At 39.4% G+C, this 60,948-nt stretch overlaps 4 protein-coding genes across 4 annotated transcripts; 2 read left to right on the top strand and 2 right to left on the bottom strand.

Annotated features, from left to right (window-relative positions):
* The first annotated feature begins 217 nt into the window (after positions 1 to 217).
* Positions 218 to 2,231, top strand: LOC119658182. Its single transcript, XM_038065449.1, has 4 exons — positions 218 to 883; positions 1,053 to 1,515; positions 1,654 to 1,732; positions 1,808 to 2,231. Exons 1-4 carry the CDS (start codon positions 218 to 220, stop codon positions 2,229 to 2,231), a joined length of 1,632 nt encoding a protein of 543 aa, XP_037921377.1.
* A 3,623-nt stretch (positions 2,232 to 5,854) lies between these two features.
* On the bottom strand, positions 5,855 to 6,223 carry LOC119658181 (short-chain collagen C4-like). The gene has a single exon (XM_038065448.1). It carries the CDS (start codon positions 6,221 to 6,223, stop codon positions 5,855 to 5,857), a length of 369 nt encoding a protein of 122 aa, XP_037921376.1.
* A 12,986-nt stretch (positions 6,224 to 19,209) lies between these two features.
* LOC119658180 lies at positions 19,210 to 20,409 on the top strand. Its single transcript, XM_038065446.1, has one exon. It carries the CDS (start codon positions 19,210 to 19,212, stop codon positions 20,407 to 20,409), a length of 1,200 nt encoding a protein of 399 aa, XP_037921374.1.
* A 13,474-nt stretch (positions 20,410 to 33,883) lies between these two features.
* On the bottom strand, positions 33,884 to 45,642 carry LOC119657224. Its single transcript, XM_038064035.1, has 5 exons — positions 45,489 to 45,642; positions 35,215 to 35,586; positions 34,924 to 35,092; positions 34,537 to 34,854; positions 33,884 to 34,397 (listed from the first exon to the last, which is right to left on the bottom strand). Exons 2-5 carry the CDS (start codon positions 35,565 to 35,567, stop codon positions 33,984 to 33,986), a joined length of 1,254 nt encoding a protein of 417 aa, XP_037919963.1. The 5' UTR covers positions 35,568 to 35,586; positions 45,489 to 45,642; the 3' UTR covers positions 33,884 to 33,983.
* Between the last annotated feature and the right edge of the window lie 15,306 nt (positions 45,643 to 60,948).

Here is a 60,948-nt window from a genome sequence, read left to right as displayed (position 1 = left end):
GTTATACAACTTTTTTTTCGTAAAATTTATTAACTATTAACTAAATCTATTAACTATGTATTGTGAATTTTGTAAAATTGAGGTAGGGAGTTCGTCGTGGCAGTTTCATCTGCGAACAAATTCGCACAAGCGAAACGCGACCGAGGCAATTGATGCCAACTTGAAAAGAGTGAAAGGTTGTTTTGGTAACCGGATCGAAACCCTGGTATACGAAAACATGGACGAGGCTCTTTTGAATGCCACAGAGTTTTTAAAGAGGATGGAGGCTCCTTTGATGGAATACCTTCGTAATACGTTAGAGCAGCGCATGGCATTCAAATTTAATATTGATCTTTTCAAGGAGTTTATAAAAATAATAGATGAGGACAATGAAAGTGTTGTGAGCATCAAGTCTTTCAATACCAAGATGCATGCAATATTGAGTGCTAATGAGATAGAGCCCGCGTTTAATAATATGACGGCTCAAATAGTGGAAAAAATGGAAGGATTTCAGGAGAAGGACAGTGGATGGGCTTTATTGAGGTTAACGCATTGCGAATTAAACCTAAATGAGTTCAAACCACTGCGGGGAACGAATTTTATTCCATCCCCAAAGTATATAGCCCAAAAACGTGCATGTGTCAATGTAAGAAATAAAGATATTTATTGCTTCAAGTGGAGCATCATTTCTGCCCTATACCCCGTGAACACTCACTTGGAAAAAACATCATCATATGAAATCGATGATATCACAGATAGTGTAATAGTGCTAAAAAATGGACGAATTATAAACTTTTGGGGGCTTGATTTCCCCCTTAAAGTGAAAGACATTAGTGTGTTCGAGGAGCTGAATCCATCAATCAGCATCAATTTATTTGGGTATGATTCAGAAATTAAAAAGATTGTGGGTCCCTACCACCTGTCGAAGGAGGAAAAGGTGCACCACATCAACTTGCTGCTGCTGCAATTTGGAGAAAAAAACCACTACATTTGGATTAAAGATATATCAAGGTAAGAGAATATAATAGATTAGTCTTTCTTTCAGAGCCTTTCATATATATTTTATTTTCTAGAGATTAGTACGAGAGCAACAAACATCACACTGCTCAAAAATATTTATATGCAACAAATGTCTTCAGCATTTCTATTCAACTGAAAAGCTGAAGAGTCATGAAAACGATTGCAGCAAAATTGTAGCGAAAATGGTGTCCCCGGAGAAATCAACGTTGGAGTATAGACATTTCGAGAGACAAACAGATGTGCCTTTTGTAGTCTATGCAGATTTCGAATGTCTACTTCAAGATATTCAAAGTTGTCAGCCAGATCCAGCATCAGCGTCAACAACAACTCTTCAAGAGCATATACCGTGTGCTTTTGCTTACTATATTAAGTGTTGTTACGATTCTAATTTAATTAATTCGTTAGTATCTGATTTAAAATGGTTCTATATAAATCATATTCAGAAACCCAAATCGTCAAATACTTTGACTTTAGATGAGGAAAAAACGCAAAGAGAAGCAACTCTATGTTGCATTTGTAAGAAAGTGCTGGATAGTGATAGAGTTCGCGAACATTGTCACTTTACCGGAAAGTATAGAGGTCCGGCTCATAGCTCATGCAATCTTTTGTTTCAGATTCCTAAATTCTTCCCAATTCTATTTCATAACTTTTCAGGGTATGATTGTTATTTGTTTGTCAAGGAGCTGGCAAGCATTGATGGAGATATTTCAATAATACCCATTAATAAGGAACTGTACGTGTCGCTTTCCAAAAAAATACCCCTTAATGATTCTGAAACCATTGAATTAAGATTTTTGGATTCGTTCAGATTCATGCATAGCAGTCTTGATGCACTCGTAAACAATCTGGCTCATAAAGATTTGAAAACTGTTTCAGGGGTATATGGAGATAGCGAAAAACTCAGTCTTCTTACGCGAAAGGGTGTGTTTCCTTATGAATATATAAACTCTTGGGATCGACTTAATGAAACTTCTCTACCATCTCGAGAGAAATTTTTCAATAAGATGTCAAACACTGAGTGCAAAGAAGCAGATTATCAACATGCGCTCAATGTTTGGAAGCAATTCAATTGTGGTGTTATGTGGGACTATTTGGAGTTGTATCTGAAAACAGATGTTTTGCTTCTAACAGATGTTTTTGAAAATTTTCGAAATGTTTGTAAAAATATATATGGACTTGATCCTTGTCAATATTATACGACTCCTGGCTTATCATGGGATGCCATGCTTTAAATTACATCCATAAAACTGGAGCTTCTCACAGATATCGAAATGCATCACTTTGTGAAAAGAAGAATTAGGGGGGGTATTACGCAATGTTCGCATCGCCATTCAACTCCAAATAATAAATATATGAAAAACTATAAAGAAGAGGATCCTTCCAAATATTTAATGTATGTAGATGCTAATAATCTATACGGATGGGCAATGCCACAGCCGCTTCCCTATGCTGAATTCAAGTGGGTTGAAAATATAGTTGATTTTGATGTTTTGAATATTGCAGCCGATTCGGATATTGGATACATATTGGAAGTTGATTTGGAGTATCCAATATCAAAACATGATGAGCACAATGATTTGCCATTATGTCCAGAAAATAAAACCCCGCATAATTCGAAAACTAACAAACTGATTGTGGATTTAACAGACAAGCAAAAATATGTTATCCACTATCGGAATCTGCAGCAATGCATTCAAAATGGTTTGAAACTGACTCGCATCTACAGGATTTTACAGTTTAAACAATCCAGTTGGTTGAAGGAATATATCGATTTAAATACCCATTACAGGAAAATGAGTAAAAATCCTTTCGAGAAAAATTTTTTCAAACTTTTGAATAATGCAGTTTATGGCAAAACCATGGAAAACGTTGACAAAAGAAAGGGCGTAAAAATTGTTACCGATTGGGAGAGTCGAGACAGACATTCAGGCGCTCGAGTGCTTATTTCAAAACCCAATTTTCACAGCGCAGCTGTATTTACACCAAACATGGCAGCTATCGAAATGGATAGAGTATTTACTTGCTACGACAAACCAATTTACTTGGGATTTACTGTGCTTGATCTATCCAAACTGAAAATGTATGATTTTCACTATCATTATATGAAACCTAAGTATAATGATAAGCTCATTCTAAATTACATGGATACGGACAGTTTCATTTACACTATCGAAACGGAAGATGTCTACAAAGATATTTTGTCTGATATTGATACACAATTTGATACATCAGAATATGCTATCGATAATATATATAATATTCCTCAGAAAAATGCTAAAGTCTTGGGTTAGATGAAAGATGAAAATAATGGTAAGATAATGACAGAATTTATAGGATTAAGATCTAAAATGTATTCATTTAGCGTGGAAAATGACGGTTTTGTTAAAAAAGCCAAAGGAGTTAAGAAAATAATAATGGATGGTTTAAGTTTAGATGATTATCGTGATTGTCTATTTAGAAAAAAAATATTTAGAGGTAACATGTTTATATTTAGGTCTAAGATGCATAATTTGTATACAGAATGTATTAATAAAATTGCGTTAAACTACTTAGATGATAAGCGATTCATAAGAGAGGACGGGGTTAGAACATATGCTTGGGGACATTTTAATATAAGAATGGATGTAAACTAGAATAAAATGATTCATATGATAATAATAAATGGATGTAGACTAGAAAAAAAAAGTTTTCTTTCTCTCTCTCTTTTTTATGGAATAGGAGCAGCCGAAAGGGTTGGTAATTTCAATCGTTCAGAGCAGTATAAATAGATCTCATGATGGTAAATATACAATTAGTTGGTTTTCGCAAATCGATTGGAATAGAATGGAGTTTTTAAATATACTTCTAGTGTTAGGTTTTGGTGTGCCTTTTCTTTTAGGTAGCCCATTGCCAGTGGTGAATCTTAATACCAACGAAAGTACAAACAATTTAGCGTTTAATCTCGTGCTACCTGATAACAATACAGCGCAAGTGACATTATCTTTTCGACTTATGACTGTTAGTACAGTTTCAGCAGAAATGAACAGATCGTTTCAAAATGATGCCGATGTTCCTATTTCATCATCATCATGGCTGACGTCGACGTCAACAACAACAAGAGAACCGTCTAGAAGATATGTTACAGTCGATGAAGCAATAGAAGGATTTCGGCAAGCTTTGATTAAGAAGGAAATGGAAATAGCTGGAATTATCGAGAGCGAAAATATTTTTTACAGGCACTTTAAATTAGAGTTCGATGATGATAAAATTTTAACAGTTCGATGTACATATGATAGCAACTATTCCATGCGCTCACTGAAAATCGCATGTTACGAATACCATGAGTTCGAAACCGAAAGAATACTCAGTAATGGCGAGGTTGAGTATATAAAACAGGCAGATCCAGACTATAGGAGCAATATAGAATTTCTGGACTTGAAGAAAATGAATCAAACCTATTCTATGAGTATTGCTTGAACCGCGAACCTGTGCACAACGAATTAAAAAAATGACGACGACGACGAATAAAAACAACAACGATGTGGACGACGACCTTCAAAGTTCTATTGAGGAGTTGAAACAATTTTTTTGTATCAACAGATTGCTAATTCTTACGGAGCACTTTAACCAATTTATAAGCAGCTATACGTTTTTGAAACCATACGCTGAAATGTCGCAGAAAGTCAGCCAATTTGGAAAACATTACGTGAGCTGCCCGTGGGCATATGACGATGCAAAATGCGGACCAGACACTTGTGAATGTTATAGTGTTCGTAGGAGAATAAATGAAATGAAAAACCTTGTTCAGTTTTACAAAAGATTAACAAATAAATAAATTTTATTCTTCAATCAAAATTACAGTGTTTCATTGTGAATCTTAATATATCATATCCTTGGTATTTATCCAGGAATTGTGTTTCGTTGAGAACCCTAGCCACTTCACAAACGCTTGGTTACCATTCCTTTTCAATATTTTTTCCACAAGATAAATTGACGGATGCTCAGCTTTCAATAGTTCAGGCTCATAAAAACCACCTTCAATTTTATTTCCTTCGTAATCTTCTAATAGATATGTAACGGGATTGGTAATACAAATTTCGCGAATCTTGAAAATTTCCGTGGTCCAATTGGGTGTGTAGCCCTTTTCAAATGCATGCTTGTATTTACTGATTCGAACATGATCACCCACATTATATTTAAATGGACCCATCACCTTAATGTTGTTGTATACGGTAGACAGGAGTAATTTTTCATTGGAACTATTCACAGCAGACGGAGCCATTTTAATTGTTCGGTGTTTTTTATTATTGTAGGCGTCAACTATATCATCGACTTGATTGATCCACTTGTAGTTTCCATTCATACTAAACTCTTTCCACATCATATTCTTTAGGGTACGATTGAATCGTTCAACAATTGATGCCTTAAGTGGACTATACGTGGAATAATGGTTTATTTGATATTTTACCATAACATTTTTAAAATGTTTATTGTAGAATTCTTTTCCGTCGTCTGTTTGTAGGTTTTTAGGAATGCGTCCTCGTTGGAGAATCTGTTCAATTGCTATAGCAACTTCTTTGCCCGTTTTTGTTTTGATGGAAGCCGTCCACGCAAACTTGGAAAACGTGTCGATGATCGTAAGAAGCAAACGGAACCCCGTATTGTCGCTAACATATGCTCCCATTTCAACTAAATCGGCCTGCCACAAGTCATCCAAACCTTTAATTATGACTCGTCGTCGGTTAAAATTTTTTCGAGCTGACCTATGTAATTCGTTTACTACTTGCCGTTTGCTCATTTTAGAATGAACTGAATTTCGTAATATGATTGATAATTGTATTTGTTGTTTTTAAGGTATGACTTTGATCTGTCATCATCATAGTTTTGTAAGTTCGTCGATTTCAAGTTGAATTTGTCTGTCTATATATTCTTTGAGTTTCTCAATGTTAATATCAACGTAGTTCTTTGTAGAAGCATCAGCATCCTCAACGGGTTCTCCAAGATTCTTGAGTTGTTTGAATTTGATGTTGTAATCACCGCTTTCCGTTTTATTAAATCCCGCACCATGCAAACCTTGTAGACCATCCTTACTAGGTTTTCCTTCCGGACCTCGGGGACCCGAGGGCCCCTGCTGACCTATAGGACCTTGGAGACCTTGAGGACCCGGGGGTCCTTGAAGTCCTTGCAAACCACGCTTTCCTCCTCCAGTATCGTTTGAAAATCGACCAAATTTATCAACACCCATTTAATAAATGATGTGAGCTGCGTACTTATTCTATTATTTGTGATTCTTTCAATTCTTCAATGATTGATATAATTTCATTGTTATGATTATTGTGACCGGCTTGACGCAATGAGTAACCGCAATCGACTTACTAGTTCATTGGGATCATCCCAATATATATAGTCAATTTGTTTGTTAGACGTTTCCATTAAATTAGGGTTTTTGCATTTAATATTAGGGGTTCGTGTTAACCCTTTTCCTTCTTTTCTATTTAACAATTTAGAAATTATTCTTGTATATTTAAAGCTTCGATTTCCATTGATTTGACTGCTACTGTTATAAGAACGCCTGTGGGCATTATAGTGTAGAAGAATACTTTTATAATTCTCTAAATCATCGTCGGAATATATTGTTTCATCTGGATACTTCATAAAAAGCAGTTCATATAAACCCCGACTTCCAATGTAAGATTTTTCATCTACAATTATATGATTATCATCGATTGCGAAATCTGAATTTCCTATTTTCCACTGATTTCCATTATTGTCATCCCTATATACCCCATAAATACTGTCAATTACAGATGGTTGATTTACATAGATATCTAGATATTGCCTAGCAATATCTAAAAAATGATTTTGCTTCAGGTATTCTCCCAGATATTCTTGCCCTTCCGGAGTGGCAACATATTGGCGAACAGCTTTTGTAAAAGACTTAGGAGTTTCAAAAATGTGTTCATTTTCTTCATAGACACGATCTCTCTTTAATTCCTCATCTTTACATTTAATACGAGCTGATGAAGACTCTTCTTTAATCTCTTTTTTTCTAATGTCTTGTTCCTGCAATACTTTAGCTTTTTTAACAAATCCTTTGAGGGGTTCCGTGATGGGCTTAAATGTTTCTTCCAACTGAATCTCTGTTCCGGCTTTGTTAGCTTCCAGCTGTTGATATTTTTTCCTTATTGAATCGGTTGTCTTTACAATATCACTGAGCAACTGTTTGTCAAGCTTTGTTCTTTTCATTGTTTAGGGAAACAGCAACGGATGCAATTGGTCAAATTTCAAAATATATGTTATGTTTTGAAATATTCTTTCAATAGGTTCTAGTTTGATTTTGAACTGATTTTTGCAGCACCTAAATCGATTTGTTCCTTTTTAAGGTTTTGTGTGAAACAAAACCTTATTAGAATCGAGACGGTGTCTGTCTGTCCGTCTGTCCGTCTGTCTGTCTGTCTGTCTGTCTGTCTGTCTGTCTGTCATTCTGTCACAGCCGATTTATTCGGAAACGGCTAGACCGATTGTCACGAAAATTGGTGAGAGTATGTAATCTGGTGTTCCCTTTACATGCAGTAAGTGGCGCCATCTTGTGTTAAGTTTAAGGGGGGGCTCCCCATACATGTGAATGGAGGGTGCGAATTTTTTTTTCACAGAATGTAGCCATGTAGGGTATCAAATGTCTGTCTGTCTGTCTGTCTGTCTGTCTGTCTGCCATTCTGTCACAGCCGATTTATTCGGAAACGGCTAGACCGATTGTCACGAAAATTGGTGAGAGTATGTAATCTGGTGTTCCCTTTACATGCAGTAAGTGGCGCCATCTTGTGTTAAGTTTAAGGGGGGGCTCCCCATACATGTGAATGGAGGGTGCGAATTTTTTTTTCACAGAATGTAGCCATGTAGGGTATCAAATGAAAGGTCTCAATTAGTACTTTTCGAATCTGGTTCAATATTTGATATTAGATGAAACATAGGGGAGTGAGGGTTCAAAATATGACCCACAAAAAGTGTAACAGGTCTCGTTCTCAGAACCTATCCAACCGAAAAATCTGAAAAAAATCACATTGGTGCATCTCTACGAAATCTAGGCCTCAAAATATATCCGGTTCCGATATCTGCAGAAATAAAGTTAATAATAGTATATTTCCACATTTTAGAAATTTACCCGGCACCCCCCTTATGTTCATCCCAGAAGTACAAAATTTGGCATGCGTGTAATGAAGTACATAATGCACAGTTTGGTCAAGTTTGAAGAAAATCCAACTATTATTAACAAAGTTATAGGGGGTGAAACTTTACAATTTTTTGTGAATTTCGTGCATTCTACAACCTGCATGACGGCATCATCACATATCAATTCGACAATACCACAACGAAATGAGTTCTTATGAATTGGGTCCCAGAGAATTATTTTGTTTTAGTTTTATAGTTTTTTGTCAGCCAGACATGTGTGTATGTAGGTATATAATATATGCGTGCTAATGAACTTTGCGGGTAGTGCCTAATTCAAATAGATATAAGAAGTAAATCGGAAATATGGGTACGATCAATTTATAAGTTAATAAAAATATCGGGTTTAATTAAAAAAGAAAACAATTTATTGCTTCATGCCTGTTTGGCATTCTAATTACAACTAACTACAATTTTTGAAATATAAAAGAAATATGATTTTGCCTAATGTGCAATCATGCGATTTCATTGATTGCACCGATGACCCCAATAGTTGCAGACGTCGCTTTTGGATGTGGTGCTGACACAGGTGTGTTTGCGCGTGCAGCATTTCCGTTCGGGTTAACTCGCCCGGCTTTAAATGCGATAGTCCCCAATCGCTAAAAGAATCGTATGTCGTTGAACCTGACCTTGGTAGTTGCTGATCGTGGATCTGATGTTGGAATTGATGTTGGCGGTTCTGGATCGGATTTCGAAGACGACGATGATGTCGGAACCGGTGATGGTAGTTCCGTCGATTGCTTAACCTTTATTTCTGAAACGATATTCTTAGTTTTGAATTTTAAGCATAACTGGAAGGAAATGATGAAAGCGATAAAAACGCCAATTATGGTAAGTGTTGAGTATGTTGTTATTCGATGGATGCTAGTTTCGGTACGCATAAGTTGAATCTCGCTGGTGTTGTTTATGTGGAGATTCTTCATCATTTGTAGTGAGAGTACTTCCTGGTAAGTGTTAACTTCTGGAGATGGTTGTAATATGGCAGGTAGCACATTCATCGTTGTTATATCGCGATTGACAAAGGTCCTTCCATTTACCATTAAGCTCGTGTTATGGATTTTGACTAAATAGGTACCGTTTAGTTTATGGGCTATCTGCTCAGCTTCGATTGTACCAGTAAATTGGTTCAGCAAAATGGTACCGGATGCAATCTCTTCAATGGTTGGTATGTGCGCATTGCTGGTTGTCTTGCATGTGGCTGTAAGGCTTTTCATCAGGTTTGGTATGCAAGAGGTGTTTGAGATATCCAAAATTTCATCCGATTTACAAATGGTTAGGGAATTTACATTTTTACAGTTTTCAATTACGCCAAATACTTGTTCATCATTTTTCAAAATTTTACTAAATTCGATGAAATTGATAATATGTTTTTTCTTTACAGCTTTAATTAATAATGTTTCATAGATAGGCTTAGTCGTCAGAGGAATATTTATAATGTACAGTAAACATGACAAATTTGTTATTATTTTTACTTCCGCGAAATCTAAAGCTTCTTCTATTGTGGAGTACGGTACAAATTCTTTATCTAAAATGTCAGTAGCTAATTTCATTTCTATTTTTGATAAAATAATTGAGTTAACGACGCCTAATTTTGCCCAATGAATTGCTAGGTTTATATTTTTCAATTCTTCTTTAATTATTGACAATCTGAATTTAACATCTAATATCATATCATAATTTGTTTTGTTGCTTTCCTTAAATAATTTCTGAATTTCGTTTGCAATTTGTGTAATATTATTGATTCTTTCAGTGTACATTTGATTGATTAGAACCTGTCTATTATTATTTTCTAACATATTGTTAATTTTTGCTTTTATAGTGACAAAGTCCTCGTGATCTGGATTACCTGCAATCCATTTCCAAGTACTGCCGATAAAATCAAGTGACCTTTTAATTTTTCGTGGTTTTAAATTTCGAATAAATTCCTGAATTTGCTTGAGCTCGTAAGATAAATGAGATGAGAAAGAATAGTGCCTGACTTCTGGGAGATTAAGAACAGGTTCAATATCTGTTACGAAGCGCTCGTATTGATCGATGTTGATAGTGTGGATCAATTTAAAATTTCCGTCTTGTATTTTTGCTCTTCCTGTGTGAAACAAGACGATTTGGGAGTTCGAGAAGTCCAAAATCTCAATTTTGGCGTTTACCAAGTAGGGTAAGATCCTGAAAAGGGAAGACTAGTTACGTATGTGGCTTTTATGTATGATTTTTCCAGATTCAGTTAAAACGGTTGTATTATTGTTTTCTTTAACAATTTCTTGTTTGTATCGTGCTGTCAATTTTGATCCTTTTCTTTTGTTTTGTTTTACGTAGATAGTTTCTCCAGTTTCGTATTGCTTAGTGGGCTGTCTCGTCTTATTGTGGTTTTTTATGTCCGTCTGTTGTTTCTGTCTTAATTTCTCAATATTTGATAGCCGAATTCGTTCTAATTCGTCTGGGTCTATTCTTGGAGTTCGGCCGAAATGTAGCTCAACTGGTTTTTTTCCCGTAGTGGAGTGAATAGTAAGGTTGTATTCGTAAACAGCACGCTGCAAGAGATTTTCGAAGGATCTAGGTGGTCCTTCTTCCTTTAGGCATCGCATAATCTCAGTAAGCGTACTGTGCCAGCGTTCAACTTGGCCATTTATTTCACTTTTATAAGGGGGAGTCTTATAGATTCGGATTTTAAGGTCATCTTCTAATAAGGAGGTTATGGAGGCGGACCTAAGCGCTCCTTCATTGTCGATGACAACGATTTCTGGCACACAGTAAAAGAAAAGTAAGTCTGTAAGGGGTTGTTTAATATCCTCGATGGATTTTGAAGCAATTATTTTAGCCTGGGCAAATTTAGAAAATTTATCGACGGCAGTTAGAACTCTATGTCCCTCAGTGCTAAAGAGATCGATATGAATTGTATGACCTGCGTATGCGGGGATAGGAGTAGCGTTTAGTAAGGGTTTATTAGGGTGTCGGTCGTATTTATTTACTTTACAAGTACAACATCGTTTTACTATGCTTTTTATTTTTGCCGACATTCTCGGAAAATAGAAATGCTCTAATAGCTGTAACCGATTTTCCTCGGCATTGCGGTGCGCTCGTTTATGTACCTGTAGTATTCTCTCTTCTTGCTCGGCCTCGTTAGAGACGTCCTCGACAAATTTCTGCATATAGCGTATTCGGTAGCTACTGAAATGTTCAGGGTAAATTTCTTGGATGCGGCCCATATTCTCTTCGGTAGTTAGAAGACCATTTATGGTGTTAGGATTGAGGTAACGCTTGAAGATACTTATTAATTCATTATTTGAATATTGCGCCTTGATAAATATGTGTCTTGAATAATTTGGAAAAGGGTTTTGTAGCTGGTAGCTGTCTTCATTGCCGAATTTTAAAATAATTTGATTCCTGAATGCATTAATGGGTGACTCGACAGTAGGGATGAGGTTGTGTGACGAGCTCTCATCACTATGTTCTGTAGGGGTAAGGGAATTGATTAGGGTTGATTTAGGAGGCCGCGAAAGCGAGTCTGCGACAACGTTAGCTCTACCCGGCTTGTACTCTAGCTCGTAGTTGTATTCCTCTAGGATGGCTTTCCATCTTTTCATCTTACTGTTAGTGTTCTTATTGCTAAGAGCATAGGTAAGTGGTTGATGGTCAGTGTATATTTTAATCTTTCGAGAACCATAAAGGTAGCTTCGCAATGAGGTCAGTGCCCATATAATGGCAAGCATCTCTTTCTCATTGGTAGCATAGTTTTCTTCGGTGTTTGTTAATGTTCTGGAAAGGAAGACGATGGGTTTTTTATCCTGAGAGAGTACTGCACCAATGGCGTAGTCAGAAGCGTCTGTTGTTAAATGAAATTCCTTTTCAAAATTCGGATGAGTCAGTACTACTTCTTTAGACACAAGACAATTTTTTAGATTATTAAAAGCATTTAAGGCTTTCGAGTCGAGGTGAACGATTTTGTTTTTGGATTGATTTTTGGACACTCGTCCGTCTACCCCTCTTAAAAGAGACGTTAGGGGTTTTGCAATTTTTGCATAATCCTGAATAAAACGTCGATAATATCCTGACATTCCTAAAAATGATCGAAGATCTTTCAATGTTTTAGGTACTGCCATATTCGCAATTGCCTGGACCTTTTGAGGGTTAGTTTTGATACCATCCTTACTTACTACGAATCCTAAGAATTCTATGTCCGTTTTCATAAATTCGCATTTATCCAACTGGATTTTCATGTTGGAGGCTTCTAAGGTTTTCAACACTTTTTCAAGATTACTAAAGTGTTCTTCCTCGTTTCTTCCAAAGATGATAATATCATCAATGTAAACGTAACAGCACACCCCTATGTGCTCTCGGAGAATATCATCGAGGGTTCTCTGAAAAATGGACGGAGCATTCTTCAACCCAAACGGAAAACGGGTAAACTCGAATTTACCGTTGTTAATGGAAAAAGCCGTTTTTGGTATGTCGCGCTCCTTGAGTGGGATTTGGTGGAATCCACTCTTCAGGTCGATTATAGAGAAAAATTGGTTTTTGCCCAAATTCGCTAAAATTTCACTTATTTCGGGAATGGGGTATCTCTCTGGGATAGTAACCGTGTTGAGCTTGCGATAATCTATTACCATTCGATACTTTTTCTCACCGGATGCGTCTTGCTTTTTAGGAACGATCCAAACTGGTGAATTATAAGCGGATTTGGAGGGTCTTATTATTCCATCTTTGAGAAGCTTGTTTACTTCTTTCTCAACTTCTCCTTTCAAGGCCATTGGGTAGGGATATGACCTGGAGTATACAGGGTCGTCGGTCTTCGTACGTATCTCTCCCTTTACTGTGCTAGTATACGTTAACTTTTCGTCGGGTTCTGTGAGTAGTTTCGAGCAATTCTTAAGGATTAACTTTAACCTACTCGATTGCTCCTGGCTTAGATGTGTTGTTCTGATGTTAATGCTGTTAACAGTCTCTGAGATATGCTGTTTCAAAGGAATGTGTAAGTTAGGGTGAAGTGTCATATAGTTTTCGTCTGTGTGAATGATAGCTTTCATTTGTTTAAGGGTGTCGTTACCAATTATACCATCGAATGAAATCAAACTTGGAAGGATAAAAAATTGAATTTTCGTTGCATCAGGGCCAAATAAGTTTACAAATGCATGATGCGTAATTTCGATGCTACCTCCTACGGAGTTAGCGTAGAAAGCTCTGTTGTTTGGTATATGGTTTCGGATGTGTCTAGGCTGTATATAATTTTTGTTAGACCCTGTGTCCACAAGAAATCTGAGACGCTCTCCACTTCGTAGTACATGCTCGAAATATGGGAGTGAAGAGCGTGTTAATCTAAAAAATAGATATCGTCCAGCTGTTCGGATTGGTCGATACTTGGTTCGTCACTAGTGTCCACATAGTCAGTTAGGGTCTGGTCATAATTAAGGTCCTCTTGGTTCATGTCTTGTTCGTATTGTTCCTCTGTAACATCATTGGTTTCATCAGGTTCTGTGTAGTACACTCTTTGTATCTTAGGTGGAGGGTGATGCCTCTGGGAGGCTTGTTGGGGACGTTTTGGTAGCCAACATTGGTTTTGGGGTTTATTGGCATAATTTATGGCGTGAGACCTGATGGATTGGTCAACATCCATAGGTACTGGTCCTCGTGGTGGTCGAGGAGGAGGTAACTTATTTTGGGGAGCCTCATGTTGAGGTTGTTGGTAACCTTGTGAGTAGAATCGTGGTCTCTGTGACACTTGAGGATTATGGACCAATTGTGGATGAAAATCGCGCCTAGGGGCTGGTATTGGTGCCTGTCTAGAAGGAATAGACATCATTCTACGTGGTGGAACAAGAGGTGGAGTATTATGGAGAACCTTCCGTGGATTGGTGCTGGAATTATTCGCGTATTGGGCACGATAATCCATGTTTTGAAGTTTGAAACACAAATGTAAGGCCTGCGGTAGGTCTGCCGGTTCGCGAATGCTAAGCAACCGTGGCAAATCACCTTTTAGTCCTCTGATAAACGTATCAAGTGCTTTTCCGCGGTACGATTGAGTCATGATATTCATCGCGTCCTGACTCATTTCAATCGACCCTAATTTGTTAAGTATAAGAGATAGGTGATTATACACTTCTTGATAGAATTGGGAAACGGTATTCGCACCTTGGACTAAGGTTGTCATCTGGTATTCTAAGGTACCAAGATCTCTTTTATCCGCGTAATGCAGATTTAAACATTTGGAGATTTTAGTCCAATTCAGAGGGGTATTGTACGATTCTAATGCTATATCTGCGTTACCTACAATTTTGTTTCTTATAACCGATAGTATACCGTAATATTTCGGCGTGCCTCTTAGATGGTCATAAATATGAAGGATTCTATCAACGCTCTTTCGCCATGAGCTGAATTCACCTGGTTCCCCAGAAAATGTCCTCAAGCTCTTAACGACGTCAGGGATTCTATCCATTTCGGACAGATTCTCATTATTACTGATATTAACTGGTACGTCTACTTCATCTCCAATGTCAGATGCGGGATTCAATAATGCACTAAACATTTGTCTCCCTTGAGTACGGAGAGTTTCCTCAACTACTCGGGAAATAGTTTGGAGCAGTTCGTAGTTCGGAGCATTATTAGACTCATTATGATTGCCATTAACCGGTGGTTCTAAAGTGGGCAAAGCATCAGCAAGGCCATCGAGATTTAATCGCGGTGGTTGAATCAAATTATGAGGATTCGACATTTTTGAATAACTAAAAGATCACCTTTCCCGATAAATTCAAAAAGATTGCAGATATTCACTATTCACTTCCTGAATTCAATCACTTTTAATTATTTCACTTTTGATTATGTCAATTCAAACGATTCGCTTTTCGAGTATTTTTCTTTTGAATTAAAATGAATTAAATATTTTTGTATATAAAAGACAATTTAGTGACAATAATGCAATAGCTTTAATAAATGAATATAAGGTAAAACAAAACATACAATTCTTAATTGAACCTTTAAAACTTTGAATTTATTCTAATTGAATCTGGTTAGCTTTTTTAGAGAAATCAATTTGGCGTAATTTTACAATAATAATTTGTAATTACTTACATTAAGAACGCTCTTGCTTTCATATCGGATGAAATTTTGTTTTGTTCGAATTTTATGGTGAACTGCTTCGGATCCTTAATCAGCGATTGTCCTTTTTGCCTCCTTTGGTTATTCAAAGGCTACTTGGGGCTAAATCAGGAAAAACACGCGTGCTTCGAAATTTTGGTTAATTCCGGTTTTATCTTTTCCACTCCGAAAACTTTTCATTCGCGTTTACACGAAAACGATTACTTGGTTATCGCGTATCGTTTTAAAATTCGCGGAAACTTTGCGATAATGTAACGAAGTTACTAGAGATTCTAAGGATAAGACTTATCAAAAAATCACACGTGCGAAGCGGTCCCTGCTCGGGCGCCAGTTAATAAAAATATCGGGTTTAATTAAAAAAGAAAACAATTTATTGCTTCATGCCTGTTTGGCATTCTAATTACAACTAACTACAATTTTTGAAATATAAAAGAAATATGATTTTGCCTAATGTGCAATCATGCGATTTCATTGATTGCACCGATGACCCCAATAGTTGCAGACGTCGCTTTTGGATGTGGTGCTGACACAGGTGTGTTTGCGCGTGCAGCATTTCCGTTCGGGTTAACTTATATACGTGCATATATATGTGCACGGTAATAAGCAGTTTGTTTGTTTAGGGTGAGCGTGATATCTATGGCTGTAATATGTACGTATGTCTCGTAGTTTGGAAAAATATGAAGGATTATGTTGGCCTTGTAGCTATATACGGACAGAAAAATGTGCGTTGAAGTTTCTCACATAAGATGAACACAAAACCTTTATACCCGAAGCGCGAGCTTCCGGTATTCCGACTTGTTTGAATTGTTTGGAACTGTCCTCACTGTTGCTGCACTCAAACCGTATTGAATTGTTATCGAACTGTATTGAACAGCTATTGAGCTCATCAAACTGATCCTTTGAACTGAACTGCTTTGAACTGTTCCTGAACTGATTTTAACTGCTTTGAACTGCTCCTGGACTGCTTTGAACTGCTTCTGAACTGCTTCTGAACTGTTTTGAACTGCTTCTGAACTGCTTTGAACTGCTCCTGAACTGCTAAGTTGGTAATGATGCTTTTAATAGATGTGGGGTTCTTTCCATACTGTGGATTTGCTTTTATAGTATTATGAATATATCGAATCCCTTTCGATATCGACCCTTCTCTAAAGAACACAGAATCCATATTTATCATTCCAACATTCAGCACAAATGGTTCTAAACTGTTCGAAAGTCATGTCGGTGTTTACGTGATCATTGTAAATGTGTCTTAAATTCATATCATCCTGTTTGAATATAATCAAAAAATTTGCGTTATCTCGAATAAGGTCTTTCGGTATTCTTGTATATGTTTGACACAGATAAAAGCTATCAATATTATGATGTCGTCCCATACAGAAATATGATCGAATATTCTCTTGTTTCTCGCTGGCAATATCATCGAAAATGAAGACAGAGTCAGATTTGGCTTCTTCAGGCGAAATCACTTCACTATTATTTGAGAATGTATAGAAGCCCAATCCGGAAATAGCTTTAACAGCCTGCTTCAAATGTTCCTATTTGGGTTGATGTAATGATTTCGAGTAGATGTAAATATTTTCAAATTTTATACCATTTGGGTGCTTCAATAGAGAAGGCATAACGTTAGTTTTGCCGCAGTTAGAAGGACCCGTAATAATACCCCGAATATTATTAGGCAATAAATTGCTGTGTTTAGCTATACAGCTTTCATTTGTAATGTCAGTGTGTATAAACCGCATTATCAGTGCAACTAAACAACCAGACTGAAAGTAATTACGTTGTTGCAAAAAGTGTTATAGTCTGCGAGAGTTGTTGAACCGAGCAGGATTATACGCATACATAGACGCAAAGGGAACGGTCACTATAAAATGACTGATCATAAAAATAAATATACTAGTACAACACGAAAAGCGGTGAGAGGAAGAGGTGTGATTAATATCCTAATCAATAAACTTCCAATTGAACTGCATCTACCTGGTTATCAATACTGTGGTCCTGGTACAAAACTAAGCGAGCGGCTTGCTAGAGGTGATCCAGGAATAAACTTATTGGATCAAGCCTGTAAAGAGCATGATATTGGATATTCAAAATTTAAAGAAACGGCTGATCGTCATATATTAGATAAAGTATTAGCTGGAAAGGCATGGCAACGAGTCAGATCAGCAGACGCAGGATTGTCAGAACGAGCTAACGCACTACTTGTAACCAACATGATGAAAGCTAAAGTAAAATTAGGAATGGGAATGAAGAATAAACCGAAATTTGGAACAATTGTTTCCAAAGTCCGAAGGATTGTCAAAAGAAAGAAACCCGACACAATGAAAGCGAGTATTAATGTAGCCTTAGCTGCTGCAAAGAATATAACAAAGGGACGGAAGAAGACTCTCAAGACTCCAAGGATAATACCCATTCCTAAAGTTGGTGGAGTTCTACCTTTTCTAGTTCCTCTTTTCGCAGGATTATCTGCTATTGGTGCTTTATCAGGTGGAGCTGCGGGAATAGCGAAAGCTGTTAATGATGCTACCAATGCCAAAAAGACCTTAGAAGAAAAAAAGCGTCATAACCAGAAAATGGAGGAGATAACATTAGGCCGAGGATTGCATTTAAAACCGTACAGAAAAGGATTAGGGTTGTTTTTAAATCCTGGTTCAAAAAACTTTTAAAAACACTACCCTAGAGAGCATTAAATGAGAATGATTTAAAGAGATTCGCCAGATTCTTGTCAAACTTCAGAGGAGTTTTCATGCGAAATAATTTACCGAGGGGAGCTGCAAAGCAAAACGAATGTGGTATTGTAAATCTGGATAATATGCGGGGTTCTGGTACTCATTGGGTAGCATACAAAAAACAGAATCGATATGTGGAATACTTTGATAGTTTTGGAAATTTACCTCCACCGAAAGAGCTAATAGATTATCTAGGTTCTAATATAAAATACAACTACAATGCATATCAAAGCTACGACTCATATAACTGTGGACATTTATGTTTGAAATTTTTGTACAATCTTTTGTAAATTTTCAATGCATCTATATGAATATATATATATAAATATTTTTAAAACTGAAAATCAATCATTGTTTATATACTGCCATGGCACTTACATTAACTCTAAGTGAAAATTCATCCATTCTTACAACTGAATATTTTCCACCAATCGATTTACAAGGTGGTTACGTATGCGGACTTGTTGATTTTCAAACATATAATTCTATACCTAACGTGGATGAAAAAAATAATTTATTTCACATTGGGAAGCACATTATAGAAATACCCATTGGATCGTACGAAATTGATGATATTGCCAACTATCTGTATAAAGAATTAGCGAAGATCAATGACAAAATAATTCTTTTAATACAGGCTAATAATAATACACTCAAAAGTGAAATAAAGTCAAATGCTCCAATTTACTTCAATGAAGAAAGATCCATTGGTCAATTGTTGGGATTCGCTAAACGAGAATTGAAAATCAATGAAAAACATACTTCTGATCTACCTGTGAGTATAAGTAAAGTGAACGTAATACGGATTGAGTGTAACATAGTTGGAAATTCTTACATCAATAATATTCCCTCACACACAATCCATGAATTCTCACCTGAAGTAGGACCAGGTTATAAAATAGTGGAGGTTCCTAGTAACGTCATTTATTTACCGGTAAGCCTTAAACGAATAAGCACGCTAACTCTTAAGCTGATTGATCAAAACAGAGATATAATAAACTTCAAAGGGGAAACAATAACGATTAGACTTCATTTGAAGCCTCAGGATGCTGCTATATAACGATGATAAATACCTGCCCGATAATGTAGATAGAACCAGTTCAATCAGAAAAATCGAACGAGCTAGACCGCGATTAACATTGCAAAATAAACAGTATCTAAAATTATTGGGATTCAAATTGAAACAAAAATAATGAGCGATATCCTGAACGTTACACGTAAAATCAGTTTTGATAATAGTATATCAAAAATTGAATACCATAGCTACTCTCCATTCTTATCATCATACAACTCCAGTGATGAAATCCGAATACCCATACAACAACAGGATTTGTGTATTTTGCCGAGTCAGAGTTTCATTTACATTGAAGGCGCCTTAACTAAAACAGATGGAACAATATCAGCACTCGCTAAATTGACGAATAATAGCATAGCTTTCCTATTTGATGAGATAAGATATGAACTGAATGGAGTAGAAATCGATCGAAACAAAAATGTGGGAATAACATCGATGTTAAAAAATTATGTATCACTTAATGAAAACGAAAGTAAAATGCTTTATAATGCCGCTTGGTCACCGAACGAATCTATCACACCGTCAAGTGGTTACTTCAACTTTTCTATTCCGCTAAGAAAACTTTTGGGATTTGCCGAGGACTACAAGAAAATTATTGTAAACGCTAAACACGAGCTAATTTTGGTTCGCACTAGAAGCGATGAAAATGCATTTATTTCATCCACTGATAATGTACACATCAAAATTTTTAAACTACAGTGGAAGGTGCCCCATGTTAGTCCCGATGGCGCTGAAAAATTGTCAATGTTGAAATATATTGAATCGGGACATCCGATTCAAATAAGCTTTCGAAATTGGGAACTGTACGAATATCCGGTTCTGCCCACAACAACAGATCATGTGTGGAATGTGAAAACCACAGGTCAACTCGAAAAACCTCGATATGTTATTTTAGCTTTACAGGCAAATCGGAACAATCTCAAAGACAAAGATGTCAGCAAATTTGATCACTGTGATTTAACAAATATCAAAATACATTTAAACTCCGAATCGTATCCTTATGACGATATGAATATTAAATTTTCCCGTGATCGATTCGCTCTTCTTTATGATATGTACTGCAATTTTCAACAATCTTATTACGGTGTACAACCTCAGCCACTACTTTCACGAAGCGAATATAAGGAATCTGCACCAATTATAGTAATTGATTGTTCACGTCAAAATGAATCCATGAAATCTGGCTCAGTGGACATAAGGTTAGACATGAAAACATCTGCAGATGTGCCTGCCTTAACAACGGCTTACTGCTTGCTCCTTCATGATCGTGTGATAGAGTACAACCCACTTACTTCTTCAGTTCAAAAACTTGTATAAAAACTATGGAAACCATAAATGTTAATCCAGTATCTCGTTTACATTCTGCGCGCAAGCAAATTACACCATTTCATCACCATGACGACGATTTTCGTTATCGATATGCAAGGATTTAGAGGATGCAACAATACTTTCATCATCAAAGAGTTAGCTGTCGTAAATGTAAATGAAAATTTTCATCGACACTTCATACTGAAACCTCCCTTCAGTTTTTCAACACTATCAAGAGAGCTGCAATGCCAGGCACACTGGGTATACGAAAATCATCATGGATTGAAATGGGAAGGTGGGCTAACAACATTTTGGGAAGTGAAAGAATATTTACTTCTAAACATGAAAAATTCAACCATCTACGTCAAAGGAACAGAGAAGAAAAAATGGCTGGATGATTTGCTGGGAAATATTGCACTAGTATTCAATGTGGAAGATCACAGCTCTCCGAATCTAAAATCACTGAAACAAAATTATCCCGACATGTTACGCTGTAATGCCCACAGCGGATGTTGCGCGCTACAAAACGCATTCCTTCTGAAAAAATGTATAACTCAAAATAATAATAATCAAATGTAATAAAAAGAAGTTTTCATTGTAAATATTAAATTTTGTTTTTTTTTTTCTTTATTGTAAGTAATTTTTCTGTGAATAATAATAATAAATTTTCACATCTAAATCTACATTTTCATGGTTTATTATATATGAAGATTGAATTCCAAGTTTTTGGAATTGGCCGCACCGCTGCAACTTAAGGACAACTTCCCTGTATTGAAGTCGTCCAACACCTTATCGCTACATTTACTATAGCGCGATGGTAAAAATAGCCGCATAGTACCCTCCAAATCCACGACGATAGTCTGTCCATATCTATAGAAAAAGCAATGAAAAAAAGAACTTGTTAGCAGAAGAAAAGTTTAATTTTAAATTCTAACTTACCGTGTTTCCATTCTTTCGCCTCCAGTGATGTGGTACCGCTTTCCCACTTCCAACTCTGACGTTTTAATATAAATGAGCGGTTTGCAGCCCAATAATTCGTTAATCGAATCCATCCTCTACGGCAACTTTTCACTTATAACAAAATCTTTTCACAAAATCCACTATTTATATTAATTTGTCATCCAAACAATTAGCACATGGCACTCAAACGATCGCCTCTTATCAGGAACCTCAACAACAACAACAAAATCAGCCAAGTACATTTAAAATCTAGAAAAAAACCATCATTTTCAAACTTACTACATATTTACCCGCGGTCTAATATACACACGCTCCCAAATATGTCAACCTGATAAGCAATTCCCCATCACCCAAGCAATACGCACATGACATCCAACAACAACAACAAACACGCACGCCGCCCCGCCCCGCCCCGGACCGAGTCTCAAAGAACCGGCGCGGACGACCCCCAACGAACTACGCATCCCTAAAAGTCGCCCCCGGCACGCGCCAAACCGGCCGCCCCAAACCACAACATTTTCATATGGAACTGGATTCGAACATACATGCCGTCTCAAAACCGCAAGATTTTTATATGAAAGTGGATTAGAACATACATATTTATACTACTGATGTTGTTGGTCGGTGCTGACGTTGCCACCATATATTTTGTCTTCCCATCATTGATATGCAGCTCAAGATCTCTCACCGCCTGCTCGATCTGGATGAAGGCAGTTTGCACTTCTCGGGTAGTTCGTCCCATGATGTCGATATCGTCAGCATAGGCCAGTAGTTGGGTGGACTAAAAGAGTATCGTACCTGTTGCATTTACCTCAGCATTACGGATCGCTTTCTCGAGGGCCAGGTTAAAGAGGACGCATGATAGGGCATCACCTTGTCGTAGACCGTTGTTGGTGTTCAATGGTCTTGAGAGTGATCCTGCTGCTTTTATCTGACCTCGTACATTGGTCAGGGTCAGCCTAACCAGTTTTACTAATTTCGTAGGGATACCGAATTCCCTCATGGCCGTGTACAGTTTTACCCTGGCTATGCTATCATAGGCGGCTTTAAAGTCGATGAATAGATTGTGCAATGTTGTCCATATTCCAACAGTTTTTCCATCGCTTGCCGTAGAGAAAAAATCTGATCTGTTGCTGATTTGCGTGGAGTGAAGCCTCTTTGGTATGGGCCAATGATGTCCTGGGCATATGGGGCTATCCGGCCTAGCAAGATAGCGGAGAATATCTTATAGATGGTACTCAGCAACGTGATGCCTCTATAAGTACCGCACTGTGTGATATCTCCCTTTTTATGTATGAGACAGATAATGTCTCTGTACTAGTCGTCAGGCATTCATTCGCTGTCCCACACCTTGAGCACAAGTTGATGAACCACTTGGTGTAAGTAGTCGCCTTCATATTTAACCAATTCGGCTGTAATTCTATCGGTTCCTGGCGACTTATGATTTGTAAGCCGATGAATTGCACGGACTGTTTCTCCTAAACTTGGTGGTGGCAGTATTTCTCCGTCGTCTTCAGTTGGTCCCCCAACTGGCCTGTGTTCTGGTTGTTCAGTAGCTCATCAAAGTACTCAACCCATCGCTCCAATATGCCCATTCTGTCGGAAATCAGATTTCCCACTTTGTCTCGGCGGGATGAGCATCGAGGTGTATAAAGCTTCATCCGATTGACTTGTTGGTAAAACTTCCGCGCCTGGTGCGGTTGCTCCCTGTACTTTTCGAGTTCACAGACTTGTTGGTTCTCCCAGGCTTCCTTTTTCCGTCTGTGAAGTCTCTTCTCCGCTCGACGGAGTTCGTGATAAGTCTCTGCGCGTGCCCGCGTTCTTTGAGAATGCAACATTACTCGGTATGCGGCATTCTTCCGTTCCGTTGCTAGCTTACATTCATCGTCAAACCAGTCGTTCCGACTCCTTTTGCGGCTGGGGCCAAGTATGTTTGTGGCTGTATCCATGATAACGTTCTTCAGGTGGTTGTGAAGATCATTTGTAGATGCTTCATCTCCAGGTGCTCTGTTGACTGCAGTTATTGCGGCATCCATTTCCCTCTTATAGGTATCGCGGGGGGCTGTGTTGTGGATGCTTTCAGTGTTAACTCTCACCTGATTGTCAGAGGTGATTCTGGGTGGTGTTGCTATTCGAGCTCGGAGCACCATTTCGTGTGACCCTGCTAATTGAATAATCCGCAGTCCGTTATCATTTGTATTTTCGTGTAAGCTATGGGAGCCAACGTATCGCCTGAATGCGGGCTCCTTCCCTACTTGGCTGTAAAAATCCCGAAATATGATTTTATATCATATCTGGGACAAGCTTCGAGGGTTAGTTCTACTACCTCGTAGAAGGTATGCTTTTTCGACTCTGCAGTCTCTTCTGTAGAGGCGTGAACGTTAATTAGGCTTATATTTCTAAACTTGCCTTGCAAGCGCAGAGTGCATAGCCGTTCGATTATGTTTTCAAATATGCACCCATTATGTCGGTGGATGTTGAACAATCTTTCAGTCGATATATATTTTATATATATACTGAGGTCAGATTCACGTAGTTTTTTAGTTGAAACATGTGGCTTCAAACATTCAATTGGAAAAAGATTTACTACGATTTACGTTGCAATGTTTGTTAAAATAACATTGTTTATTGTCAATCTTATGTAAATGATGTGTTTTGTTTTTAAATATTTTCGTTAATAATAGTGAAAATATATTATATATCTATGATTTTTTAACGAAGTATTCATGAACATACTTTCATTTTTATTTTACATAATCCGTTCCCTTGAGAAAAGGGAGCTGTCGCTTGTAGAGAGCCCGTGCTCTCTGCGCGTCGCAGCAATCTTTGGAAAGAGATTCGAGGGGTAGATGGACTGTACATCTTATAAAAGACGTATAGTCGTGGTTCAATCGAAAGCACAATGAAGTTGACTATTACCTAACCTGTTTGGTCTGCGAACATGGGTATTTTCAATCTTACTTACTCACAATCGGGAAATCACGGTCCCCCAACTGACTTTATTGGAAGGATGTGAAGGACGTTGCCTGGCATGCCTTTTCCTTCTGCAGAAGGTGTAAGCGTCATCGCCATCATCTTTCGATAGAAAGGTGTCTTGCATCCCCGGACACCATGGTTGAAGTAGTCTGTCTGAGACAGATATTTTTGAAGAAAGTGAACTTTCGTCCACAACAGCGTAATTTTTCGATTAAAGTTTTTGTTAGATCATGTAGGATAAATAGGTACATTAAGTGAAGAGCCCAATTAGCATTATGATGGGCCATTTTCATCCTATAATTTCCTAATACCGCAACTGCTATGGGAAGAAGAAGGGAAGCTAAATCTAGTAGGTTCAGATCAAAGCCAGGTCCGGGTATTTACTAATGACGCAGTTCCCCAACATACAACAGAAATCTCGCGATTCTCGATATGAATTGTAGTCTATGCGGAATCTAGTGGCGTGGTCCTCTATAGGCCAGTTTTCCCGTTTGCGAGCTTTGGGCAATGACACACATATTTCACCCGTCACAGTTGCCTGCTGGACAAAGGCTGGGATTATCAACTGTGAGCCCGGCCCCGCCCAGCCGAATATGTCAACCTACCTTTTCGCCAATATATTCCTATCGGCGAGAACTCAGATAATGGTGACTGTTGCATGTCTCTCCCGTCACTGTGTGCAAGCTTTATATTATTATTTATAAATAAAAATATTTCAGAATACTGGAAATTTTAATATAAGAACAAATACGCTGTAATAGAAATTCTTACAAAATTATCGCTCGAAAAATAGAGTGGGTAGTTGGGTCAGTGTAAATTTATGCATAACTGGGGAGTGATCAGAAGCTGAACATTTATAAAACCACAAAAGATGGAGGGCTTCAGGTGCACGTATTCTACTCCCCTGCTGCAAATAGATGGAATATAACCGCACACAATTGAAAATTGTTTGAATAATTACTGAAGCATGTACTCTCAATGTTCGTTTTCTAACTGCAGTGCCCCGGAATTTCTCTAATTCAAAGCGCTTTTCGTTTATGATCTGCAAACTGATTTTAATTGATTTAGGAAGCTGTAAAGCATACCCCAACTGAATGCGAAATGAAAATTACAATAAAATCATTTTTTTCTTATTTTTAATTAGGCCAATATCGATAAAGTCCGTCGCAACATTAGTGACGGTCCATTGGTTTTGTGCACGGTCTCCCGAGCACCTACAATGTAATTGAACTTGATTCCTGATGGTAGGTCTCCCAGGCGGCGGCGGACGTCATCAATTCATTAGCGTTCATTACAATATCCCCTTTGAGCGATAACGGGTGATTGGAAGTATTGGTACTTTGCCGTTTCAAGCATAACGAAACCGATGAAAAAATCGTAAAGTGGGTATAAAGTTTCACCGCCAGCTCTCCAAGGAAACTTTCTGCGAACAATAGCAAAACTTTTCAATTTTAGATTTTTCGAGTTGGTCTCGTCCCTGCCAGGAGAGAGCTCCAGACGACAGCAATAAGGATAGATCCTGTGTTAACGACACCAATACAAATCCATTCATTCCGACAACATTCAATTGGGCGTGCGGTTTTACTGTAATAGGATCGGAGAAAGGTACGGACGTTGGTAATGAGTTTCTAATTTTAGCTAGTATCCAATGTTGTTATCTGTAGCCTTTGGAATGAACTTTGAATTGACAATCTTCGAGTAAACTTTACTTTATCTGCGACATTCAAATATAACTTCGTGTACAGATTACAATTTTTCTTCTAATTATCATAATACGGGAAAATATGCTAAATTAATTCTGAAGGGGGCTTTTGGGAACAGCAATCTTGAGTTAAAGCCGTGAATGCTTTCTTTGATTTTGATAATGGCACTTAGATCTAAGATATTTTCGCCCACTTCATCTTTCCTTTAATGCAATTTGGTCCTTATAATTAAAAACTAGCGAAAACGCATACAAATTAGAGCAATTCATGTTCATGTCGATAATATGAATCAACGCTTTACCTTTTAAGTAATTCTTAGTTTGGCATCGTCATCCTCGAGGCTTTACACTCCATTTCTGGCCTTCAAGATGTCCTTCCTCCATTCATCTCGATCCATCGATCACGTCCTCAATCTTGAAATCCGAGCAGTGATGCGCTGTTCTTGTAAAAGGAATCTTCCCAGCGCTTTCGAGGTTTTCCTATCGATCTTCGACCTGCACCTTTTCCTTCGAATACCCTTTTAGATTTTCGAATGTCCATACGATAAACGTAGCCAGTCATTGTATTTTCCGAGACTTTATTAATTTGGAAACGGTCTCAGATTCAATCTGAATGAAGCGAAATTTTTGACAACCGAATGAAACAGGGGCGCTGTCAGTGGCAGTGACCTCCCCATAACTGGGCGATTTAAATATCACTTAACAATGATATCAGCCAATGTACAACTGCGTCCTTTCGTCCTCTATGGTTCTTAGTGTTAGTCGTCTGTAAAAGGAAGTGGACGGCGGCTAGCGGTAATGGAGAAGGAGATACTGCTTTGGACTAATGGCGTGACATGCCTTGATTCAAAATGAGGATATTCGCAATTGATGTGGAGTTACACTGATCATAGGAGAAGTGGCGGAGAGACATCGTAGATGGCGTGGTCATGTAATTCGCGCTAACGTGAATTCACTTTCAAAGAAACAACGGTAGCTCGATGCGCTGGATGGCGATTTGAAAGCCTTGCGGCCACATTCGGCGCTTGAAAGTGCAAAATGGGCGACAGATCACTCCGAATAGAACCCGCTTGAGAGCGGCACAAAGGCTTAAGAAGAAGTAGAAGAGGTGTCGCCAAATATTAGGTAATATTCATGGTTGTATCTGATTCGCGATTAGCCGTACCCTCGTTGTATTATTTGTAATGGGTATTAAGATTTCCCAGATAAGATATCAAAATCATACTTGGGGATTTTAACAGCCAAGTAGGGACGGAGCCCGTATTTAGGCGATACGCTGGCTCAAATAATTCACACCAAATACAATTGACAACGCACTGCGGATTATCCAATTAGCAGTGTCCCATGAAATGGTTGCTGAAAGTACCTGGTTTGCACGGAAAGCGGTCCACGAACATACGAAAGCCTCTCCAGATGAGAAAACTTTCAACCAAATTGACCACGTGTTGATCGAATGCCGCCACAACTCAGTCTTGATGAATGTCAGAACATTTTAGGGGGCCGATGTAGAATCGGATCATTGTTTCGTTACCATGGTGCTCTGAGCTTGAATAACAACACCACCCAGAATCCCCTCTGAGAATCTGGTGGGAGTTAACATTGAAGTCATCCACAACAAAGCTCTCCGCAATACCTATAAGGGAAAATGGATCCCCAATAACCGCAATCAATAGAGATACTGGAGATGAAGCATGAACAAATGATCCCCATAATCACCGTTGTCATAAATACCGCCACAAACATACTTAGCCTTAGCCGCAAGAAGAGTCGGAACGGCTGGTTAGACGATGAATGTAAGCTAGCAACGGAACGGAAGAATGTTTAATACCGAGTCACGTTGCATTCACAAAAAATGCGGGCATGTGCAGAGACTTATCACGATCTCCGTCGAGCGGAGAAGCGACTTCACAGACAGGAAGAAGGAAGCCTGGGAAAACCAACAAATCTGTGAACTCGAAAAGTACAGGGAGCAACCGCACCAGGCGCGCAAGTTTCACTAACAAGTCTGCAGGATGAAGCCTTACACACCTCGATGTTCATCCTGCCGAGACAAAGAGGGAAATGGGCATATTCGAGGGATGGGTTGAGTAATTTGATGAACTACTGAACAACCAGAACATCAGCGAGTTGGAGGTCCGGCCAACCGAAGACGACGGACAAATACTGCCACCACCGAGAATAGAAGAAACAGTCCGTGAAATTCATTGGCTCAGAAATCATAAGTCGACAGGAGCTGATGGAATTACAGCCGAATCGGTTAAATATGGAGGCGACCAATTACACCAAATAGTTCATCAACTTATTCTCAAGGTACGGGACAGCGAATCAATGCCTAACGACTGGCGAAGAAACAATATCTTCCTCATACATAAAAAGGGAGATATCACGCAGTGTAGCAATTATAGAGGTATCATGTTGCTGAGTACCATCCATAAGATATTCTCCTCTATCGTACTAGGGCGGATAGCCCCATACCCGGATAGCCCAAAATAGCATGGCCCATACCTAAGAGGCTTCACTCCAAGCAAATCAGCAACAGATTTGATTTTCTCTGTGCAGCAAGCGATGGAAAAACTGTTGGAATATGGACATCAGTTGCACCGTCTTTTCATCGACTTTTAAGCTATCTATGATCGCATAGCGAGGGTAAAACTGTATAGGGCCATCAGAGAATTCGGTATCCTGACGAAATTGATAAGACTGACTAGGCTGACCTGACCAATATGTGAGGCCATATAAAAGCATCATGATCACTCTCAAGACCATTCGATATTAACAACGGTCTATGACAAGGGGATGCCCTATCATGCATCCCCTTTAACCTGGCCCTCGAGAAAGTGATCAGTGATACTGAGGTAAACACAAGTCTTTAAGTCCACCCAACTACTGGCCTACGCTGACGATAATGACATCATGGGAAGAATGACCCGAGACGTACAAACTGCCTTCATCCAGATCGAATGGCGGCGAATGGCACGAGATCGTGTGCTGCACATCAATGGAGGCAAGGCTAAGTATATGGTGGCAATGTCAGCACCAAAAACCAACCAACCAGTGTCCCCTATTTAGGGTCCAAGATTACAACCGATAACAGTTAAGATGATGAAATCCGCGCATGGTTGCTGTCAGCCTTACAAAAACTCTTTCGCTCGAAACGTCTCACCATAGGGTCAAAGCTCTTACTGTATAAGACAATGATCTTGCCAGTCCTCATGTATTCCTCGGAGACTTGGGTTCTTAGGAAGAAAAATTACGAAGTCTTGGCCGCATTCTAGAGAAGAATCCTCCGAAGAATTTTTGGCCCCCTACATGAGGATGGACGATTCCGTAGCCTACATAACGACGAAATCTATGAGCGATACTATAACCGTTAGGTTGTGTATAAAATCCGGCTCAATAGGTTACGGTGGGCGGGTCACTTAATCCGTATGGATGAGTATAATTCAGCCCGGAAAGTCTATGATAGACAAAGAAGACGAGTGAGACCCTGCCTGAGATGGAGCAATGGCGTAGGTCAGGACACCAGACAGCTTTTAAGGATATCGAATTGGTGGACCTCGGGGCAAAACCGGGATGTCTGGAGTTCCTTATTACGCAGGCCTAGACCGGATACCGGTTGTTGCGCCGTTGATGATGATGATGATTAAGAATTCCGATGGGCAAAAGACCATCCTTAGTAGCCGGAGAGGAGCAAACCTAAAAAGATAGCGAAATTAATCGCGCACGTGGAAATGGTTTTGAAATAGTTTAATTGAAATTGGGTTATGAAATTTAAGGGAAAGAGAGTTGTTGGGTTTAAAAAATAAGAAAATTTAACTAGTTTAATTAATTGGAGACTATTACGTATTATAGAATGCATTATTCGTTCAAATTGCCTCCGGAATAGACGAATGGAGCACCGCCCTTATAGATAAGCCGCAGACACTACATATTCTCTTTGGAACCTCCTCCCAGAGATATTGACCAGCTTTCCGGATGTTTATGTTAAGGTCCGTGCTTCACATCCGTAGCATATCACAGGCTTTGCTAACTGCTAACATGCACGCGTGCGAAGACATGTTGTTCTCAGCGCTCTCAGTACGAACTTTAAAGAAAAGCGAAATTTTCAGTTGTCTATCTGATATTTCAAGGAGATTGCAATGGATTCGGATAATTTGCCCGATAGGTTGGGCTTAAGAATACATACAAACTCTTCCATGCTTCGGCGGGATTTCGGGCATGTGAAGGGGAAACGCAGTGCAGGCGACCGTAACGATAATCTTGTAGATTTACCGATTTGTGCGAGGCGCGTTCTAGCTCCGGTTCCAAACAGAATCCCGGAAGTTTAGCGTAGTGTGCGCCTTGATAACGGAAAAATCTGCAAAAAGGCAATGAATTTAGAAATGTACCCCATCACAAAAGAACTTGCAAGTGGATACATAGCCTGCGCTGATTCTGTAAAAGACCAGTCAACTTCTATGAAAGATTAGTCAACTTTCCATCAACGATGATGAACAACTAAAGAGTGGAAAGAACACCTCACGATGGTGCCCTGCCGTTACAAAGATAATCGATAAAATAATCCTGAAACACATCAAAGATCATCTCGAAGCTTCACCCAAAGAGAGCAGACTGGTCTCCATTCCGGATCCTCCCGCAATGATCACATCAACATCCTAAGGATCATTTGGGAACAGTGCATTGAGTTTAAATCTTCGTTGCATCTGCTCTTCATCGATTTCGAGAAAGCTTTCGATAGCGTGAGTAGGGAGTGTATCTGGAGTGTTCTACGCAGAAGGGGCCATTATTAGAGCGACATAGCGAACAGCTGTGGATGTGAAAAGAGAGGCCAGGACAGGGAGAGTGGAGATTAACACGAAGAAAACCAAGGTCCCCAGTCTGATGGATCATCGCACTCAATCTGACGAGGGCATCGGAAGCGTCGACCAATTTGTCTATCTAGAAGGTGTGGTTCCTGCAGACGTTAACATCAAACTGGATGTTGAGCAGGTGGAGACTATGATAGCTTTCTTTCTGTCTTATATGGGAGTAAGAAACGAAAAGTGAACCCCACTGCTACTCAAGAGCTCCAGGATTTTATGAACGCTTGACTGCGTCGTATCATTGGAGTACTCTGGCCTGACACTATCTTAAATGAAGAACTTGGTTGGCGTACAGGCCTGGCACTCTTGCGCACTGTAATCAGAAGGCGGAAGGGACAGGGGATCACATTAAGGAGGGGCGACAGTTGTATTGCTGGCTACGCCATGCAATGGAATAAACTTTTCCAAGATGACCGCCGAATGGGTATATATATGTAACACATAAAACAGTAGAGGATGAATCCGGGCGTCTCGGGAAGTACTGGGTGGAGCTCAAGGGTATTGGAGGTAACCGAGAGGTGTGGTTTGGCAGGCTAGATCCCACCAGGAGGTATATGGCAACCGTAGATACTTCGCTGCATGGGAGGCTATTCTTAAACCAAGTCAACATATTGCATATAAAGGAGTTTCGGAACAAATTGGGGGTGATATACGGACAGGCAGACTGTCTTTGAATAGAAACTAATAATGCTTTGGTTTACACAAAAACCTTGGAAAGTATCGCACAGCATATTTCTCCAAAAATTTCACTTACTTTGAAGACAATATAACTTGCGATACGATCTCACAGTGATTTCAATGTGATATTGTCGATTTCTTAGGGTTCACGGAAAACGCTTGTTTACCCTACCACGACTGTGTTAAGAATGGTAAAATTTGCAAGCCATTTTATGTTTCATTAGCTAGGTTAAACCAATCTTGATACCGTTTTGTTCTACATATAACATGTGGAGACTAAGTGAAACGACTCATTTATTACCTTCCGGAACAGAGCCAACTTTGAAAAATTTAGATTTAGAACTCGCAATGCGAGTTTCATTCCCAGAAGTCATCCAACCAAAAATTTTCAAAATGATGATCCAACTATCCACCTCAAAGTATGTACTTTCCATCTCGATATCTAGTGAATATCTAGTGAATAATGTATGTTTCTTCTTCACTTTCAGTATCACTATCATCATACTCAATGCTGTGCAGGTGCTAGGCCTGCAGCAATGCAGCACAAAGGCCGAAACAAATATCCATGACAATCCAGGATCCAAACCCACGGCATCCAGGATCCAAACCCACGGCATCGAGATCGAGAGGCTAGTACACAACCATCTTGACCAGCGCACCGTCAAAGTTAATGATAGAATATTAATTATAGAAATTTACAAGAAAACTTCCTTTGGGAACTTCGTAGAGAGACGAAATGTAACGTTAGTTTAGGCATATATATACTGCATATAGTATACAGGAAAGCTTTATCGAAATACTGCTATTACCAACATAATGTGAATTTACTGCATGCTAGGAGATCATAGTGTTTACATACGCACATATGATAAAAATATCCTCACTAGCGCAAATTATTGTATAATTGCTTTAAAGCTTTGTTCTATTATTTTAATTTAATTTCGCAGTGTCAAACCCATCGAGGATGTGCTCGAATTAGGTGAACTAAATAAACTGTCAATGAGGCTAAGTGCCGTACTGATTTAAGGAATCGGGGACCAGTAGAAAAATACCTCCGACAACGGAATATGGCCTGGATTGGATTGTCTTTGCATTTCGAATTGCTCTGGTGTCTAATGGTAACACAGCGCTTGATTTTTTCATTGTTCGCTGAGAGTTCGCTTATCTTCTTTCAACAGCCAAATTCGAAGAAGAAATCTTCGAAACTGTGCTTGGTCTGGAATTCCGTTACGAAATATTTATTGGTACACATTCGCCTAGAGTCGACTCCTCAAAAATGAGCCTTTGCTTTCTTGTGTCGAAAAGGTATCATGGGATATATTGACATATTCGTTTTCGCTTTATGTTCATCAAAGAAGAGCCTTTTCACCGCTCTCCTTGTTGTGAATACTCCCACACGATACATCCTATGTCCGACTTCCTACACCCTGCTGTAGAGTCTCATAGCAAAGCTCATTTCATTTTTGTTCAAAAATGGAATGATCGCCTCATGTAACATAGCCCCGGATTGAATCTAAATAATGCGGATTTTTTGACAGACGACTCCAATACTGCCGATCGCAGCCAATAGTGAATTGCATTATGAAATTTCTTCACATATCAAAGGAATTTGGATCAAGTGGCGTTTCAAATCTAAAATTTACCGTAATATCATCTGCCCTGTCGTCCACTATGGTTGTAAGTGCTAGCCGACTATAAAAGACAATAAGCGGCGTCTCGCGATAATGGAGACGAAGATGTTGCGTTGGACCAGTGGCGAGAAACGCCATGAGTACATCCGAAATGAGTATACCAGAGATATGTGGTTGAACCGATCGTGAACAAATTGCCGAAGAGGCAGCTTCGATGGTAGGATCATGTAATTCGAATTAACGAGAAAACAGTTGCCAGAATTGGTCTGAACATCGAACGACCAAAAGGACGGCCGAAGCAACATTGATTTGATATGCTGGATGTTTATTTTAGAGCATCTCGACTTCATACAGATCAGGTCTTTGAAATGCGTCCCCGATCAAACCCAGCTGAGCTTGCTTGTTAACAGGGTAAAGAGTGAAGAAGAAAATGGAAAGTTATGAAGGCCGCTTTCAGTGCTGTACCAGAAACGTTATTCAGACTCAATCGCTTATGTGCTACCATTTTTGGCTTATGCGTTCAGTTTTATCTGACAGTTTGAACCAAACAGCCCACCTGTGTAATCTAACATATACGTGTGTGAGTATTTCAACTCAACTATGTAGCTGAACAACAATGAAGCAATTTTTAATTTTTTTAACTGAAAGATTGAGCGGTTAATTGTGTACGTTTATCCAGGTAGGTTTATTTTTAGCTGTCACAATACCCTGAAGAGCATTTAAAGGAAAGATTATGTGCATATAGATATAGAGAAAATTAATTTTACAAAGATATCAAAAATCCAACATTCCACATTGATCGTATTCCTTAAGTAATATTTTCATAGTCTCTAGAAATCGCGGAGATGAGCAGGCGCTGTCCTTCAATCGATTCGCTGAACTTTCTTCACTGAGTGTTTCAAAATTGCTGTCACCTGAATCCTCCTTTTTCATTGATACAAATGGAAGAACAATAATTGTAGCCATGAACCCATAAACTGCTTTCCTTTCGATTTCATTTTCAATGTCTTGAACTGTAGGAATGTTTTCGAAACCACCTTTTTGGAGAGTAGTTCTTAATGCATTGCAATAGCTATTTCTTATCAAGTCTTTTCTTTTACTAGCGAACACATCAACCTGGAGGCTAGAATGAAGGAAATAATTTACATCAAGTCCTATACTTCCTACTATGCTCCCCTGGAAGTCAATCTGTGAGATAAAGAAAGAATATAAAGATGACAGATAAGAATTAGTTTCAATACAGGAAACTTTAAATGGAAAATTTGTTCATACAAACCTGGAGAACGGACTGCGTCCTCAACTGTAAGAAATTAGTTGATGCACTTACCAAAACAACATCTGTCGGTGACTCTTCATTAAACTCATATTGGAAAAGCAGGTTGTTCACCCAGGTATCTCCATGGCAAACGGTTAAAATATCATTCTTCGATATACGCATTGAATCTTTTATTCGTTCGACAAATATTCCATTTTGGTGAATTTTTCGTAGTTTTCCAACAATTTTTTCATAACCCAACCATTTGGATGCGTGGTTAGCCAGCCTTGATATTCCATCGTCCCAATACTTTCCCCACAAAATGGGTGAAAAGCTTACTGATGAAATAATTCCATGTTTAAGGAGGTAGTTCTCTCTGATTGAGGGTTCCTAAAAATTTAGAAAAAATGTCGAAACTAGGAAACTTTTTATTGATAATAAAATATGTTTTATATGTACTTGTTTCAACAACATCATTCCACCAGCATGGTATCGACCCAGCTTAGTTAAAAGAACTTTGCAATGTTCTTCATTCAACCCTTCTATGCGGTCTGCTACCTCATACCCGGAAGCTTTCATATCTTCAAACACTATTGTTGCGATCGGATTATCGACAGCATAGTAACACCTATGCATAATATTTGGATTAATACCAGGCATAATGGTCTAATATTGGCGACTTAGGCTTCCTTTGGGCCAGAGCACCAACGAAAGGCAGGAGAAAATTGTTCTTTGAAAATTGCTACTTACCTCGGTGTAATTTTGATGCTTTTCAAAATATCTTCAATTTTAGGCATAATGTTAAAATACATTTCTTTTTCCTTCTCGTAAATGTTCATGTCAGCAAATATTTCTTTTGCTCCTCCCAGCGGAATGCTTTTAACAATAAAAGTTTCATCTCCTTGTGGCAAGTTAGGCAGCTTATATGAGATTCGAACCCGATATATCAAGCTCAAATAATTTTCACCACCGCTACTACCCATTGTGAAATGCAACCCTTTTATCTCGACGTCATCGCACTTGATTCTGCTAACTAAGGCCTTTTTGAAAAAGGTTCCATCGAGATATTCGGGGATATTACAGTTGTTCTTTTCGATGATCATGGTCCAGATTTGCGTGTATCTACGAATGCAAACGGCAAAATGGATTAAATTAAAGATAATTGCACAACTGAGTAGCATTGACTAGAGAAAGAATCTTAGTACGTCACCGAGTTCTGTATATCTATTTCTAAGGTATGGCAGGGCAAAACCGTTCATAAGAAATTCTAGAAGGAGAGGTAATAAATGAAACTAAGCACTGTCATATTTGCTTCACACTGGGAGAGAGGAACATATCGAACAGTGGAATTGAATGGAGAAAATACCCTCAAAAGTAGAGGTCCATCGAGATATACTTCTAATCCGGAAAAGGTATATTGATGCGATGTGTATAATTTGTGAGAGTTAGGCATTTAGCTAGGAGGTAGTGATAGAATCAAATATCAATATTAACTAACAAATGCGCCTAATCAAATAGAAATGAAGATTAAGGGGGTCATCCCGCGTGAAGACCGTTTTTTTTTGGCTTTACTTAGAAATTTTTTGTGTAGAATTGGATAAAGTTACAAATACGATTTTTTTTTCACCATTGATTTAATAATATCTTGAATATTCACAGCAATTTTTCTAGTTCGATCAGATAGTTGGTTATTGAAATACAGAGCAATTTATCCACCCATCTCCAAAAAAGGGTGTTTTTCTGCTGCCACGCTTGAAGGCGCTGTGATCATCTTAAAGAAAAAAGTCAACGGCATTTTAACGTACAGACTTAACTACAGTCCGCAAACTAGGATTATTAAAAAATATTGAAAGCTAAATTTTTGGTGCCTTGTTAAACTTTTGTTTGTGAATTTTGGGTTTTTTTCACGGCTTCTTCAATGAATAAGAAAAAACTACTGAATGAATCGCAATTATCCTAGTTTTCGGACCGTAGAAATATGTTCTGAATAAGTCGTGAAAATTTCAAAGAATTCCGTTGGATAGATTTTGGGCTATGGTGGCAGCCGGTTTTCAACATGCAGTTTCGAGAAAAACGCAATTAAAAAGTTGACTGTAATTTTTAGTCATAAAACCGTAACTGGTCATTAATTTGCTTCACCTAGTCCATAAACCTGAGGTTTCTTCAAGAAATACATGCACAGCCTTGGCTTCAATTCTTGTCCTTTTAGCGTCATTCGAACGTCATTCGGATCGATAAATACGCGCTTTAAATCTAGCACGTGACTTATCACGTCTTTAACACTGTAATTTCCGAACGACTGTGAATATCAAAAAATCACTTTGCTCATATATCCTACACTATATTTAGATACAATTGATGTTCAAAAAAAAATTCGATTCCGCGAATCCGACCCACGGGATGACCCCCTTAACATTGGTTCACTGTCTATGAAATAGCGATATCCGCAAATGATATGGGGCTGTATCCACCCAGCGGAAATTTCGAAAAAAGTGTCTTCAACGGAATTAACTTAATATTGGCGACTAGCAGAGATGAGTCTAACTTTCGAAATCCATGGGAGACGACCCAAAAGCCCCACGAAACAGCTTGATGTACTAAACGGGCATTTAAGAATCTCTCGACTACACCCAGAGCGAGTTTATGACTGAAAAAAGGGGCGGGATCTAGACGAGTCGATCACTCTAGTGAACGGCATAAAGACTGAAGAAGAAGATTATGTTACCCCATACCAATTGTATGTTGTGTGGCCTTGAGAGTCAGGAAAATTCGCCTGCTGGATATCAGCAACAAAAATTAGCTGCTCAGTGATCTTGTTAAACAAAAAGTATAATACATTAAAAAAGCGTGACCGAAAGTGGCTACAGATGGAAATCGCCCCTTTTTATATAGTGTCAAACACGACAAGGGGGGAATTATATTCAAAAATTTGAAAGAATGACTAACTATTTCGTTAGGTTAGGCAACGTCTGATGAGTTGCTTCTGCCCTGGATGAAACTGTTGGTCTTTCATTCTACTTTTTGAATACTTGGGTGCTATGTCCAAAACTAGGGGTCCGTGGAGCAAAAAAGTGAGAGTAAGTTGCTCTTCATCTGGTCCGTTCCAACATCAAGTGGATGTGGACTTGGGACCTTTCATATCCCAAAAACACACATTTAATACAGAAATTTACTAGACTACTTGGCATATTTCCTTGTCAGCCAACAAATGAAATCTGGTGTTATCGGCTCCGAAAACAGAAGGGAAAGGCCATGCGTTTGCAAGGCAAATTTGGAAATATAAGTATCATTACACAGTAGAATGAACCCTAGAAGCCTGTCTCAGGTATGATATAAAATCATATTTGGAGATTTCAGTAGCCAAGTAAGAATGGACCTCGTATACGGGCGATACGTTGGCTCCCATAGCTTACACAATGAGCGCCAATGACAACGGACTGTCGATTATCCAACTAGCAGTGTTGCACGAAATGGTTGTTGGGAGCACCTGATTTGCGCGGAAAGCGGTACATGGGCCTCTTCAAACTGGACCACTTTAAACCAAATTGACCACGTGCTAAGCAAAGGCAGCCATGATGAATGTCAGAACATATAGGGGGAGCCAATATGCCTCGGATCACTACCTTATTGGCATGGTGCTCTGAGCTCGAAAAACAATGCCATCTCAAATCCACTATGATAATCAGGTGAGAGAAAACAATGAAAAAATCCAAACCCATCCATAATAGAATCATCCGTAACACCTATAACGGAGAAATTGATGCCGAAATAACCGCAGCTAGTATAGGTCCTGTAGATGAAGCTTCAACAAGTGATGCTCATAACCACTTCAAGAATGTTATCATTAATAGGGCCACAAACATACTTAGCCCCTGGTACCAGAAAAGTTAGAACGACCGGTGGGACGATGAATGTAAACTAGCAACGGAATGGAAGAATGCCGCGTACTGGGTAATGCTGCATTCTCCAATTTTTCCATCTAAATCTACATTTTTTTCGTCGAATGTTGTCATGATGGGCACGAAATGCTACAATTAGTACTTTCTCACATTTGATGCAAATAAGGGAAGCCGGGTGCTTTCAAGTGATCATTTCTTTCATGGGCGCATTTTTAGAAGCTGAAACCTGAAAAAATTACGAAGCTGCCACACTTGTCATAGTGTCTTGGCTGCGAAATATCCTCCTTATCGACATTTGCTCCAATAAAGTTAATATGAGAATAATATTATATTTTTTAGAAATTGAGTGGGGATTTCAGCTAAGTTAAGCTCATCCTAAAATAATAATAATGTCTTAATACAGGCCATAATATAGAACATGATGCTACCAAGTTTGCCACTATTACAAGTTATTATTGGTTCAAATTATCTCCTTCGTATAAATTTGCTGAAATCGAGGACTTTAAATTTAATTCACTAAGGTGAATAGTCACACAAAACATATGCATACAAATTACGAGCAAAGTTCAAGGGGGCAAATATTTTGATATGTATAAGATATCCTTCGAGATGTGTAAGATTAAAAAAACACTTAATCAATCGTTTTGAAATTTGAATATATAATTATATGCTTTCAATAGAATAGAATGACCTAGATTGGTAGATTTTGATTTACATTAGGTTTTTGGGGCTAAAAATCATCATATTTCAATTTAACGTTTCCATTTTGTTTTTTTTTTGTAAATTTTTTGCTTTTTGGCTATTTTATGGAGAGTATCATACTCCTTAAAAACCCGCCTTTGCTTTTTTTAAGAAAGTTCCAGGGACCTCAAATCATGCATGCCTCACATTTTTAAGATTTTGTGTAAACACAAAACCTTATTAAAATCGGTTTACTGTCTGTCTGTATTTTTTTTTTCAGGGGGTAGAAATCTTCAAAAGACACTGGTCTGGACACACCAGCGTGTGGGATTTTGACCCACTAAAACTACCCCCGACTCCCTCCCTGCCCCTCGAAACCACCATAAGGTATAACATCACGGGGCGGAGTCAGCTCACGCTAGCTTTGTCGCCTTTCTTCTATACGCGGCGCACGTGACCGCGTTTTTCTCCTCTCCTCTGCCTTTCGCAGTTTATTTTGGATAGATGCAATCATGCAGTTGATCGCATCCCAATTCTCTTCATGTACTAGCATTTTCGGCACCAGATTTTCTGGTATCAGCACCTCTCCTAGAGTCTCCTCTAGATTCCTCTTTTCTTCCAAAAATCTCGGACAGTGGAAGAATACATGGTCTGGGTCCTCTGGGATTCCATCGCAATTTGGACAGTCGGGTGAGGCCTCCAATTTAAAGATATTGGAGATATCCTCCATGTCCCGTGAGAAACAGGGTGAGATTATAATTAATCTCACCGTGTCGTCTCTCCAAACACTCCTTGATGGAATGAGCCTGTGAGTTCACCGACCCTTTCCTGAGCGTTCCCACCGCTCTTCCCATCTATTTATGGATCTCTCCCTTTCAGTCTTCTTCGTCCGCGATGAGAAAGAGTTTGGCTTCGCATGGTATATATTCGCCATCTCGTCTGCCACGATGTCAATCGGCATCATTCCAGAGGTGACGAATGCTGCGTCATCTGAGACAGTCCTGAAGACAGAGCATACCCTCAGGGCTGTCCTCCTGTAGAGTGAACTCACTTTGGTAGCGTTCCCTGACATCCGCAACGCCTCCCTCCAAACTGGGGTTGCATAGAGCATAATCGAGGTCACCACTCTGGCTATAAGCAACCTAGAGGTATGCCGTGGCCCTCCCACGTTCGGCATCATCCTTGCTAGGGTCATACTTGCAGTTTATGATTTATCGCGAACATACCGCACATGTTGCTTATAACTAAGCTTCCTGTCTATCACCATCCCCAAGTATTTGATGGTCGGCTTGGAAGTGATGATATGATTCCCTATCCTAATACAGGCGTTATTTCTCCTCCGGCGATTAGTGATGAGGGCCGCTTTCGTTTTTTTTTTCCGCAAATGTCAGACCAGAGCTCTTTAGCCAACTTTCAACAGCACTGATTGCCTCCCTTGAGTATAACTCAGCATCTTCGAGATGCTTTGCGACAACAACCAGCGCTATGTCGTCAGCTTAACCCACCACTGTGGCTTCCCCGGGAGGGGAAGATTAAATACATCGTTGTACATGATGTTCCACAGTAGTGGGCCCAATACGGGGCCCTGTGGGACACCCGCGGAAACAACGTACTCCTGGGGTCCCTCATCGGTGTCGTACCAGAGCCTCCTTTCAGACAAATAACTATCGACGATAGCAGCGAGATAGGCGGGAATACCAACCTTCGCTAAAGATTTTCGTATTAGATTTCAATTGGCCAAATTGAATGCATTCTTCACATACAGGGTTACTACCACGCAATATTTGCTGGTACTACCTTTTCCGTGAATTGCATCTTCGGCCAAGCCAGTAACCAATTTGATGGTATCAGTGGTTGATCTGGCTTTACGGAACCCATACTGCCGATCTGAATGGCCGCCTTAGCTCTCAACAACGGGGAGTAATCTATTATAGATTACCCGCTCTACCATTTTCCCAACCGTCTCCAGGAGACATATGGGTCGGTATGAGGATGGTTCACCTGGAGGTTTACCAGGCTTAGGCAGAAGTACCAACTTCTGCCGCTCCCATACCGCTGGAAATATCCTCCTCGGACATGCACGCTTCGAACAACTCAGCGAACATGTCCGGCCTGGATTTCACGGCAAGCTTAAGGGCCTTATTTGGTACTCCGTCCATACCCGGTGCTTTATTTTCTCCTATTCTACCGCAGATCTCCAGCAGTTCGTCTCTGGTGACTGGAGGAATTGCCGTCACATTCAGAGGTGGTATATGTCGGTGCTCTCCTCTTGCTGGGGGAATAACCCCTGGATGATTATTAGCAAGAGGGTAGGACACGTGATCTGCGGAGAGAAACGGCCTCTGAATGGTCCCATCACGATTCTGTAGGCGCTCCCCCATGGGTTTATGTCCGCTTCTGAGCAGAGCCCCTTAAAGCACTCCCTCTTGCTTCGCTGGATGGCGAGCTTGAGGTTTTTGCGGGCTGCCTTATAGGCGCACTCTTTTTGCCCCTGATCGACTCTACCTACCGCCCTCTGAGCCGTTCTTCTGACTCGGTGGCAGGCTGATTGAACGCCGGTCAGTTCATCATTCCACCAGTAGTTTGGTCTTCTTCTGGGGAATGAACACCTTCTAAGCATGGACGCGTCACATGCTTTGGCGATGCATTGAGCCAGATGGACGGCTCTTTCCGTAGAGGTGCCTACCAGGGCACCCCCTACCAGGTTGATCTAACCTCACCTCTATGATGGTCTGCTCATCCAAAGATTTTGCAGAGCAGTCTGAAATCTTTTTCGGTTTCGGTTTCGGGCATGATAGCGCTTTGCCCTGTAACTCGACACATGTCTTAAAGAAGATTGCCTGCTGATCGCTATGGGTGTAGCGTTCACTGACGCACTAGGACATACCTCGCGTCAGCGCAGGGCTGAAAAAGGTCAGGTCTACAACCGAGCCTGACCCTCCTTTCTGAAAAGTGTTTACAGCACCTTCGTTAACCAAAACTATGTCCATCTGCGCGAAAGCTTCTAATAAACTGCGCCCCCAAACATTTGATTCCCTACTACCCTACTCTAGGGCCCAAGCATTGGAATCACCACCAATCATCTTTGGACTTCGTCCCCTTGCGTCGAGAACAAGCTTATCAAGCATTTGCTCGAATTCAGACAGTGTCTTGGGGGACTTGGTGGGGCGGAGCAGCTGTATATATATACACCACTTGCCCACACAAAGCCACTGGCTGCCTGACTTGCAATGCATTGTATGGCCTGTCGACCGCAAGCCCATATCGCCGTTCCACCAGTCGAATCTGTGACCCATATCCCACCGTGACGGTGTCTATACGGTTCACTTATGATGGCGATTTCCATCTCAGATTCGAACGTAGTCTACTCAAGTAAATTCTGAGCGACCCTGCAATGATTCAAGTTTATTTGAATAAATCTAATTTTCTCATTGCAGTGAGCACCTTCCTAAATTCCGGACATTTTCTACCTCCGGCAATATGCCGGTTATCCTGTCCCTCCTTCACCTTGAACAATAGGCATTTGGGGTCCCTATTGCACTCCCTGGCAATATGGCCCATCTCCCTATACCTTCTGCATCGATCAGATCGGTCAATGCTACTGGTGCATGCCTTGGCGAAGTGCCCAAACATGAGGCATTTAAACCACCTCTTTAGTGAAGTCTGTTCTCTTAAACAACAGACAACCCATCCAACCCGAACTTCTCCGGCCGCTAACAACTTCTGTGCTGCCTCCGCTGGTATTCGTATACGTATACAGTATAAATTTCTCCTTTCGGTGTTACTTCATCGAGATCCTTACATTGCATATAGATGTCATGTTTTTGGGCACACACTGCGGCATTCTCCCCAAGCGAGTTTTTCACTTGAGTGCGAAAGCCATCAGTTTTGCCCACGCTGGATCTTTTCAACTCGAACATGGGTTCTTCGGATTCGGTTCACATTTCCACTCATATCTTTTAGGTCGGGATCAGCTTTGACCTTTTTGAGTATCTCCGCGTAGGACAGATTGCCCTTATTGGAGATAACAATCGCATCTGGACGGGTTCGCACTTTTGCTTCTCCTTTCGTTTTTTTTTGCTGGCAACCTTAGTCCATCCATCGTTTCCGTTTGTCTTGGGCTTCGAAACGCTGGTCGACTTTTCTACATTCGCTGTACGCTTCCTTTCTTCAGAGCTATTAGTGCTGGTTTTCAGAGTTTCCTGTGGGCCTTTTTTCTCTTAGGCGTCTCCTCGTTATTTATTTCATCCGGATTCGATGGTTGTACGGTTATGTGTCACTTGAGTTGCTTGTAACACTGTTGGCACAGCGGGGTTCGGCGTATCCTTAGCATTCTTTTCCTCCATCTGTGATCTATTATAGACGACCCTAATCGCCCTCACCATATTCTTTATGGCTTGGTGCACGTTGCGCTTGTCCTTGATAAACCCAAACATCTCAACTATTTTTGCCCTAAGTTGGGTGAAGGGTAATTCGTCCGGATCGGGACTCTGCTCTCTATAAGTCCCGGCAGGGTTACTCCTTTTACACAGTCCTTCACTTTTGCCGTTTATTGCCCTTGCCTGTATTTTATCCTTCATCGTCTTTGGCATTGATGGAGATCTCAAAGTTGATGAGCTTCTTTTGAATGGATCCCTTCCTTGTTGCTGGAGCACCACCTGCTGTCGAGCAGCTTGAACATATACGGTGGGTGCTGTCATGGTTTTTGTTGTCCAAAAATCTGCCTTCAGTTCATCTTTGTTTAGTCTTGTTATTGGGATTCTCGGTAAGGTCATAGTTCGCTTTAACACCTCCTTCTCAAGATCCAAATCACTTGTAGCATTATATGCCACGGTGGCCAAGTTGTCTACCACCGAGGCACTGCGATCGAGGGCGACAACCGGAAGCCTTCTTGCTCACTCCCAAAAGCCGCCGGTAGTGGAGTTCCGAGCCCCTGCACCGTAAGTTTCCTCCTTCTCTCGTCTTCCATGGTGGTTTTATGTTCTGGGTATACTTCCCATAGCCATTTTGGTCCACGCACCAGAGATGAGCAAACACTAGTCCATGCACAGTCAGAAAAAAAAGTGCATGAACACATGTTTACAGATCAATAGGTATGCCCCAATACGCCAGCTGGGGTCGCGCCTAATGGGAGACCTGGCCACTCCTCTGTCACACACATTTTTATCGGAGATGGTTATAGCCATCAACACTAAATTTGGTAGAAAGTTGGGAACTGTGAACACTCACGCATACAGTGAGTTACATCCTTTTACGACGAATTTAATGGGGGGGCCCCACAGATGCAAAAGGGGGTGGATTTTTTTCTTTTTATCAAATATATTCATGTGAGGTATCAAATTAAAGGTCTCGGTTAGTACTTTTCCGCCGGTCTTAGTTTTGACATTTGTTAGAAAGGTGGGGAGTGCGAGCGATTGAAAGTGATCATTCCTTTAAGGGGGCCATTCTCAGAAACTACATAACCGAAAAATCTGAAAAAAATCAGGAGGCTGGCACTATATGGTGCCTGGGCTCCGAAATACCTTCCATACTGATATCTCTGCAAATAAAGTTAATAATAGTATATTACTATAATTTTGAGTAATTGGCTGTTCCTAGCACCACGAACGCCACCAACAATATAGGATATAACATAGAGCATAATCTAACCAAGTTTAGTGCAAATCGCACTATTTATAACAAAGTTATAATACGTCAAAGTTGTCGCTTCTTTGCAAATTCAAGACTATTAATGTCAATATCAACCGAAAGTGGATATTCTCACATAATATATGCATATATTAAGCGCTACGTACTATGAAATACACAAAACCTTTCGTACCTGAAGCGTCCAGCTTCCGGTTTCCCGACTTTGTAAGAGACAAAAAATAGTCCCGAAAATTCAATAAACTACTTTTAAAATATTATACTTTAGGATGCCTGTAATAATTATTGAAAGTTTCGTCAAGACATCAGTTTTTCTTAACAAGTAGAGCAAAGCATTTCAAAACTTAGAATCCGCCAGTTCGCTTCATTTTACGATTTTACTAGTGAATACGTATTATATTTTCTTTTTCGCGATGGAAGAGCCTCTCCCTCCTTTATTTTCTACTGCCTCGTAACAGGACTCTATGAAAGGAGGTTTTTATAACAACACATGTTGGGATGCGTCAAGAAGAGGAGAAATTCTTAAAGATCACGGTTCAGCTCACCAAAGGTCAACGAAAATATCAAGTGAGAATGAAATCTATTGGGAATTTTCCTTATATATATCTGATCAAATCGATTGTTCTTTTCATTTTCATTTTGACATCAAGTCAACTATGATCGTCAAGTTTCGATCACATTTTGAATTTTCAAGTCCCTACATATATTCTTGAACTAGTTGGAACAATGGCATATGAACTCGTGTCGACGGGCACATTTGTAGAATTGAACTTAGATGTGGGATTATGGATTACTTACCAGAGTTCACCAATGTACACAATTTTCAGCACCTCACACAAAATTGAACGATAAGAACACCGAATGCATTCACGATCTATTCATACAATAATATCGCAATGAAACGAAAAAAACTCTACTATCATCGAGTTTCTGCTCTACTGATTGATGTTTACGAAAATCATCTTTCACAAGCTTGACAACGGCTTATCAGTGAATCGTGCTAAAGATAACAACAATTTTTAATCGTAGTCTATCCGAAGAGATCGTTTTCGTTAATTTTCTCTGGGACTTGGTTTTCTAACAATACACATACGATATACTATCTGGCATAGGATAAGATAAAAATAAAAATATACGATTACTTGTGTGCGATTCTCCCAAACCAGCTTTTCAAAACTTTCGAGCTTATGCCATTTAACTCTCCAAATTCAATCATGTTAATATCAAATCATCTCATTACTACCGGAGCAAGGGATTCACGTTAAAATATGTAGATAATATCTAGTAGCTTCGTATGATATCTTATGGTCTCTGGTGAAGTGATATAGTCAAATCGTCCGAATATTATCAAGGAAGTAACATTTTTTCTCTCTAAAGGGTCATTGTTGAAGTTTGTCTCTTCTCCTTCATATTTTTTATTAAAATCTATATTTAACATAAAGCCTTGAAATAATGCAATGGCTAGCAACAAGGTAAATCTAAATACCCTCAGGGGTCGTCATCGTCAGTTTTCAATACGGTGAGTGGCGTCTCCGAAGTGCTTTTATGTTTTTAAAATAATTTTTTATTTTTAAGAAATAGTTAACAATAATATGTAGATTGGAAAAATGAGCAAAAAAAATCCAATGGCCACTGTGGGTTCTCAAAATTTTTGAATAACGATTTACAGACAGAGAACAGAAACAGTAAGAAATAAAAATCTAATTTTACAGTAAGTTGTCGGGAAATGGTAAAAAACCCGACAGAATTCATTTGGCCTTAGTGGCAAATAAAGAAATATAAAAATAATAATAAATGTTTGATCGCTTCAAAAGATACTTTTAACTTAAATTATTGGTCTTAAAACTATCATAATTGAAAACTATTTACTTTTCGGTTTATATTTTTTTCTTCTTTTTTCACAATAACATTAAAAAGTAATAATAACAGCCCCCATAGTCAAGTTCGGGAGATATTCTATCCTTTTGTCCGTGGTCCGCCTATGTATATGATACATAACTGGATCACCGGGAGAATCAAGAATTAGACCACAGACGAACGCTTCGGGAGGAATGAAGCCTGTCGTAAGAGTTTTCTCAAAATATCCATCATTTGGGTAGAACGGCTGCGAAACCCAAGGGTTCTCGCCATGCGATTCAGATATGATATCTGTATATATATGATTCCCAATCAATCTGACGATAACTGTGTCAATTCTTGGTACAGCAGCAGCTGTACACATCACTTCATTAGTAACATAATGCTCATAGTTTGACGAAGCAGTTCTATTAAGCTCCGTGCAAGCACGCAGACATTTCCTTTCAGAGATCCTTATTTTCTTCATTTGGCTAGCACTCGAATTAAACCAGATAGCACGCCCGTAGGTGAGCACCGGTCTAAGCAAAGTAAAAAAGCAAATAATCTTAACCTTCCGGCTAAGATGTGGAGCACAAGAGAGTCTTCGAAGAGACATGAATGCCTTGCGAGCGCTTTCTAGCGCGACTTTAACGTGCTCGTTAAATTGGAGACGCTCGTCAAGATGCACGCCCAGGTATCTAACGCACTTCTTATGAGGAATGCGCTCAGAACTATTCTCGTTCGCGGCAATGTGGAAATCTCTCCAATTCCTTTTCAAGTTCCTACTGGCGTACGCCAAGGAATTTCGAAACTTTCACACTTTTGCGCATTGATTTTCATCCGCCAACTGTTCGTAAAGAACTTAATATCATTGAACATCTTCTGAAGTTCATCTTGCACCTTAGTTACCTTCTCGTGTACCGTGTAAGCTATCAGATCGTCAGGAAAAGCAACCAACGACCTTTTAGGAGATTTATTAAACTCGAAAGAGTTGAGTACTTCGCCTGCAAATACTGCAAAAAGTGTAGGCCTAGTGACTGTCCCTTGCTGTAATCCATTCAGAACATGAAATGATGCTAATAGTGAGATTTCCGTCCGTAATGACAAAGCACTTTCCATACAGCATACTACGCAGCATCGCTACGAGGTGGCTGGGAAACTCATTTTTGAGGAGCCTGAAAATCAGTCCATCACCCTAGAAGTCCCAGCAGCCATTAACAACTCTTTGTCGACTACGATAGGGGGAGGAGGGAGAAGGTAAATCTGAACAAGCGGATGAAAAGTGAAAGCTTTTCAAACATGAGAGATTTTTTATGTGAGTAACTTCAGCAGCACGGCTATTCTGCTACGTTACTAAAAATTTTAGTCAACTTGTGTTAACATCTGCCACATAAATTAGATTATTGGAAAAGTTTACAGAAATTTACAATTAAAATTAATTCATATCAACGAACAATTTTCCAAATAATTTCAAAAATGCAGGAATATCAAGGTGGATGAGAAACCTAATTTTAGCATCCTGTACGGTAGCGAAATCATTGCTATTTGTGGCACTACGGCAATTTCCACTTTCGTCCCCAACGGAATGATGGAATTCCTTTCGCCATAGCTTTCGTATGGTTATGTCAGTAAGAAACTTTTCCCGAGAGCCAGATCGCGGAAATGTTGGCATTAAATTTAGGTTGCTTTCTTCCTATGCGAGCAGATATATATAAGGGACCATTAGATGATGGCCCCCTTCGAGGTGTCCCGTTTTATTATCATCATTATCAACGAAGGACACCGGTCCAAGCCTGCGTTAGTTATGAACTCCAGGATCCCCATTTTTCACCGAGGTCCGTCATTTTGATATTGCCGAAAACTGTCTGGGTCCTGCCCTCCGCCATCGCTCTATCCGAGGCAGAGTTTGCCATATCTTCGTGTCACGTTTATTATGCACATTCGGAAGATAGCTCCTAAATTTACTGCGGATTGCAACCTCGAACTAAATCGTCAGAATGAATCATTTTGAATGAAGTATTTTTTGTAATATTACTTGTATATGTATATATAAAGTTCCGCTACAGTTTTCTATTATTCCCTGCTTCTATGATCTTTACCACCATCATCAACGGCGTAACAACCGGTATCCGGTCTAGGTCTGTCTCAATAAGGAACTCACGACATCCCGGTTTTGTGCCAAACTCCACCAATTCGATATCCCTGAAAGCTGTCTGGCGTCCTGACCTACGCCATCCCTCCATCTCAGGCAGGGTCTGCCTCGTCTTCTTTTCCTACCATGGATACTGTCCTTATAGACTTTTCGGGTGGGATCATCCTCATCCATAGGAATTAAGCGACCCGCCCACCGTAACCAATTGAGCCGGATTTTATCCACAACCGTCCGGCCATGGTATCGCTCATAGATTTTGTCGGTATATAGGCTACGGAATCGTCCATCCCCAAAAATTCTTCCGAGGATTCTTCTCTCGAACGCGGTCAAGAGTTTGCAGTTCTTCTTGCTAAGAACCCAAGTCTCCGAGGAATACATGAAGACTGGCAAGATCATGGTATAATTATATGTCAACAAAATCTGCAACTTTAACGATGGATAGGTCTAAGTGACAAGCTGCCCCATCGAATACTAAAAGGTACTTTTCTGGCCAGGTGTCTCAAAATTCTTTGAAAAGTTAATTTTTAGGGGTTTATGTAAAATAAAACGTTGTAAAACAAAACCTTGTGTAAAACAAAACCTTATTAAAATCGTTTTACTGTCTGTCTGTCCGTCACGCGCATTTTTCTCGGAGCTGGCTATAGCGATTCACACCCAATTTTGTGAAAAGGTGGGAACTGTGAACGCTCATGCATACAGTTCTACATTGAATTTAAGGGGGTCCTCCTATATGCTAAAGGGGGTGTAACATTTTTTTTCAATAAATGTTGTCATCTGGGGTATCAAATGAAAGGTCTCAGTTAGTACTTCCCGAAGCCGGTCATAGTTTTGGCATTTGTTGGAAAGGTGAGGGTGTGGTTGTTTGAAAGTGATCATTTCTTTAACGGACCCATTCTCAGAAACTACCCAACCAAAAATCTGAAAAAAATCAGGAGCCTGCCACTATAAAATGCCTAGGCTCCGAAATACCTTACATACCGATATCTGTTCAAATAAAGTTAATAATAGTATATATCTATAATTTTAATAATTGGCTACCTACCTACCTAAGGGGAGATAGGTTCACCCTAGCACCACCAAATAACAACAATTTAGGCTATAATATAGAGCATGACCCTACTAAGTTTGTTGTAAATCACACTACGACTAACAAAGTTATAATAGGTCAAATTTGTCGGTTCTTCTCAAATTCAAGACTGAATATGGATATTCTCACATAATATATATGTTACGTGCTGCGTACTAACGGGACAAACACACATCAACCTGTCTTTATAGAAGGAATATCCAAAACCTTGGTCATATATCTTTTAGAAGATTTCTCTACCAACGATCTGAGTGGCAAGTTGTCACTTGTTTGAAGTGCCAACCGTTTACCTTGAAATATGATCATTAGTGGTATGGCATTACCGGGTGCATTTACACATTCCACGATCGCGGCATTTTCAGTATGTTGGGAAGACTAAATGCACTCTTTTCGCCCCCTTCTATGCCAAACCAGTCTGCTGGTGGTGGATTGTTGGACGACAACCTTCCTATCCATATTATAAATCCTTTCTGGATGGCTTTTGAAAACCAGTTATCAACAACTTCATACAGTCTTTTGACGTGATCACCAACGATAAATTTATTAAGCCCAGAATATTGGTCCATACCAAAGAGGCTTCACTCCAGGCTAATCAGCAACAGATCAGATTTTCTCTCTGCGACAAACGATGGAAAAACTGCTCGAATATGGACATCAGTTGCACCATCTCTTCATCGACTTTAAACCTGCCTATGATATTTGGTATTCCAACGAAATTAATAAAACTGACTAGGTTGACCTGACCTATGTGCGAGGTCAGATAAAAACAGCAGGATCACTATCGGGACCATTCAATATCAACAACGGTCTAAGACAAAGCAATTCCCTATCATGCGTCCTCTTTAACCTGGCCCTGGAAAAAGTGATTTGTGATGGTGAGGTTAATGCGAAGGGTATGATCTTCTTTAAGTCTACCCATGGCCCATGCTGACAATATCGACATCATGGAGAAAAACGACCCTAGACTTGCAAACAGCCTTCATCCAGTTCGAGCAGGCGCCTAATGGGGCGAGATCTTGGGCTGAATATCAGTAAAGGCAACACAAAATATGTGGTGGCAACGACCGGACTAAAAACCAAGCAACCAATAACATCAAACCGCACTGGTCAAACGGGAAGAATAAAGATAGGAGACTACAATTTTGAGACCGTTGATAATTTGCCCTATCTAGGGTCGAAAATCACAACTGATAACAGCTAAGACGATGAAATCCGCGCACGATTGTTTTCAGCCAACAGAGCCTATTTCAGCTTATAAAAACTCTTTCGCTCGTAATGTCTCACCATATGGTCAAAGCTCTTACTATGCAAGACTATTATCTTGCCAGCCCTTATGTATTCCTCGGAGACCTGAGTTCTTAGCAAGAAGAACTGCAAACTCTTGGCCGCGTTCGAGAGAAGAATCCTCGGAAGAATTTTTGGCCCCTACATGAGGATGGACGATTCCGTAGCCTATATACCGACAAAATCTATGAGCGATACCATGGCCGGACGGTTGTGGATAAAATCCGGCTCAATTGGTTACGGTGGGCGGGTCGCTTAATTCCTATGGATGAGGATGATCCCACCCGAAAAGTCTATAAGGACAGTATCCATGGTAGGAAAAGAAGACGAGGCAGACCCTGCCTGAGATGGAGGGATGGCGTAGGTCAGGACGCCAGATAGCTTTCAGGGATATCGAATTGGTGGAGTTTGGCACAAAACCGGGATGTCGTGAGTTCCTTATTGAGACAGACCTAGACCGGATACAGGTTGTTACGCCGTTGATGATGGTAATAAAGATCATAGAAGCAGGGAATAATAGAAAACTGTAGCGGAAATTTATATATACATATACAAGTAATATTACAAAAACTACTTCATTCAAAATGATTCATTCTGACGATTTAGTTCGAGGTTGCAATCCGCAGTAAATTTAGGAGCTATCTTCCGAATGTTCATAATAAACGTGACACGAAGATATGGCAAACCCTGCCTCGGATAGAGCGATGGCGGAGGACAGGACCCAAACAGTGGTTGTTGCGTCGTTGATGATGATGATGATGTGAGTCATGCTACTTACGTTACTTGTGAGACCCAAGCAGTAGTGACGAAAAAGTAGTGATTTGGACGAGGATGATCGACAACAGCCATCGACATCAAAGGAGCTACCGCCAAAAAGTAGCGATCACTCGATCGTTAATTTAAGATAATATAATTTTAACATTATAGTTCATTTGAATTGAACTATATTTTATATAATACATGCAAACTTCCCTATAAACATTTTTTTGGGGATATTGTTGGGAAAACACAGATTTCCTATGAAAAATAGCGATTTGGAATCTAAACTACCTAAAGCCACTCAACGCCCGAGGGACGCATGGATAGCACATAAGGGCATTGAGTGCCCTAGAGACGGGATTAATTTATAATTACCAAGGGGGGCGTAAAAACTGCGATTTTCCATGTAAAATACACAGGGGCACTGAGTGCTCGAGGGACGGGATTAATTTGTAATGACGGGTATAGAGTTAATACCTGCAATAAGTTAATAACCTCAAATTAAGAGCTTTCTGGTTTCAGATACAAATTGGAGTCGCTAGGCGTCTCACAATTGGAGAAATCTACCTGCCTCTTAAATTGTTCTCTAAAGTTATTGAAACCAATGACCACATTAGAAGGTTTTTCCACGTATTTAGATGAGTCTTTTTAATAGGAAGAATTATTTGAATCAATAAAATTTGTACATCATATTCTAAACAACTTTTGGGAATTTTTCTGAAAAATGTGAGCCAAAAATAAAAGAGTTAAGCTAGAATACATTCCCCTGAAAGTCCAACTGCGGGAAGTGTAGCAGCTCCAATGTTGATCTGAAACCAAAAAGCTTCTACATCTCTGATTTATTTTCTAAGAATATAAACCTCAATGCAGTTGAAAATGGCAAAAAAAAAATTTTCCTGGCATTCAAAAGTATTTCAATGTTTACCATCTTTTTTACTAAATATGCAAAATACGGTATTATCTACATCTTGGTACATCTTGGTTCATATTCTTAGTAATTTCGTAAAGAATTATATATCAAAATTTCTTACAGATCGATCCATTTTTTTCTAGCTAGAATTCCCGAATATATGGAAAACGTCATTTTGAGAGAAACACGTTTGAATAATCCCCCTTGGAATACAAAGATATTTTTCACACTTAATTGTGAACAAGCTAGAGTTACAATAAATACACACGCACTCGCACAATGTACTGACGACAAGCATTTATGAATATACTATCCACATAGCTCTACAAGATATCTTAAGGATATAAAGCAGCTATATCCCGAACGGTGGACCCTGAACCTGTCTCCGATAATAGTTTGGTTCTACGCCCATAAAGTCTAAAGAACAACGAATTTCTTCGTTGAAATTCCTGGAACGTATTCTGGGATAGCTAAAGATATATGCAATAAAAATGATGGAAATTTTCAAATGTGATTTCCCACCTTAAATGGGGGGAGTGGAAAATTATGATTCTGTTGGGCAGGTCAAACTTTTGACATTATTCGCGAGATACCGAGAGACTCTAGAACTTTCTAACGGTAAAAGATACAGTGGCCATTCCATGGAAGAATTTACCCGAAAAGAGTGGTGCTATCCACCATTAAAATTTCCACCATTGTAAAGGGAACACTTTTTATAATGAATCATTACTTTCTGTAAATTGAAACAACTTGAATACAGGCAGTCCTCTTACTTACGGCATGTTAGGTTCTCGAAATACGCGATGTAAATCGAAATGACGTAAATCGAGACATATTTTTTCATATGTTTACATATAAAACTCAAGGGTTAGGATCCACACAGACTCAAAATTTAAAAAAATAATCTGTAGATGAAAAACTTTCAGATGGCTTAAAAAAATGTGGGCATAACTTTTTCCAAACTCCTTTTAAACTGTGGGGTGTCACCTCATCCCATGAAGCAGCAATATTTTTTATGCATTGCAAGACATTATAACTTTTCCAAAAATCTCTCAGCTCCATGCTATCTTTTTCATTAGCCTTTACAATCTATGAAAAAGTTCTTCTGAGATAATAGCCCTTAAAAGACGCTGTAACTCCTTAATCGATCGACTGTAACAACGAAGTGGTGTTTGGAGGCAGAAACAAAACTTTGATCGATATCGGCAATACGCACAGGATGGCCGGGAGCATTGTCCAAAATAACTAAAGCTTTATAAGCAAAATTATTGTTTAAACTTCAGGTATAAAATGCTTAGTATACCATTGCTCAAAAATTATTGAAGTAACCCATGCCTTTGGATTAGCCTTCTGTATAACTGGAAAAGTACTTTTGACGGAATTTTTAAGAGCTCAAAGATTTTCAGACCTATAAACCAAAAGGGGTTTAAATTTAAAATCACCTTCAACATTCGAACCCAATAACAACCTCAAACGATCTTTAGCAGCTGTAAACCCAGGCATATACAGGGTGCGGCAGCATAACTTCCTTTTTTAAAATGCGCGCCACTCAGTTAGTTGATGTCATAGCGGAGCGCTAGTGGTCTCGTTCAAGAGGGGATACTGTAAAGTTTTGTCCCGACACGGTTCAGTAGCCATCATGCGTTGGAATAGTGAGGACCGTGCCTTTGCCGTTGAGGTTTACTTTTCAACTTTTCAACTTTTCGGTTATTGCAACACAGCGTGCATTTCTGAATCGCTTTAATTTAGCCCCGTTGGCTCCCGTCCCAGACCGCAAATCAATTGTTACATGGATCACTACATTCAGACAAACTGCAAGTGCGACAAAAGGAAGAACTGGAGTCCCTCGGCCCGTTAGATCACCTGAGAACATTGAAGCAATGAGAGCGTCAATGTTGCGATCGCCACGGCGTTCTGCGCGCAAACACGCATCTGCCCTTGCACTATCCTATCGTTCTGTGAGAAGAATTTTTCGTGATGATCTTCATTTTCATCCCTATAAGATGGCGATAGTGCAGGAACTTTCAGAACGTGACTTCAATTCTCGGATGAACGCGTGTGAGATTATTCTTGATGTCGTTCCCGAGGGTGCTATTGTTTTTTTTAGCGATGAAGCCCATTTACATTTGTGTGGGTCGGTTAACAAACAAAACATGCGCTACTGGACTGACACCAACCCTCGAGAATTGCATCAAAAGCCTTTGCATTCACCCAAAGTCACAGTGGGGTGTGCAATTTCCTCAGCTGGAATTTTTGGTCCCCGGTTTTTTGAGGAAAATGAGGTTACAGTGACAGTAAATTCGGACCGGTATGTAAACATGCTACAGAATTTTTTTTCCCACGGCTAGAAAATTTGGATTTGGGGGACACTTGGTTCCCACAAGACGGTGCAACAGCACACACTTCAAGAGCATCAATGGCTGTTTTGAGGGAAGACTTTCCAGAGCGCCTTACCTCAATTAGAGGCGATTTGGAATGGCCGGCACGCTCTCCCGATCTGTCCCCTTGTGATTTTTTTCTATGGGGTTTTTTCAAATCCCGTGTTTATGTGAACCGTCCAAGAACCCTACAAGATTTGAAGACCAACATCCAAGAAGAAATTGCCAACATAACACCTGCTATGCTAACAAGAGTCATGACAAACGCCAGAAATCGGTTTACGCAATGTATGGAGAATGGGGGACATCACCTAACAGATTTGATCTTCAAAACAATGTAAATAAAAACTTTAGACATGTACCTACATTATAAAAAATAAATGAATATTTTCCGATGCATACAATAGTTTTTATTGAGTTTTGAAAAAAGGAAGTTATGCTGCCGCACCCTGTACTTTTCTTTCTTCAATATAAAAGTGCGAGAAGGCATTTTTTTCCAAAATAGGCCATTTTCGTTCACGTTAAAAATTTGTTTAGGCGAATAGTGGATAATTCCATAATTTCCTTTAGAATTCCAGGAAATCTCCGAGTAACCACATAATCGGCATTAGCAGCTTCTCCTTGCACTCGAATGTTATGTAACGAATATCTCATTTTAAAGCGCATGAAACGTCCGCAACTAGCAGAAAAAGATTTTTTTTCTTCACTATTATTCTCGCCAAGTTTATTTTGCAGTGTGTTGATAATACTAAGCGCCCTATTTTGAATAATAGCCAAACTTAGAGGAGTTTGATTTTGAATCCAAGTGTACAAGAGTTTTTCCATTTCACAAATTAAAGCATGATGATGGTATGATAGTGCTGTTTAAAGAGACGGAAGTTAGAGCAGTTAGGAGTTCTTCGTTATCTTTCTATATTGTTTGTACGGTCTTGCGTGATAAATTAAGTTCTGATCCAATATATGAAGTCGAAGAATCGTGGTCTTTGAGTTTTAAAATCATAGACTTAACCTCAATTGTAATTGTCTTTCTTACTCTCTTCTCCACTTTACTATCACTGTCTTATTTAGGTGGCACAGTTAGATTAAAATTCACTTAAATATGTATGCGAAAACAAAAAATGTCAAAAATGCAAAACAAACTAATGTATTATATCTTGATTGTCCGTTGTCCATGAACTAACTAAACAAAATCACCGGCATGTGCGGGGTAATCCCCGCTCGCCGACACCGTGCCCCGCCGGCCCCATGGACATTGACCTCGCGACAAGTGGATTCTCCTATGCCGGAAATCGAAACAATTGACGTATACTTGAGGAGTAGTGTCAAAACATTGTTCGACGTAACTTGAAACGACGTCAGTCGATGACTGCCTATATAACTAAGCTACTTTGGTAAATTTGGTATAATTCCTTTATCTATTTTTCTTCACTTTTCTAAAATTCTTCTTCAGCCCAGGAAACAGTAAAATGTATTCCAATTACTTGCATGCTCAAAACCTACTGTTATTCTTGGAATAAATCAATAAACATACTAGCGTTGGAAACTTTTACACCGTAAATTATTGAAAATAACCGAAAATACCGTGGCTAAGCAGCTAATTGATTTTAGAATAAATTTCACTATCTAATAATTTCCTCACTACTAATGTCATCTACATTCTCCTAACAGTACCTAAAAATTTAGTTTATTTTATGATAAAATGAACAAAATGTGATGTGACCAGAGATTTTGCGACGCACTACACATTCATTATTGTTTGAGCTATTTATTATATTTTTGGAGGAACACCAGTAGTAGAAACAGATATTTTAATCGGCAATTTAGTATTGAATCAAATTAAGTAACATAAATTAAGAATGTATGTTAGCAACTGATTATATCTGTTTCCCTAAACCTTGCGGCCGGGAAATTAATATGGACATTCCGATTGGCAGAATTCATTGACCACAAGTATGCCTCATACTCGAATATCTTCTTCTGCAGGTAAATCTTATTAAATTCAATCTAGTTCACCCGAACATATTCGCTGGTTTTTACTTGAGTTTTTGTCGTTCGATTCCGTAAAATTGTGACATAGCGGCCAAAGAAGTTCTGCAACTTTTTGTGTGCCATTGGAAACAATTCTCCGCTCGTTTCTCTGCACTTTTTACTAAGGGTAAAATCGCTGGCTTATGTAGCTCCAGCAAACAAGGACTCCTGCAACTGCAAGTGCGCATATCAATTCCATTTACGATGTCAACATAAGCCATATATAATTCTGAGGATTGTGCAATCCAAAGGAGCCGAAACTCGCGAGCAAAAAGGTCTTGAGACGTGTCATGGCATTTCACGTGTGTGTATCGGAAGAAATGAAAAACTGAGCGACATTGTACCCGCAAAGTTGCAGCAGCGATGCCGTTGGAACAATTGTGTTTTTTGAATGCATTGCATGGAGCATGCATCCATAGATGAAAAGGTTGCGTTGCGAACATAAAAACTGACTGAAGCAACATTTCACGGGCTCAGGGAATTTATTTTGCCTTCAGATGATCACAATTTCCAAGTCAATACCTCTTACGTTTAGAACGGCCCAAGATGTGATATCGTCTGCCTTCCTAAATGATGCGATTAAATGCACCCGAATTGGGACAAAGTCGTTGACTGTGATCTTATGGAGCAGTGAAATGTTTATTTTTAGGTAATTGATCAGTGCGACATCGATGGGAAAGGCGAGGAGATTCAGGCCACGACTCCTTCGCGGGACCAAATATGGAATTTAACTAAATCAAACACGATTTTCGAGTTAAGCTTAATTCTCCCTAATTTTTTTACCATTCCATTTAGGCCCAAGATAATCGTAAGATTTTTCTCCAAAAAGCACGCTTGTGGGAGCGTTATCACGTTCAAGAGCAGCCCGGAACCCAACCGGTAGTGAAGCAGACTATGTCGAAAAGGCAAACAGAAAATAACATGAGTAGAACGAGCGTAAAGATACCCGGTAATTCGTAATCTGGGATGATTTGAATCCACTATCAACGTCAGGAAATCAAACATGTAACGTTGCTTCGATTAACTAATTTACTCAAGATCCTCATCGTAATTCAACCTGAAGTCAATGCAGAAGCCACTGTTGGTATGCCTAGAGTAGTTGCTCTCATTTAGATGCTTCTTGTTAGGCTAAATCACCTGGCCTATCGCAACAATTCAAATTGGCATGCTTGAAGGTTGACTGATTTCTTGAAGCGGCCAAGACGCATCAGCGGAAAGGAAAGCGATTAAACTACAGGAACTGTGTCAGTGCGCTAGATACCATGATTTGACTCTACCCATGCTCACTGAGTATCGCAAGATATTCTTGTTAAAGCGCGTTGTGTGCATTTGCTAATTAGAATCCAGAAAATTACATACGCATTGCATGCTGGTGGCACAGGTAATTTGCTACAGTTTACAGTATCTCGCTGCAGCCGCTACATGTTGGTCTAGGCTTCCCGTTTTGCCAGTATTAAATAACTGAAATTGATTCTACTGGTCCGTAGGCCTCTAACAAGATAGATGGATGTTACCTACAAATGACGGAATGGCGGAACAGTCATGTGGGACCATTATGTTGCCAACTAAATTAACTGGGTTAGGAGTTACTTTGTGCTTGTTATAAAAATACGGTAAAGAGAAATTTTCCTTCAATCAAATATGCTTAGAACCGCTGGCATACTAGTTTTCGGGATGATATGGTAGAATAGCTCCAAATACCAATATAGAAAGAGATACTCGGACAAATTTCAAATGTTGGATGTACTGACATGTGGAGTTATTAATCTCCTTGAAGTAGAGCTTAAAAAAAGAGACGAAATGTGTTAATGCGAGCGTGTATTAAGCAAAACTGCCCACTTACAATACTAACAATTTTTTTTATAATCATTTTTTTGTTGATTTAGGCAAAAATATGTAACGGTAATAATTTGTTAATTCAAGCAAAATAATCGAGTTACGTTGCATTCTTTGGTTCTTGGTCACATTGCTAGGCGAAATCTCTGGTGTTAATTGTGGCTTATAATTTCCTTGCTATATTACGATTTTTCACTTAAATCAAATACCGCATTCTTAGGATGAGATCAGCATGAAAAGAATCACAAATCGGGAAATCGGAAGCTTGACGCTTCAGGTATAAAAGGTTTTGTGTTTCCTTATCTCAGGATCATAACGCAGATCTCCATTGGCTGATAGCATTCACTCGAGATATTTTAATCGCTCAGATGTGTTAGCGGTAGTAACGTGCCCAGAACTGAGCTGCCGAATGCTGTCAGTCAATGGAGAACTGCTTCATGCATTAACGCAACCTGGATGAAGGGGTGTTCCACAACTGGTGTTCTTTGTGATCCAGGTATCAGCGAACGTCTCAAATCTAAAATTTACAGCAATGTCATCCGTCCTGTCGTTCTATACAGGTCTGAGCGTTGGCCGACTATAAAAGACAATGAACGGCGTCTTCCGGCAATGGAGGCAAAGAGTGTTGGACTAGTGGCGTGACACGTTTTGATCATATCCGAAATGAGGATATCCGCGATCGTTATGGGGTTGTACCTATCGTGGAAAAATTGCGAGAGAGGCGTTTTCGATAGTATGGTCACGTAATTCACGCTAACGAGAATTCACTTGCCAAGATTGGTCTGAACATCAAAGTCGATGGTAAGCCACCAAAAGGCCAACCGAAACAACGGTGGGTTGATACGCTAGATGGGGATTTAAAAGCCTCATGATTACATCCAGATCAGGCATTTGATAAAATAAAATGGCGAAACCAATCTCGACGAGCCGACCCCGCTTGTGAACAGGGCAAAGGCAGTAGGAAAAGAAGATGATGTGAAGAGTGATGAGTGCCTGACAGTTCCGTGTTATATAGTTAAAAATTCTGTTTGCCATTATTTTTTTAGAAAGCGATTTAAATAAATCATTTGATGGAAAATACTGTATTGATAAACCTCATACACTTCACAGTGGTAATTTAATATTATTAGCAAATGTGAAGAACTTAACTTGCAACAGATACAAAAAAGGGCTGGTGAGAACTACATTCTTCATGAATGGAGTTTTAATTTTACTTGAATGTCAATTATTCTCGTTAACTATGATCTCAGCATCTTATTTCTATGGCGCAAGATGTTGTTAATTAGCACGAAATTGATAAGTTTGAACTGCTAGATTTCCGGGACATTTGGCACATGTATACGGAATATTGTCCTCTATGTCAGTGTGGTAGTCCTAGTGGGAAATTAAGCGGGTTTTTCAGTAAATTTGCAAAAGTTGGTAATATACTATATATAATAGTGAGTTTATTTGAGCAGATATCGGAATGGGACATGAGGCCTAGATTTCATCTAAGCGAACTTTCAAGATTTCTTTCAGCTTTTTGGGTTGGGTAGTTTCCATACTCGCACACTTTGCAATTCATGACAAAACTAATATCAGTTTCGTACTAATCGAGACCTTTCATTTGATATCCTGCACGACTATATTCGGTGAAATTTCTTTTTTAAATCCCCCCTATGAATGTATGGGGAGCCCCCTTTAAACTACACCTAAATTTATATCACTCTCTGTATACATGGGATTTCATAGTTCCCATCTGTCCACCAAATTTCGTCCGGAGCAGTTTAGCCGGAGAAAAGTGCGTGTGACAGACAGACAGACAGTGAATCGATATTAATAAAGTTTTGATTTACACAAAAGCTTAAAAATTTATATCTAACAGTTGATTTATTCTTCTATTACAATAACTTCTGAAGGAAAATGAAAGGAGAGATTAAGGTTTGTCGCAGGCTAATTTTACTTTACAGTTGCTTTGAAGATCCATTTCCGTGGTTTCGCGGCATGTG

Source organism: Hermetia illucens, chromosome 5, assembly GCF_905115235.1.
Source record: "Hermetia illucens chromosome 5, iHerIll2.2.curated.20191125, whole genome shotgun sequence".
Lineage (NCBI taxonomy): Eukaryota > Metazoa > Arthropoda > Insecta > Diptera > Stratiomyidae > Hermetia > Hermetia illucens.
This window is presented reverse-complemented; position numbering and strand designations above follow the sequence as displayed.

What these genes read in the sequence shown, in the direction of transcription:
- LOC119658181 (XM_038065448.1), bottom strand. Translation starts at nt 6,223, where the DNA reads ATGGGTGTTGATAAATTTGGTCGATTTTCAAACGATACTGGAGGAGGA.
- LOC119658182 (XM_038065449.1), top strand. Translation starts at nt 218, where the DNA reads ATGGACGAGGCTCTTTTGAATGCCACAGAGTTTTTAAAGAGGATGGAG. An exon ending in ATTCAGAAATTAAAAAGATT is followed by an intron (nt 884 to 1,052) that starts GTGGGTCCCTAC and finishes TTTATTTTCTAG; the next exon opens with AGATTAGTACGAGAGCAACA. An exon ending in AGCAACTCTATGTTGCATTT is followed by an intron (nt 1,516 to 1,653) that starts GTAAGAAAGTGC and finishes ATAACTTTTCAG; the next exon opens with GGTATGATTGTTATTTGTTT.
- LOC119658180 (XM_038065446.1), top strand. Translation starts at nt 19,210, where the DNA reads ATGAGCGATATCCTGAACGTTACACGTAAAATCAGTTTTGATAATAGT.
- LOC119657224 (XM_038064035.1), bottom strand. Translation starts at nt 35,567, where the DNA reads ATGATCATCGAAAAGAACAACTGTAATATCCCCGAATATCTCGATGGA. An exon ending in AGCATCAAAATTACACCGAG is followed by an intron (nt 35,093 to 35,214) that starts GTAAGTAGCAAT and finishes TATTATGCATAG; the next exon opens with GTGTTACTATGCTGTCGATA. An exon ending in GAATGATGTTGTTGAAACAA is followed by an intron (nt 34,855 to 34,923) that starts GTACATATAAAA and finishes CTAAATTTTTAG; the next exon opens with GAACCCTCAATCAGAGAGAA.